General features: G+C 42.6%; 3 protein-coding genes across 3 annotated transcripts; all 3 read left to right on the top strand.

Annotated features, from left to right (window-relative positions):
* Window positions 1-13379: 13379 nt before the first annotated feature.
* On the top strand, window positions 13380-23243 carry LOC311350635 (uncharacterized protein; the record flags this gene model as incomplete). The annotated part of the gene is given in 12 exon segments (XM_084470699.1): window positions 13380-13406; window positions 13617-13835; window positions 14417-14827; window positions 14969-15045; window positions 15236-15413; window positions 15568-15644; window positions 15777-15780; window positions 15783-15822; window positions 16566-17201; window positions 21678-21880; window positions 22120-22360; window positions 23170-23243. Coding segments are annotated over 12 exon segments (2187 nt in total).
* Window positions 23244-25991: 2748 nt separating this feature from the next.
* Window positions 25992-27801, top strand: LOC311350398 (uncharacterized protein; the record flags this gene model as incomplete). The annotated part of the gene is given in 3 exon segments (XM_084470408.1): window positions 25992-27041; window positions 27291-27748; window positions 27750-27801. Coding segments are annotated over 3 exon segments (1560 nt in total).
* An 11749-nt stretch (window positions 27802-39550) lies between these two features.
* LOC311350634 (zinc finger protein 862-like) lies at window positions 39551-40209 on the top strand (the record flags this gene model as incomplete). Its single annotated transcript, XM_084470698.1, has 3 exons — window positions 39551-39660; window positions 39751-40090; window positions 40144-40209. The coding sequence occupies 3 exons, from the start codon at window positions 39551-39553 to the stop codon at window positions 40207-40209; spliced, it is 516 nt and encodes a 171-aa protein (XP_084326824.1).
* Between the last annotated feature and the right edge of the window lie 20959 nt (window positions 40210-61168).

The raw sequence follows: 61168 nt of genomic DNA, 5'->3' as shown, positions 1-61168 counted from the left end.
GAGTTCCCACTCAAACCTTTGCTATTTATTTTTTAATTGACATGAAATATACATATTAACATGAAAATGTATGTATTAAGTAATATATAAAACAAACATAAGAGTTACAAAATAACAGAAAATAAGAGCAACAGCAGCACCATCACCATTGCAGTAATATGTAAAGTAATAAATAAATAATATTTAAGTAATATATAAAACTTTCTTAACAGCAGCATTACAATATAATAACTTAAGAACAACTGCAGGCTCCAAAGATGTATGAAAGAATAATGCACATGAATAAGGTATAAGAGGAAGTAGCATCACAAAGACAAACACACACACAACTATTTTTCACACACCCAAAAACTACCTTAAAGTGCAATATTGTCCAAATCAAAATCTTCCCTAAACTATGAAGAACTGTAACTGTTGGATAGTGTGCAATACTAAATTACTTGTGCATTCTCAGCAGGACGACGACTCACTTAAGCGTTCTTGTCCAGTTGAGTTTCAGTATAGAAAAACTGAGCTCAGAAAGGATGCTCTGCCTCCGATGCGAAAAGACAAGAGCTTTGAAGGCTGTACCATTTCAGGCAAGCGGGGGCAGGACTTTTTTTATATATTAGGTAAGGTGTGAGGGCAAGATTAGGGGGGTGAGAGTCTAATGTTTATTTTATTTATTTATTTACCAGAAGAATACGTCATTGAGATTAAAATCTCTTCAAGTGACCTGTGGGGTATACTACAAACCTCGATTAGTGGGTTAGCGAGGTATGTTGCGCTCAAAGCCTAGGTTAGCTGGGACACGAAAGCCGATCTCTTTTAGTGCCGCTGTATCACCATGGTGACTTATGCTGTCAACCAAACCTGGTCGGGAGCAGGTTTTCAGTTTAGTCTATGGGGTTAGATCGGCGTGCGCAGCTTCCTAGCCCCTCTTTTTACAATGTCGTCACCATTTGTGGGTTTTCCCGTGGACCTCGGAGCCCACATCGTACAGGGGTCTCTCCGGAGACAGAGGGTCTTTTGGGACAGATATGATCCCTTGGCGTTGCCTGAGATTATTCTTTATGAGAGATACAGGTTCTCATCAGAGGGTATTGGCTATGTGATCGTCCTCGTTGGACCTTATGTAGACAGTACTCACTGTTGCGCAGTGTGTCTCCGTCAGAGAGTGGTAGAGTGGAGGTAGCGCGTCAGTCTTGAATTTCTCTGTGCGGGGTTCATCTCCCAAGTGATGCACATCTGTGTGAAGCTTAAGAAGTCCCAAATCATGTGTCATATGGAATACTTATTCACTTAAGGTTATGAAATTATATTTTTGTGCTTATTTGGAACTTGAACCCATGTTCTCAAGGCCGTGCTGGCACCACATCTATGGGGGTAAAAGGCATGATGGAACCGTGGATTTGAACCCCGGTTTCTGGCGTTCGGGTCTTATAATAATCCACTACGCCACCGCCGCTACCTCACAGCAGTTCAAAACATATGTGATACATTTATTATATAGGGTATATTTAAAGTGAATTCCCTAAATTACAGAACAAGGCAGGTTGGACGTTGCTTATGCATTTTGAAATTGTAGCCCATGCTATTTCAGGGTATCTGATATATGTATATATGTATATATATATATTATGTATGTGTGTATATATGATGTATATATATTATTATAATATATATAATATAGTGTGTATCTGTGATATATATATTTCCCAGTATATATTCCCGACGGCCCTAACTGAAACGGTTCACTAGAGACCGTGTTTTGTTGACGCTCCCTAACGGGCAAAACATGCGACAGGCGGTAGCGTCATCGCAGCGCGACAGAACCGAGAGCGGGAGAAGTTGTTCTCGGCTGAACGTGTGAGAGAGAGAGAGAGAGAGATCGAGACGGGAGAAAATAGACTTGAAGAAGGAGCGAACGGATAGAATTGAGGAGTGAACGTGGAAACTTGAAGAGCAAACATAGAATTGAAGAGTGAACGTAGAAACTTGAAGAGAAACGAAGAAAAGGATATCACGGAAGAAATAGAAGATACGGAGGAGGATTTGACGATACTTAGAACAAAAAAAGCCTTCGCATTGGAAGTGAACGGCTGGAAAGTCCTGACTTGTTTGTACCCCCCCCGTTCTGGGAGAGCCCGGATCCACGCTAAAGCAGCCTGCCAGCCTGCTCAAGAACGGTTGATCGTATCGTAGCGGTAGGAACGGAACGCCCCCCTTTCATTGAATCGAGTTCACTCCGACTTGCTGGGTACCCATTTTATTTAGTTTGTTATTTTTCTTGTGGACCTCTTTTGGGTTCAGCGTTTTAGGTTCAGTGTTATTAGTATTGTGTGAATAATCTTTGATTGATTCTGATTGATCGTTAGATAAAAGGTCAAACGTGCCTCACTGTGTCTGTGTGTTATTCCTTATATCAGAGTTTACAAGCCAGTCTCCTTATAACCTGGAATTGATGCACCACTGCATTGTGTTATATTATATTTAACAATACAGTTGGTTACAAAATCATCATCACTCTATTGGGATTAATGGCGAACAATTCATCATTTGGCCTAGTTATTTTATAGACTATGCAGAATCCTTTCACTTATACAAATTTACACAATCTGCTATTTTTTGCCAGCACGCCTCCCTAGCCAGTATGTGAAATCAAATCAAATTTATTGTCGTTTTGTTGATAACAAGTAACAACAAAACGAGAAGGCGTTTCTCAGGGATGGTCAGGGGAGTCAATACATACATTCCGACACATTCATTTCAATCATACATCCCAATGAAGAATAAAATAGATGTAGCTGGATAGCTAAAATAGCTAAAAGACCATACATGTATATGCACTGAATAAATAAAGACATTTAAAATGCTCTAAAAATAGATAAAGTGCAACAGATTAAAAATGATTTATGAAACTGTTCAGCAGCCTGGTGGTGGAGCATCTTATGCTGCGATAGCGCTTCTTGAGGGTAGAAGCTGAAAGAAGCTGTTCAGAGGGTGAGAGGGGTCTCTCACTATTTTCTGGGCCCTATTCCTGCAGCGGCTCAGAAATATGTCCTGGACAGAGGGAAGTGAGGCTCCAATGACCTTTTCCGCTGATCTCACCACTCTCTGCAGGGCCTTTTTGTCCACCGCACTGCAGCTGGAGAACCAGGTAGAGATGGCGTACGTCAGCACACTCTCCACTGCCCCCCTGTATAATGTGGTGAGAATGCTAGGAGGTAGTGAGGCCTGTTGGAGTTTCCTCAGGAAGTACAGTCTCTGTTGGGCTCGCTTCACTAGCCCAGTGGTGTTTTTGGACCAGGAAAGGTTGTCAGAGATCTGTACTCCCAGGAACTTGATGTTCTCCACCTTTTCACGATTGCTGATGCAGAGGGGTGCGTGCTTTGGTTGTAATCTACGGAAGTCCACGATCATTTCCTTGGTCTTTTCCGCATTGAGCACCAGGTTGTTGTCTCTGCACCAGTTCTCAAACAGGTTGACCTCCCCTCTGTAACTGGATTCCTCATTTTTGTGAATGAGACCCACGTCTGTAGTGTCGTCTGCGAACTTAACGAACATGTTGTTCTTGTGCCTTGGCACACAGTCATGGGTCAGCAGCGTGTACAGCAGTGGACTGAGCACACATTCCTGGGGGGATCCTGTACTCAGTGTGATGGATTTGGAGATGTTTTTCCCAACACAAACTGACTGTGGTCGCTCCAACAGGAAATCCAGTATCCAGTGACAGAGGGTGGGGTTTAGGACCGGGAGGAGAGGTTTCTGTCTCTGCGGTAACACCATGATGGTGTTAAATGCAGAGCTGAAGTCAACATACAGGATTCTAGCATAGGTGTCTCTCTGTTCTAGATGGGTGAGTACTGTATGCAGGGTGGTGGATATTGCATCCTCTGTGGAGCGGTTTGAGTGGTAGGCATACTGATGTGGATCCAGTGATGCAGGTAGGCTGGATATGATGTGTGGTTTGATTAACCATTCAAAACATTTCATCACTATTGGGTCAATGCGACAGGACGGTAGTCATTCAGACAGGACACAACAGACTTTTTTGCAACTGGAATGATGATGGATGTTTTGAAGCATCTGGGTACTGTGGCTTGACAGAGAGAGAGATCTTGAAAATGTCTGTTAGGACTAGGGATGTCACGAGAACCGATACTTCGGTACCAAGTCGATACCAAAATTCAAAAAACGTGACGGTACTTGTTTTTCTTAGTACCGTAGGTACCGAGGATGCAATTCCTCCGGACGTCACATGGGCAGCATATACACCTACACGGGAACATGGAAGACGGTAACTGCAGCTGCAGCGAGTGCGACGGCTCCGCCTCGACTCATTGATAAAAAGAATAGCAAGAGTCGTGTCTGGAAGTACTTTGCGTTTGGAATGCTGCTCCGCGCGACTGTTTCAGACGGGACCCGTTTCAATGTTGCGCTTCTAAACACGCATGGTACGACTGCGTTCGGCATCACTTGCTTGATGTTGTTTTGATTAAAGATCGGCAGGTTGTAGTGGGTGCGGCAGTGAATGTGTGCATGTGTGTGCGCGTGTGCGTGTGTGTTGTGAGCGTATGCAATTTCAAAGTAAACAAACCAACTCAAAGACTATGCATGCATCCAAAACTATACGTTCAAAACAAAATAAACAAATCAAAAACAGCGTTGTTTATTCGCTTCAAATACTTTTTCTTTTCAAAACTTGGTAATTAATACGGCGCGGTACCGAGCGGTTGAAAACAATGTTGGCGTCTCCTGTGGCTACCTTGCGCACCTGCGTTATATTACTAGGTTGGAAGTTATGTTTTAAACCCCGCCATGCACGCAAGTGTAAACGTGAGCTGCATGACTGCCTTTCAGCGCCTATTTTTTATTATTATTATTATTACTTGAACCCTACATGCCACTGTTCTTTTTTTGTAATGTTAATAGTGGTTTATTTTTATTCATTACTTGAAGGCTACATGCCAGTGCCACTGTTTTTTGTAATATTTAAATGTTTTTAATAAATAAAGTACATGGGATTTATTGTTTTGTTTTTGACCGTGGTATCGAATTGGGTATCGAGAATCGTGGAATTTCACTGGTATTGGTATCGACTACTAAATTTCTGGTATTGTGACATCCCTAGTTAGGACATCTGTCAGCTCATCAGCACAGGCTTGGAGCACCCTCCCCGGGACATTGTCCGGGCCGGCTGCTTTCCGAGGGTTGGTCTTGGCCAGGGTTCTCCTGGTGTCGGCTGGGCTGATGACCACAGGTGGCTGACCGGATGGAGGGGAGAGTCCAGTCCCCCCTCTCATTGGCCCCCCTGGTGCCTCAAACCGGGCAAAAAAGTCATTGAGTCTATCTGGGAGAGAAACATCACTGTCCTCAATCCTCTGCCTGGTCTTGTACTGAGTGATTTGTTGAATCCCCTGCCACATTTGCCTGGTATTTCCTGTGCTACAGAGGTTCTCCTGGATTTTCCCTGCATGGCGTCTTTTCGCTGCTCTGATCCCTCTGGAGAGAGCTGATCTGGCTGAGCAGAGAGCGGCCTTGTCTCCTCCACTGTATGCAGCATCCCGAGCCTTTAACAGCTGACATACCTCAGCAGTCATCCAGGGTTTCCGGTTATTACATACTGTAAAGGTCTTCCTCAGTAACATCCTCTGTGCACTTGGCAATGTAGCACATCACCGTTTCAGCATATTCATCAATGTTGATGTTAATGTGATGCTCACCCTGAGATGCTGCTGTTTTAAAATCTCCCAGTCAGTGCATTTAAAACAGTCCTGCAGTGCTGACACTGCTCCATCTGGCCACACCCTGATGTGTGACTGGGTTGTGGCCAGTATCAGCCTGGGTTTGTAAGCTGGAACCAGCAGCACAGATTTATGGTCTGAAAGGCCAAGATGGGGTTGAGGAATGGCCTTGTATGCCTCAGCAGTGTTGGAATAGACCAGATCAAGTATATTTTCTCCTCTTGTTGTGTTGCCCCTAGCTGTTATCTGATTTTTGAACTCCTCATAGGAGTTAATTATGACTATCTGTTCCTCTTGAGTGAAATAGACTGCTCTTGCTCTATCCATTTTGTAAAGGTGAGTAAAATGACGCGATAAACGCCCCTTTCACGTGAACGCTCGTTGAACCTAAAGCGGAAAACCTGGCTCGACTAATCGAATCCTAAGTGAGCGTTGTAGTACTATTTAACTCTGATCGTCTCTGTTGGAGCCATTTTTGTTCTTTCTTTGTTAGTATGATTATAGTCATAATGATAAATTAAGAAAAGCTTCCTATGATATTAGAATGAATTATCCTGATCTAGTCAATCAGTGTCACTGGGTGCTTGGGCAATAATGGGCACAGATTCACGTTAGTTGCTATGTAGCCCCACCTCCTACCACCTTACGTAGACCAGGTGATCACGCAGGTGTTAGGGGATTCAGTTGTCAGGAGTAGGAAGGGGACACAGTTTTTTGACCGTGGTAAAGAGAGATGTAAAGTATCTAAAAGCAAATAAACGTTTAAGGAAAGAAAGTAACCCGCGTGTCATGAACATCACTGAATGCTCCTGTCATAGCGGCTCCGCACAAAATAATTGCGTCGGAGACCGCAACATTAAGTCAAAAAACTCCTGTGGATGAGAGGCCGATGGATTAAACTTTTTGAACTTTTTATGGACTATGGACTGTCGGCTTTGAAACTTTGTGACAAGGACAAAGCATTGGAAGGATTATTGGATGGATCCTACAAGTCTCCGGTCCTTGAGTAAAAGTTTATATCCTGAAGTGCTTCGGAACAAAGGGTGGCCTAAAACTGAACATTACGAAGGTTGTCAGTAATATGTTCTAAACAGATGGACTTCAAATGCTGAATACAGAACGCGAAAGTGACTAAACAATTACTAGAGTGGAAGCTGTTTAAATCGCACAGCGTATGCCCAAATAATTAAATGCTGAAGCAATGATTGAACAAAGCATGAAGACTCTAATCTCGACTCGCGGTGGCAAACTGGGTGTGTGTACAAGAAAATTGAATGAAAAGTGAAAGGTGAAAAGTGGGATTCCCGTCCCCTTACACGTCCGGAAATTACTGCAAACCAGACCAATTTTCGCCAGCAAACGACAATTGCCACGTCGCATCACTTCACGTTTTCGACTGCCTCATTTCGTCGGATTCGGATTCTCTCGCAGGAGGCGTTAATGGCCCCGATTAGCATATGAATAGCAGCAAAAACGCGCTAGCCAGACAGATTTTCTCACCCAGGATTGGATGTAAACAAAACGGAAAATCATTTGTTATTGGCTGCCACCTTGGGCCTTTCTTTGCCCTTCCTAAAATTCCTCCCCAGCATTGGATGAAAAGCCTACGTTTTAAACAGGAAACTCATTTGTGATTGGTTGACAGACATGTCACTCTAGGTCAGCCTGGGTCATTGTACATTTAAACCACACCCCCAACCCACATAAATGTAACCAGCCCGCTCCTCTTATATCCAATAATATTAATTTTATTAATATTAAAATCAATAATTATAATTGTTATTATGTTGTATATTCATGTCATTGTTATCCTTTGGACTACAGTATTATGACCATGAAGGACATGAATAAATTTGCCAGGAGGAAAGGAAAATCTTCTAGGAACATGTTTATTCATAGAAAGATATAAACTTTATCCCTAGGGAAAATTCAGGGTCCAAGTAGCTTAGAGACAGATACATCATACATAACATACACATACAACAAGCAGGATTGCAGAAAGGAAGTTTCTGGAATACAATCAACAAATAAGAATAAAGATACTATACACTAGACAATAAGGATTAAGAAACTAAGAGAAAGATACCAAGTAACAGACAACAGACAAACAAGGTCCACATTAATGTGCTGAGGCAGTATGATAAGAGCAGGGACTAACCCTGTGGTACATGAGAGATCTGGTATGATTTGTTGAGGTGCAAATAAGTAAGGCAAGACAGTGCAATATTAAGTCAGTAGACCAGCATTAAATACTAAAAACTAAAAATGGGTAGCAGCACAGAGATGTATTGTAAACCAGTGTGTGTTAAGGTGCAAAAGTTAAGGCAAGACAGTGCGTCAGTATGAGTTAGGAGACCAGCATTAGATATTAAATATGGGCTAACTAGAGTAGTTATGTTTACCTATTAGGGGAGGCCTGTGGCAGCGTAGAGATGGATTGAAGATATTGACAATAGATAAATAATAGGGATGCACCGAAATTTCGGCCACCGAAAATTTTCGGCCGAAAATGGCCCAAAAGCGCATTTTCGGCTTTCGGCCGAAACACTTATCACCGAAACAACACGGTCGAAACAGGAAATTGTGATGATGCAAACAAAAACCGCAGCCAGCACACCCTTGTCTGGATAAGCGCCTCTGCGCCAATATAATATATAGTGAAACAAATGACACCTCTAGCTAAATGTAGTCATCTAGAGAACCAGCTACAACCTTGTTTTCATCCAAATGAGCCGTCTTTAGCGACGGCTCGCTATGAGACAGCTTCTATGAGCTGTCGGCTATCATCCGCGAGCTTAGGGACCGTCTGCAAAGTGCAAAACGGAAAACGGTGTTGTTGTTTTTTCAGTGCTAAATAAATATTTTTATACTTTTAATAATTGTAATTGATTTATTCTTTGAATTGCAATGCCTTGATTTTAGTGAGGTTAGTACACAGTCATCGCTATAAATTCAATGGTAGGCCTACTAATAATTGGCATAATAATTTATTTCGGTGTTTCGCTTTTCGCTTTTCGGCCTTGGTTTCCTCATTTTCGGTTTTAGGTTTCAGCCAAGAATTTTCATTTCGGTGCATCCCTAATAAATAAATATGGCCAATAAAGTGCACAATGTAAACATTGGAAGAAATTTTTTTAGCAAACTCCTATCATCTTTCCCCATGTAGGGCAAGCGCACTGTCCTCCTTCTGTCAACAAACACTCCAAACATTTTGGCGCCATGTTAAAGCGACCTCCTGCTGAGCTCGGAACGCTACGGTCAGGATAGGCCACGACTTTACCGTAGACTATAGTCATTTTTAACATATCTAAATCCCATTTACCACCGGAATTCCCCTTTCACGTATCTAGATCAGTACAGCAGAATGTAAGCATTATTGTTTAAATCTTACCCTTGCTCTGGGTCGTAGGGCATATGATTTGTCTCGGCGTTATGTAGTCGACGCACAGCTTCCTGTAAATCACAAGACCAAAAAAACACACTTTAATAAAGCAACTTACACTGGTTCTTTCTCATGGGTTATTTTACAAGGCTACTTTTAGCTGTTTGGGCTAGGCAGGCTACTTAAAAAACGCTTTACTTTAAGGCTACTTTTAGCAGAGCTAGCTAGCTAGCTAGCTAGCTAGCAATCACTGAACATAATCTTACCGCAATCTTCGGATTGTGTACCCGCCTTCTCTTCTTAGGGTTAGCGGTAGTGCTGGAGTCTTCTGTATATACCCTTTTCTCCAATGCTGCCATCCGATCCTCCATGGACTGCAGCCTTGATTGTGTTATTTTAAATTCAGCAGACATTTGTTGAAAGCCGTCATTGAGCTACCGAGACAGGCCCAAGATTGCGTTCAACAGCCGCTTCTCCGTGTTCTGCGGACTGGCGGTAGCACTAAGGGGTTCACGTCGCGGGTTCGAATGCTGAGGAGTTCCAGGGGATGCTCTGTAAGAAAGACGGCGACTAGTCATAGTGGCAGCTAGTCAAAACCACATGAAATGTAGAGTACAAGAACATGCTCGTTTTAAAAGTACTCTTGGCCATGTCCTCGCACGTGATTGGACAAGGGCAAGAAGGCTCGCCATGCTCCTCCAATCACATGCGAGACGTCAATAATATAAACAAGCAGATGTGTTAGTTGTGTTATCAGTTGAAAGATGGAAGTACCAACACACAAGAAAAGACCTCGGTGCTTCTGCGGACATTGCAACAGTGAACTCAGTAGTTCACAGTATTATAGCCACAGAAAGCTCTATTTCAAAAATGGAGTTTGGGAGAAAAAATCCAAAAGGGCAAGGACAGAAAATGTACAGAGCCTATCCAGTCAAGACCCAACCGGCAGCACTTATGTATCGTTGATGTGTCAAGACATCGAAGATAACTTGGTTAGTGTTGGAGAGATTGATGAAAGAGAAATGCACACAGAGGAAGTGATGGAAAATGTTGAAGAAATGTACCCAGCGGCCGACAGTTCAGACAACGGTGAGTACCACAATTTAACTGTTACCCGTACAGATGGCGGATACAGATATTGTTAATGTTTATAAAACGGGTGGCTTAAATCAAGCGATATGATTGGTTCCTAACTGTTGTATATTGAGCGTGTACACACAGCTATGACGCCCGTTCAGTTTACAGAGTTCAGTATCACTCCGCACCTAACTGTTTATTTATATATAAAAGCAATAGCATAGTTCACTGAAGCCTAAAAACATGTTGATGGCTGGAGAGGGTGGAAATGTTGTAAAGCAATAGGCACACGGTCGCCGGCAATTTAGCCTTCTATCGAGTTCACTCGAACTCGATAGTAGGCTAAATTGCCGGTAAACCAAGCTACCGTCTCTAGCCTAGCCTTCTCTCTGAAGGACGCTACCGTGTGTTGCATAGCAACCGCCGTACACTTTGCAGGCAGTTAGGAGGGACTACTTTTCTGTATTTGTTAAAAAAAATGCTTTTCCAACTTTCTCGCTTTTTCAAAATTGAGGGTGTCTATGACTTTCATTTTGCCATACATACTTATGTAACCATTTTATAAAAGCAATAGATCACTTCAATCAGTGGTATACGGTCATTATACCACAGTTAAGGTGGTATAATAAGGTATAATGCATGACTAACTTTTGCACGGGTTGTTTTGCAGACGAAACAACAGATGACCAAAGCATTCATCTTTTCCTGGACTCCAGCGATTCAGAGTCAGTGCAAGATGATGAAGACATCTCCTGTTATGTGGTAAGCATGACATTATGAGGAATGAGGAAAAATCCTACCTCTTAGGACACCAATTTTCTTTGTGAATGAATAATATATCATAAAGAAATAAATGTTCTTCATTAAAATACAGGATGCAAGTATAGGCTAACTGAAAAGCACCATGCCTAAACGTATGCATTCCACTGTATTGTTTTCCACTCTCAGTAGTACTGCTACTACTGTTTATCTCAGTGTACAGTTTACATTTCTGTTAGGGAACTATGAAAGCAACTAAAATAAACAATTATAATACAATTCTAAAAAATCCCCTGAATGAAGTTCCCACAGAGTAGCCTACTTTTAACATAACACGATTTGCACTATACAGTAGCTAGCAGTTTAAGATGCACATGATTTTTTCAAACTAGTTCCAAAATCTTTTCACATTCAAATTGCCATGTTAATGATGGTCTATTCACTCTCAAATGGGTTATTCATGTGCTGAGTATGGTCATTTGAGGTGCTCAGTATGCCTTTTATTTACATTTCCATAGGATGAACTTGTGACTGAAGAGGATAAAGAGGGGGAAAGCCTTGCTGAGGAGCAGAGTGAATATACTGACATACAAGATGGGGAGGCGAATGGAAGTGATCAGTCCAGAAGTGAACACCCAGAACACCTTTATCTAGCGCTAAAGAATATGTCAATCCATTACGTGCTTACTGTTACAAGAGTGTCGTGCAGTCTCTGGAAGGACTAGTTAAAAGACCTGGATTTGAAGAGAAATGTGAAGAATGGCGAAATCGGAAAATACCTGATGGTTTGTTAGCAGACGTATATGATGGACAAGTATGGAAGGATTACCAGTATGTGAATGGGGAGCCTTTTTAAGCAGAGCCAAACAATTTGGCCTTGATGCTGAATGTGGACTGGTTCCAACCTTTCAAAAATGTACCTTATTCAGTTGGAGCCATCTACTTGGTAATTTTGAATCTACCTCGTGAAGACCATTTTAAGGAAGAAAATATTTTTCTCGTTGGACTAATACCTGGACCAAAAGAGCTATCTCTGAACATAAATGCTTTCTTAGACCCCTTAGTTGATGATCTGCAAGAGCTTTGGCATGGTGTGATTCTGGATGACAGCTCTTTCTTAGGACATCAGGTTTACAGAGCAGCTCTGCTTTGTCTATCATCAGATATCCCTGCAACTCGAAAATGTGGAGGCTTTGTTGGACATGGAGTATACAGAGGTAATTGAAACATTCCAACATTCTTTGCTATAATTAATTAACATTGTTTCTGATCATTGCATCAGTAAAATCAATATGTAAATGTTCACATTGATTATTTTTTCATGGATAGATAGCAGTTGGTCTGTTTCATTGAATGTTCAAATATAAATGTGTGTGTAACATATTACATTTAACTTACATTTGCAGGATGCCACAAGTGTTTGAAGACGTTCAGCAAGAAATCATTTGGTGAAAAAAATGGACTACTCTGGATTTGAGTGGTCTTCGAGGGAGCCACGCACATCAAAGGATCACAAATACAATGCTGGAAAACACAAACGGGCAACGACGAAGGCAGCTCAGAAAAAGATTGAGCACACATATGGCGCTAGATGGTCAGAACTTTTCAGCTTGAGTTACTATGATGCAATCAGATTTGTCGTCATCGATCCGATGCACAACCTTCTCCTTGGTACGGCAAAACATGTTTTCAGACTGTGGACAGAACTAGGAGTTTTAACAACAACAAAACTTGATGAACTTCAAGCTAGAGTGGAAACCATCAAAGTACCTTATGAGGTTGGAATCCCTTGCGGATTTCATCTGGCTTTACAGGATTTACTAGCCTGGTGCTGCCAGACCATCGTACTTCATTTCATTTGTACAGAAGGTCTGGAACTGCTGTAATTGGCAAACGTTCACTCACTTGGAGGCGGGTGTCTGTTGAAGTTTAAAACGATTGGATCTGCCCAGTGCCACTCTGGATCTGCCATAACCAATCGCAATAGCGTTTGGTCGTGACATATGTCATGCACCGGGACCGGCTGGAAACTACGTTGCACGCATGCGCAGGCTGTGTACACAAAGAAAACAAGATGAAGCGTGAAGATGTCTGTCAACGATAGCTAATTTGAGAGTTCTAATTTGAGAGTTCAAGGAACAATTACAAATTCAACATTAATATTCGATATTAAGGACAGAGATAATGTTTTCAGTCAACTGTCGAGGCTGGGTCTTGTCATTGACAATACGTCGCTTCGGTCGTATCGGATTTGCCGAAAATGCTGCACGATGATTACCAGGCTACTGCGCGATTCAGAAATGTTTCAGAAGTGGAAGAACGCGGAGACTGAGACATGCCATGGGGGAGATGCCAGTTCCACTGACAAGAGAGACAGAGAACCTACACCGTCGAAAACTCTGAGGGCCGTAAAAAAGTCCAAGAAATCCACTGCAATGCCGTCGAGAAGCAGTGTGACCAAGGTAAGGAAACCAAACGAGTTGTTATTTATTTGTAGTCTCTGTCATGCTGTTTTCTCTTTTGTTGTATTGCCTCAGATAAACATCCATGTAATTGTTATCAACAGTAACTGCTTCCCTAGTTGAAACGCAACCTAACTACATCAGGAATCTCTCACCTACCCCCTCAGTCAGGGCTGTAAAACTAACTAATTTCCCTTTTTTTAATTTCAGGTTGTGATCTACTATGACCTCGTAGAACAGACACTGATATGCCAATCTGACATAGCTGGCATTGTTGAGAATTTGGCAAAAAGGAAGTTTACCAGAGCTGCCAATCTCATTTCAAGACACAAAGAGATGATGGAGCATTTAAAAGCCAGTGTGTTGGATGTAGTGGAGGCTGAGTGTGTGACCCTGGGTAAACAACAGAACCAGTTCATGCTGTGGAGGGCGAGTGTTGAAGACCTGCAATCATTTTCATTTCAAGAGTTACACGATGACCTGAAGCGCCTGTCCCCGTTCCTGTTCAGCATTATGTCAAGAATCACAAACGACTCTCTCCCTCACATTTGTGCTGCAGCCTCCGTGTCTTTGAGAGGAAGAGAAAACCGCTTATCAGCCCTATCATACTACATCAACTCAGTGTTATTGTATGGTGGGGCAAAAAGGGCAGTTTTCCAGCGACTGGCCAAACTGGGCATCTCTACAGTACACTCCAATGCAGTTGGCAAACAGCAAGAAATGGCCAACTACTGCATGCTTCCAGTGATGTCCTTAAAACAGGACTTGGAGTCATTCCTGAATCAGCCCAGCACAGATGAACAAGAGAGGATTATTCTAAGAAGCCTTGAAGATCTGTCCTTATCAGGTGAGTTTGTTCAACATAACCTTTAGGTAAACTTTAGAAGTATGCATTTTTTTTCCTACTATATTGACTAATTGTATTTATTTGTTCACTACCATAGAGAGCACTGTCCAACCAAGCAAGGAGGTGGACGTCGCTGATACCTTCACATTCAAAACACTGTCAGACTTGGGTAGTTTTGGGTGTTGCTCCATTGTCTACCTCAGCACTTCGAACCTCATCTGCACCTCAGACATATTCAATCATATTCGACAACCTGGACTTTTACATGCAGACGCATCATCAGTCTATCAGCCAAAGCAACAAGTCAATACACTGGATCCACCACATGTGTGTCATCAACAGAATCAACTCACTACACCTCGACAAGTTGAAACCGGCAAATTCTATGATCGACTATGATCTCACAAATTCACTTCCTGGACCAGACACACAAGCCAGTATGCGCCGGGAATTTGTTGTTTTGGGGAGCCGAATCTTGACAACTTATTTGGAATCATTCAAGACCCTCTCCAGTGTGGTTGTTCGCCACATCCCCCACCAGTTCTCTGAAAAAATGTCCCAGCCATCCACTCATGTAAGTTTCATGTCCTTAAAATATCAAATTAAACAAATCATTTTGTAAATGCACAGTGCAAGTTGCAGAAATAATGCACTTATTTGCATGCTTTAAGTGTTTCACACACTGACACATAATTGTAATATTACACTTTTGCAGTTTCCACTTGGACTTCTATTCAAGGATGAAACACAAACTGCTGACTTGGTGGATGTGCTCCAGCACCTTCAAAAGGAGTAAATATCATGCAAGATCACTAATTGCTTTGTGTACCCTGGGACAGTTTCCCATACATGGATTAGATTTATCTGTTGACTGAAAGCACTAGTGAAAATCAAGCTATTAGTCTGGGAATAGTCTCAACCCATGTAAGAGAAATGGAGCTATTGTGTTTAAATTGATATTCTAACTGTAAGTCTTATCTAGGTATGTGCCAAGATGTCTTGATGGGCTTGAGAAGATTTTGATCGGGGGTGACAGACTCACAGAGGCCAATTCCCGGAATATCCAGTTGGCGTTTGCTGATGGGGAGACAGAGGAGGACCGACTGGAAGGCCTCGTTATCAAATTTGAAGACTGGCACGCTATTCGAAATCTCTTTGAGGTCAGTATTGTAATCATTAACTACATGCACCCGGATACACTATGGTCATTTACAAAAGGCACATTTTAAATACTGCTTTCCAAGGCTTAGAGAAGTAATTAATTCAGTTGTCTAAGGACTGGTTCAAACATGATGTTTTTGATATGCATTACAGATATATCATCAGATCTTCTTTAGTGAAGCATCTGCCAAAGACCATGGCACACTCCTCGCCAACATGAATCTCTTGAGGTAATCAATCACCAAACATCTGAAACCATGTGTCTTCAGATTAATGTCATACTGACATTCATTACTCTTTATGTATATTATTCTATAATTAATTTCTCTCTACATGTTTCCTCCTAGGGAGTCTTCCCCTAGAGATGATCTTCGCCAACCATGAAGTTGGCGTGGATCTATGAACTGTGTGTGTGTGTGTGTGTGTGTGTGTGTGTGTGTGTGTGTGTGTGTGTGTGTGTGTGTGTGTGTGTGTGTGTTACAAAGAAAGCACAGCCACCATGAATTCTGCTGCTTTCCATTGGTTACTTAATGGTACTACAAACAAACACGCCATCATGAATTTATGAACTATGAATAGAATCTCACGAGCAGATGTTTTATACAGCCATTTAAATAACTTCTGTCATTTACAGGTGCAGCAATGCAAAAAAAGGCCCACATGCTGCATACAACGCCTACAAACAGTTTGTGCAGACTGACACGACAGCACTTTTCCTTGCAGCAGCAATGGAACATTTTCATTTGGACGATGTCACAGGTTTGTATCTGTTACATTGTGTTAAAATGATTATATCAAGGAATCAAACAAATGTTTTTCTTGGCGTAAGGTACAATGAATGAAGTTAATTATTTTATTTTGTTTTTTGGTCACAGCCACTCCTGACGGGTTAATACCAGACCACATCCAGCAAGGCTCTGCAGAACAGAAGAGGACCTGGCTCCATGACTCTGTTGCAGAGGTCGTTGACAAGTTTTTGATGTCAACAGACATTTCTGAACTGTCAGCTGGCGTTACTGGCGTTACCCAAAGCACTGAGAGGGAGAAGCTCCCTTGTCGTGAGCCAGGTTGCTCCAAAGTATTCATTTATGGAAAAGCCAGAGTAACCCACGAAATTAAAGTCCACAGTCTTGTGGTGGCATCTTTGCAAGTTGATGAGCCGGCTTCGTCTGGTTTGATTGAATACAAAAAACAGCACACAGAGGCCAGGCTTAGCTTTGGATTTCTGCTTTTTGACATGTTGGATGCAGTGAAAGAGGGAGATGGGGAGCGCTTGATAAGGCTGTACAAGGTGGCACTCCTGATTTACAAGGCTTATGGGCACACAAATTATGCCTACAGCACTTTCCTTTTGACAGTACAAATCAACTCAACACTGTCCCCTAGGGTTGCGCATGATGTCATCTGGAACAGATTCTGGAATAGCGGGGGTGGAAAAGGGAAAAACATACCTCTGGATCTGCACCTCGAGCACCTTAACAACTTCCTTAAATCCTTTCTGAAGAACAAAGGCGCTAACCTTACAGAGAGAACAGCTGACAGGGTCAGCAGGTCTGCTGGTGTATTAAAAACCCTAATTGACACAACAGACAGAGAGCTGCAGCTATCCCGGCCCAGTGGCATCCACCATGCAGCTGATCTCCAAAGCAACATTTTAATTTTGGTTGAGGTATTCAGGAAGACGGAAGTCTTCAACCACCAACCGGGAATGTCACCGTCATCATGGACGCCGAGCTGCCCAGCACGAACTCCCAACTGTTCTGCCTCCTTCACTTGGTCCTCCATAAGTGCGACAAGAGGGGAGACGACAACAACTATCGGCTTAGCAGCATAGCTAGCGTTCTCCTTCGCTAACTCCTTCACGACTAACGGAGCCAGCTGGAAAATCAAACTTTTCCTGAACCCGGTGGGGAGAAGTGCCACAACATCATGGCCACCAACGAAACTCAGCAAAGCTTCTTCTTGCTCCGGCATTATTTCATCGATATTCGGCAGCGTTGCAACAACAGACAGAATAGCTTCTCTTGCTTCCTTCTCCATTGTCTTCCTGTTCTTCTCCCGACTACAACTGAAACTTGCGCGCAACTTCGACGTCATCGTTCTCAGCCACTTCCTCTGTTCGCTGATTGGTCACACAGAAATTTGTTCGGGCAAAATCCCACTAACAAGCCCCAGCCCCAGACTGACTACTGAAGGGAAAATTAAATTTGGGCGGAAGTAGGTGGGCGGGCGGAGCCAGGCTAAGGCTGTTTTGTCTGAAGGGGCTTATCAACAACGAACACTATGATATGTGGTTTGACTTTGTGCAGGCTTGTATCATACTCTGCTCCAGAGTCATATCCATCGATAAACTGGAAGAAGCAGATGGATACCTGCAGACATTTCTCTCAAAATGTGTCAAACTGTTTGGCCCATTGCACTGCACCCCCAACATGCATCTACATCTTCATTTGAAAGAGTGTATGTTGGATTACGGACCAGTTTATTCTTTTTGGTGTTTTTCATTTGAGTGTTTTAATGGAATACTGGGAAAGTTTAATAACAACAATAGGACAATTGAAGTCCAGATTATGAGGCAATTTCAACAGAGCCAACAGCTTCATATGCCATGGACTTTGGAATATGGTGCTGAATTTGCCAGTATTTTAGGAAGACAAATGGTTGGGACTTTGTCATGCAATGACACAGCTGATATGCTTTATGTGAGGCAAGTGTTTTGGTGTCAGCAGAAAGACTTTTCTTAGAAAACTGTACAGTGATGCCTCTGTCTCCATTGCACAAGACAATCTTGGATGAGCCTGACAGACATGCAATGTTGGCAATGTATCGTCAGATGTACCCTTGTGTCACTAACGTTGTACATTTGTCATGACATGCAAACGGGTAACATATCTGAATGTAACCTACTCAATTGATGGCTCTAGAGCAGAAAGGTCTGCATATGTATATGCTAAGTGGTGTGGAAACAGTTTTGAGGAACCCATCCTTGACCCTCTAGCAGAACTACGACCAGCCATTATAAAGCAGTTTATAGTTGTTAATGTTGTGTCAAAAGGTACGACATTCAAACATGTTATTGCGCAAGTTTCCTGGCTTCATCGCCATCCGGACAGACATTTCATTTCTGCATTGAATTCCATTATATATCAGCTTCATGAAATAATCAACTGGAATGCTCTACGGTCATTATTATTGTACAAATATAAGTCAAGATGTGCTGAACACATGGAATGGATTCGAGAGTGTTTGGCTTTGATTGTCTAATTCAAGGTGATTTTAGAGAATGAATACCAAGTGTGCAATATGCAGTCATCATTACAGAAGTTGAATTCTTTAAAATGTCTAAAAATGTAAACATTTCTCAAACAAAGCTTTGTATTATAATCACACTTAGTTCTGTGCTAAACCATGAAAGAGTAAACAAAGCATTGTGGTTTATATTTTAGGCTCTTTAAAACTTTTATTGTGTTCACACAGAATTTTGCACACTTGGGATTCTCTCAATCACTTTTTAATTAGACATTGGAAATGGACATTGGAAATGGTTTGCATGGAACACTAAAATGTTCCCATAGTTGTTGAGCACATCTGATTTCTGTGCATTCATAATGTTAAGAGCATTCAAGATTGTTATTTCATGAAGCTGGTTATAATGGAGTTTAATGCTGAAATGAGCAGGTGACTTAAACTTATGAACTGTAGTGTATTCAGTAATTAATCTAGCATACTTTCATTAAATAAATCAATTCAAGTTAAAATTTAAGAGTATAATTAGGCTATACTGAGCCTAATCTATTTATACCAGAGATTTTCTTAAAATGAAGTTAATACCTTTGTATAGCTAATTTGCATGTGTATAGCTCACAGAATCTGCATTTACATGTTAAAGCTTCCCCTACAATTAGGGGGAGGGGGGTCATGGGGGACGAAATCTGAACTTCTGTGACAATTTCCGGTGCTGCTTTTTGACGGGAATCCCACTTTTCATGCATTGGTCATAAACATCACTGACTGCTCCTGTCATAGCGGCTCTGCGCAAATTAACTGCGTCGGAGACCGCAACAGTCTCTGTCGATCCAGGTTTTCCCAAGAAAGCCTGGGTTCAACGAGGTTCCTAGTATACCCCATTGGCCAAGACAGGCAGCAGTAGCCTACAGTCACACATAGCATACACACAACATTAGAAAAATAAAACAACTGAAACAGTTGGCAGGGGGGAGGGGGGATATCAATATCGCAAGACATTTTGGGAGGTTCAAGGAAGAGATTAATATTACATTTTAGCAACAAAGTGTAGTCTTGTGGTGGACTCTATAGACATAATTCACCATACTGTGTTGACATGTTCTTGTTCTGTGTTATAGGGACGCTGTCTCTTTAAGATCACGTGACTTGTGTGTTGATATGCTGGTCGGCGCGATGTTTGAATCTAACTGTTTTTATATGATGAAATTAACGACCTGCTGTTGCATTGTCAATGTGAGAAATTGTCTCTACACTTTTATCGCAATTTCTACAGTCTATAGCAGAACGTCTTACCTGGGAAAGTCAATATCAAGATATCAATATCGCAAGACATTGCGTGATGCGGGATCAATCTTGCCGTTGTCTTTCAACGTCTGTGTCCACGAGTGTGTGTGTGTGTGCAGTGTGTCTTCACGTGCGTGCGTTAGGGCTTTGACTCCGAACTTCGTTATTCGAATATAATTTGAATATTAAAAAATATATATATATATATTCAAACAAATATTTGGCAGCCCTTAATATTCGAACATGTTATGCACATAATTTTTTTATGTTTGCTTGAACGTTGTTTTCAATTCAGATTCCAAGGCTTTTTCACGCCTGGTTAAGTTGTGAATTGCGAGGCTATTATTGGTCATCTTGGCTCCTGTAAGTGACGGTAGCGTCCTGACTGCTGGTTAGCGCCTATTTTGTATTTTATACCAAAACTATGGACGCGCCAACGCCGACAACTGCCCCTGACGAGGAGGTCGAAATTTACACGCCAGATCATTTTAAAAGCAACGTGTGCCGTTACTTTGGGTTCGAAAAAATACAGGGGAAAATCGCTGGAAAGGACAAAGTAATTTGTAAAATATGTAGGACCAAACTTGCATACCACGCGACAATCAGCAACATGAGAGCCCACCTGTTAACGCTACATCCCGGCAAGCTGGAAGAGGCGGAGGAGGGGTCGGGATCGGGGCCGAGGCAGCCCAGAATCGACACCATGCTTGCCCATTCGCGAGGCCTCCCCTATTCCCGTCAAAATAGAGCGACAGATTTACTGACACGGTTCGTTTGCGAAGATATGAGGCCCATTAACGTGATACATGGGAGCGGGTTTCAAGCTTTCGTCCACAAGCTAGAGCCATGATTCAAGATCGCCTGCTACAGAACCATGAGTAGTAGTGGTGGATTTCATGATTTGTTTGAATGAATCAGTTTGCGTCGGTCAGTTCGCCAAGAAGAGTCGTTCGTTCGTTCGTTCACATTTCCGGTAGCGATGAATCATGATTCTCAGTCACTGAGTCGGTCAGACTCGGCTCCTCCCTCGTTCTCGTTCAAACGAATCGCGAATGCACGTTCTCAGCCGAGTTGGTCAGACTCAGCTCTTCCCTCGTTCTCATTCTCAAAGGAATCACGATCGTGCAATGGTGCAAACAGTCATCAATCAACACATACACAACATACACACAACATTAACTAAGTTCCTTTTAACTGAGGAGCGCTTCATGGTCGGACTCGTCATGTTGTTGCCCGGCTGGCTCTCGTGACTTCTCAGTCCTCACCACTAAACACAGTCAGTGAACGAACGGCGACTCGCGAGTCAGCGACTAGTGGGTCGAGCTGGGAGTCGAGTCTCTGCGAGCGAACGACGACGAACGAGTCGAACGAGAGCGGCGAATCAGGTCGGTTTGTTCATTTTAAAGAGTCGTTCGTTCACGAGCCACCACTAATGAGTAGCAAAATAACGAAGCTGTACGACACAACCAAAGGTGGCATAAGGGAAACGCTGCGTGGAGAAGAACTCACACTGACCACTGACGGGTGGAGTTCTTTGGCTACTGAGTCCTATGTTACGGTCACAGCCCATTTCATTGATGAGGACTGGAAGAGCGGTACTTGGGGATCACTGACATCCCGTGCATGGCTCACAATTAACCTGGCAGCGAGAAAGGGGCTTTCAGAGCGTTCCGTTGCAACAGCATTCAGCCGCCTAAAGGCTGCCGCTCAGCATTTCAAGCACTCCCCTACAGACAGCTACCTCCTGGAGTCCAAGCAGAAGCTCCTTGGTCTCAAACCAGTCCAGCTCATCAACGACTGCCCCCCACGCTGGAACAGTACCTACGATATGATCTGTCGGGCAGCTGATCAACAAGCCCCTGTTGCAGCAGTGATAATGGAGAAGAAACTCAGCCGTCTGGAGCTCAGCAGTGTGGAGTGGACCCTGATGGAGAAGGTCAGTAATGTTGGCTAATTATGTTGGGTCTAATAATATTATATCCCTAATGATAACATTAGGCTACTGTTTGCAAATGTAGTAGCCTAACACGTATAAGCCTAGTTAACGTTAGCTAAGCTAAGTTTGTGTTTTGTGTAACGTCAAGTGGCACAGCCTATCGGCGCTAGGATAAAATAAAATTAAATATATTTAATATTTGAAATTAATTATTTATTAATTATGTGTTTGTCCCGCAGGTGAAAGACGTGCTGAAGCCGTTCAAAGTAGCCACCCAGGCGCTGTCAACAGAAGACTACCCAACAGCATCAGCCGTCCTCCCCCTGCAGTATGTGCTTCTGACACAACTCAAGCCATCCACCGATGACCCGGCAGGACTAAAAGAGATGAAAAAAATGATGTCAACTGATCTGAAGGCGCGATATGGCCCCAACAAGGATGCATTCTTGCTACTGAACACAGCCAGCCACCTCGACCTGCGTATGCACTGGCTGTTTCATTTGGAACAAGAGTCGTGGCAGGCAGTGCGAGATAAGATTCAGAGGGAGCTTGCAGAGCTTATTATCCATCCCCGTGCGGTCTCTTACCATTAAAGACATGAAATTAAAATATAAAAAAATATAAAAGGTTAGGCTATACGGGACGTAGACCAACTAATTTCACGGATTCCTGTGAGACCAGGTTGTCTTAATTACATCTGTCGCATATGTCAGGTGAAAACGAAATGTCAAGGGAAAGAGGCGGTGGTTGAAAAAAGTATTTTGATCGCTTATAAAGTTCACTCCTTGCTTATAATGGTTTATTTGTTTCCCAGTATAATTTCCTTAGTTAAGAGAAAGTTTTTCATTTTTGAATTGTAAAATAAGTAAAATAATTAGTTGCGAGTTTTTGAAATTATTGGAAGCGAGTCGATCTGACCTTGCCTGCTGAACCCACGGCCCAAAATAAAGAACAGCCGAGACAATATCCTCAAACATGCCATTAAGGTAGAACTTAAAGAAGGTTACGAATACCGGCGCTTTTTCTCAAGGCTATGTGCGCCAACTTTTTTTATGAGATAGAGACCCCCTTAAAGATGAAAAGATAATTCGAACCCTGGAGTGCCTTTCATAACAACTCAAAGCTGCTTTATAGCCCTACATTGGAAAAATAAAAAGAGCATTACAAAACGTAGCCTAAACAACACATTAACAAACAACAAATTTATTTTTAACAGTCAGACCGAATAAAAATGTGCTCCAAAGAGAAATGATAGCCTACGACAACGAGCGCCCACCCCCGTCTGACAGCAACCCGCTGTCCTGGTGGAAGGAGAGAAGCCCCAAGTACCCCCATCTCGCCCAGCTTGCAAGCGGGTACCTGACAATATGCGGGACATCCGTGAGGGCGGAACGAGTGTTTTCCACCGCGGGGAACATAGTCACGAAGCAACGCTCTTCTCTAGAGCCAGAAAATGTTAACCACCTTGTGTTTTTGGCAAATAACTTTAAAAAGTCTGCAGTTAGATAAACAGCCAGCCAGATCTTTGTTCGAAACAATTTGTTAATGGGCCGTTAATGGCTGGTAGGATGTGTTTTGTTTTTAGGTCTACCTTTATTAGGTGCCAAGCACAAAGTGTGAGGCAACCTATTGAAATTGTTGTTGTTCTGTTACTGCAGCTGTAGAGGTTGACCCAAGATTAACAGACAGCAAATATTACACTGATTGGCCCAAAGGTGGCTGTTACGAGCCCACATCAAAACATGTGAACAACTAACATAATAACTCAAAGAAACAGATTTTCTGGAAAGAAAACGTTTTTTGTTTATTTATTTTCCATATATCGGTTTGGAAAACAGAATGAGACGGTTGCCACAAAAACAGAAAAGAAAACACAACCGCTCCCACCATAAAATAAAAGATCAAAGATCAACAACGATCAAAAATAATACATACAGATTGAACAAATGAGTTCTGGTTTAACAAAAGAAAAAGTGTGACCAGCCAGCGTCTGCCATGTCGAGGGTGTGAGAGAAAAAGAGAGACAGCCATCTTGGAAGTAGGCAGGGTTATATACTTGGGAGGGCCGGCCTTTTCAATCAGTCACTGCAAGGTAACGCCCAGTCTCCTCCTACTAGGAACAAGGAGGCAGGACCCGTAACAGTGGCGCTATACCAACTGTCCAAAAATGCAAACTTTGCACAAGCATATCTCGTAACCGGTTTGGCCTACACTCATGAAACTTTGTTCACACATGCATATCCTCATGCTGAACAAATATGCCTCAAGAACCTATGACTTCCGGTTTCCAGATTTGCAGCCATTTGGAATTTAGTTAAAAACATTAAAATCCTTAAGGATCCCAGGTTTTTTGACTTTGACAAAAATCCTTTAGCTCATATCATCTATGGGCCATTATCTTCAATTGGTCTTTAGGATTAGTCTGTCCATTAAATTTTAAAGCACCCATGAGCCATTGACTTCTAAAAGGGGTGTGGTTTAAACCGTGAAAAGAGTTAAATGCTCATATCAACCTCAAAATTGACTCCTATGATCTTGACTCAAATACAAAAGTTGTTCAGAATCAAATTCTGAACAAGGTAAAGTCAACATATTTTCAAATAGGGCGTGTCATCAAAATGGGCGTAGCCTGTCACTAAAATCACCACAGTTCATAGACACAATGTTTGATTTGAGCGGGACCGACTTAGTGGCTGTTGGGGCCCAACAATCCAACTGATCAAGTGAAATGAAGTCGATTGGCAAAACAACATGGCCGCCATAGGCTAAAAATCGTCAAATTTTAATGAACTTCCACTCTGCAGAGACCGTAATAGTTATGGATATGAAATTCACAGGACACGTGTAGACTGGTGCCTGTAGCTCACATACCAAAAATCGTGGTTGTCATGTTTGTAGTGCCCCCTACAGGATCTTTAAAAAGCAGCCCCTGCGCCACGTTTCACCAATATGTATGAAACTCGGTAGGCACGTATAACGTGCCAAGACCTACAGACGAACTCGCTCTTGTTTCGCCCTATAGGGCGAAATATTAAGGTCTATCGTGACCACGGAGCGTCGGAGAGCGTCCAAACAATAAGCCAATAAGGCGGAGAGAGTGAAGTGAAGTGAAGTGTGTACAAACGATCCAACGATCAAGCGTCCAACCAATAAGGCGTCCGCGAGAGCGGAGAGAGTCAGTGTCCAACCGATCGGGCATCTACGGGCGCGGAGAGAGTCAGCATCCACCCGATCATGCATCTATGGGCGCGGAGAGGGTCAGCGTTCACCCGATCATGCATCTACGGGCGCGGAGAGGGTCAGCGTTCACCCGATCAGGCATCTACGGGCGCGGAGAGGGTCAGCATCCAGCCGATCACGCATCTACGGGCGTGGAGAGAGTCAGCCGATCAGGCATCTACGGGCGCGGAGAGAACGCTGTCAAAAAAACTCCCCTCCCTTCCGGAATTCTCCGTGCTATATATCGGTTGTAATCAGGAATGGGCCAATCACCAGTCACTAACCCTAAACATGCATGTTGAACTGATGATTGACAAAAATAAATTAGATCACCTTATGACCACAAATGAAACATAGATACAGAATCATGTCAAAATAAAACAAAACAATGTAGAAATAAAATATAAATGTAGGTTCATTACAACGTGCATATTAATAACCCAGGAGTCAGGACTAAAGTTTCCGTGGTGGACGTGAAGCGGACGTGAGTCACGTGACGTGGCGACGCGCAAGTAAATGAATGAAGACAACGATGGCGGCAGACGGTGACGGTCCAGGCGTTGGATTCCTCATGTGGAAATTTGCACACTACTTTAAATTTATAACGGTAAAAGACAAGAAAAATATTATTGTAACCTGTCGTCTATGTGGAGGTTCAAAAACTCTTGCCACATCCAAAACTAGTAACTCTAATCTGATGAAACATCTTCAGAAGCAACACGCATCTGTCAAGCTAATTGAAGGCAACACAGGTGATGCTGCTGCTAACGTCGGCGCCAAAGGAGAAGCCACTCCAGCGAAACAACAAAAGCTTGACCTTTCAAAGCCTGTTGCACAGTCTATAACCCAGACACAGCTAAACAGATTGATTGCCAGGTATGTTGTCAAAGACATGCAACCTATCTCAACGGTTGAGTCCCTTGCTTTCAGAGAACTGGTTAGCAAAATACCTGTGCGAGGGAGAGACGGTGCTGGGTCAGCACCGTGCAGAAAGACGTTTTCCCGCTACCTTGACAGTGAATATGCTAACATGGAGTCCCAGCTCAAAAAGACATTTGATGAATTAGAACATGTCTCCACAACAGCAGATATATGGACTGCGCATAACAAAAGTTTTATTGGCGTAACCGCACACTGGATAAATCCACACAACATGCGACGTGAGAAAGCAGCGCTGGCTTGCAGGAGATTTAAGGGCCGACATACGTATGAGACTATTGCAAGTGAGCTTGATAACATAAACTCATCCCATGGCCTATCCTTCAAAATCACAGCAACTGTAACAGATAACGGTTCAAATTTCGTTAAGGCCTTTCAAGTGTATCAGCCACCACCTGAGTCTGACGACTGTGAAGATGGGGAGGATGAGGCGACTTTTGTTTCCATTGGGGATGTGCTGCAGAACGGTGCTGATTGTGTTGAGGACGTGATTTCCTTACCTCCACATCAGAGATGCGCTTCCCACACATTGAACCTCATCTCTTGCACTGATATGGATAAGCGGCTGTTGTCAAAACCTGAAACGAAAGCCATTTACAGAAATGCCACCACAAAAGGTGCAGGGCTGTGGAACAAGGCCAGTCGTTCCACAGTGGCCGCTGAGATTGTGGACGACGTTATTGCAAAGAAGTTACTAGTACCTTGCACAACCAGGTGGAATTCGTTCTATGATGCTCTGGAGCGAATTTCTAAGATACCTGTGCCGGAGCTGAACACCCTCTCCTCCAAACTACAGTTGAAATGTTTCAGTGAAAGGGAACAGTGTATCAAGGAGTACTGTGCTGTCATGCAACCACTTACAGTGGCGCTGGACATTCTTCAGGGAGAAGAGAATTGTTTTTATGGCACACTCCTACCTACACTGGAATCACTGATGACCAAGACCCTGGAAATGAAAAATGGTCTGCAAATCCTTGTTGGGCTACCAGATGCAGTTGTCCAGGTAAGAGATGTTATTTTCTTTAGTATTTATCTTTAATTAAATTTAAAAACTCAATTGCATTTTTATTCATATTGTGCTGTTAAGTCTTATGTGTGTATGCTATAACTGTTTGAGATACTTTTATCCCAATAAATAAAATAAATACAACATATAGGCTAGGCCTACACAAATTAAAATACATTCTGAAACAATGACTACTGTCTCATGCAATAATGTTTTTTGCACTCTTGTTATGTGTCATCATTACAGGCAGTCAAAACAAGGTTTGCATGTGTCTTTGGAAGTGAAGATGCTGTCATGGCTGCTGTGACACTACCAAAATTCAAGCTTCGTTGGTTACATGACCAGGAGCGGAAGGACCTGGCAAAGGCTACTCTGCTGGCAGAGTGCCGAAAACTTCTCCCCGAGCAAGAGCAGCAACAACCAGGTACCAGCGCCACCAAGACAACACAGCGCCCGGGTTCTAGCAAAGAGGATGAGTTCTTTTCCTTTGCACAGAATGAGGAGGACACCAATGCCACTGCTGAAGCTGAAGTCGCCGAGTACCTCAAATTAGGAGCAACAGGGATAGACAGTCTGAATCAATTTCCAATGATAAAGAAACTCTCTCTTAAACTTAATGCAGCCACTCCCTCAAGTGCCCCAGTGGAAAGACTCTTTAGCCTGGGAAAACTGATTCTCTCTCCAAAGAGGACCAGGCTATCAGATCACGTTTGAGAAGCTTCTCCTATTGAGGTACAATCATTGGTTTGAGGGTTAGGAATGTTGATGAGCACTGATGTGATGATGCCATGTGTGCTCCACAAGTTCAAGCAGGTTAATATTTCCAAGTGAAATTTCTGTGTGTGTGAGTGAGTGAGAGTGTGAGAGTGTGTGAGTGAGAGAGTGTGAGAGAGAGTGAGTGTGAGTGAGAGTGAGTGTGAGTGAGAGTGTGTGTTTGTGTGTGTGTTTGTTAGACATTATCTATGTTTGTGAGGCTGAAAGTACCTTATTTTATTTATTTTATTGATTCCTACAGTTGCACAGTTGTGTTGTTATGTTATGTTTGCACTGCCAAAAGTTTCAAAATATACTGTATGTTGTGTTTTGTTGATCCACTGCTTCATCGTAGTGATACTGGGTACAATCATCAAATTTTAGTTTTGTCGAACACTAGGCCACATCAAAATAATTTGTGCATTTGTAGAGGGTTGGAAACAATGGGAATATTTCATTCATTTGCATTCACACTAGGTGGCGCATTGCGCTTGTGGTAGGGTGGGACTTACATGTAAGCAAGCCAGAGAGGACTGGCAAAGTTACTTTCCCTAGTAACTAGTTACCTTGAGAGTAACTAGTAACTTAAAGTAACCGAGTTACTTTTGAAAGAAGTAACTAGTAACTGTAACTAAGTTACTAATTTAAAGTAACTTGCCCAACACTGTCTCCAAGTAACATATGGGATGCTGCCAAAGCTGTAATTAGGGGAAAACTCATAATGTTATCTTCTACTAAAAAAAAAGAAAGGCAGAAACAACTGAATGGCTTACTACTACAGCTAAAAAACTTCAGAAATCAAACACATGGAACTTAATGACCCCCAAGTATTAGATCAGATAAAAGTGACTAAACAGAATTTAAATAGGATATATGAGAGTCAAGAAGAGATGAAACTTAAATTTACTAAACAAAGATACTATGACAATGGGCCAAGAGCCAAAAAATTATTAGCCTGGAGGATAAAAAAACAGCAGGATGAAAGGTCCATTCATAAAATTAAAGATACACAATCTGGCAGAATGTGTCATAAGTTGAAAGAAATACAACAATGCTTTGAAAATTACTATAAGGGTCTGTACACACAACCGGATAGTGCAGAATCTCCAAGTCAACTTCAACTTTTTGAACTCATTGGACCTGCCGTCCATTGGCACGGAACAGAATAGAATAATGACGTGTGAGATAACAAAACAAGAATTAGATAGTGCCATTTCGAAACTCAAAACAAATAAAATGTCTGGTGGAGACGGATATCCAGCGGAATGGTACAAAACATTTAGAGATATTATCACCGATATTATTGAAATGCTTTAATTTTACGCTGAATAGGGGAGAAATACCAATATCATGGAAACAAGCAATCATTTCTGTAATCCCAAAGATAGGTAAGGACAAATCTGAGTGTAGCTCGTACAGACCCATTTCGATTCTAAACATAGACTATAAACTATATGCCTCAATAATTGCCAAAAGATTAGAAAATATAATTCCAGATATTAGGGATGTCACGAGAACCGATACTTCGGTACCAAGTCGATACCAAAATTCTAAAAACGTGACATGCAACGTGGATGCAATTCCTCCGGACGTCACGTGGGCAACATATACACCTACACGGGAACATGGAAGACGGCAACTGCAGCTGCAGCGAGTGCGACGGCTCCACCTTGACTCGTCGATAAAAAGAATAACAAGGGTCGTGTCTGGAAGTACTTTGCGTTTGGAACGCTATGCTGCGCGACTGTTTCAGACGGGACCCGTTTCAATGTTGCACTTCTAAACACGCATGGTACGACTGCGTTCGGCATCACTTACTTGATGTTGTTTTGATTGAAGATCGGCAGGTTGTAGTGGGTGCGGCGGTGAATGTGTGCGTGCGTGCGCGTGTGTTGCGAGCGTATGCAATTTCAAAGTAACCAACTCAAAGCCGATGCATGCATCCAAAACTATTAGTTCAAAACCAAATAAACAAATCAAAAACAGCGTTGCTTATTCGCTTCAAATACTTTTTATTTTCAAAACTTGGTAAATAATATGGCGCGGTACCGAGCGGTTGAAAACAATGTTGGTGTCTCCTGTGGCTGCCTTGCGCACCTGCATTATATTACTTAATATTAGGTTGGAAGTTAGGCAAGGCAAGGCAAGGCAACTTTATTTATATAGCACTTTTCATACACAAGGCAGACTCAAAGTGCTTCACATATAAACATTGTCATACAATAAAATAAAATAATAGATAAGTAAAAAGTAAAATAGATAGAAAGTAAAGGCAAAGTTAAAAAACAACATTTTAGAAAGTTAAAGTTATGTTTTAAATCCTGCCATGCACGCAAGTGTAAACGCGCGCCGCATAGCTGCATGACTGCCTGCTTTCTGCACGGATTTATTTATTTATTTTTATTACTTGAACGCTACACTGTTCTTTTTTTGCAATGGTTTATTTTTATTGATTACTTGAAGGCTACATGCCAGTGCCACTGTTTTTTGTAATGTTTAAATGTTTTTAATAAATTAGTGTATGTTGAAGTACATGGGATTTATTGTTTTGTTTTTGACCGTGGTATCGAATTGGGTATCGAGAATCGTGGAATTTCACTGGTATTGGTATCGACTACTAAATTTCTGGTATCGTGACATCCCTACCAGATATAATAGATGACGATCAAACAGGTTTCTTGAAGAATAGACAGACACAAGACAACATAAGAAGGGCTTTACACCTAATGGAGCAAATGAGTAAAAATAAAGATAAATCCATTGATTTTAGCCTGGATGCCGAAAAGGTGTTTGACTCGGTCGGTTGGAAATATTTATACTAAACACTGCAAAGATTTGGTTTTAATAGCTCAATTATTCTACTTTTTAAAAATCTATACCATTCCCCTACAGCCAGAATAAAAATGGTAGTCTAATGAACCCTGTTCAGCTTGGAAGAGGATGTAGACAAGGATGCCCCTTAAGCCCGGCCTTGTTCGCTTTATTCATAGAGACACCTGCCTTTACGCGGATGATGTATTGATAACTCTTTCCCATCCCGAATTGAGCTTGCCTAAATTATTTTCCTGTTTGAAAACGTTTGGTCATTACTCAGGTTACAAATTGAATATAAACAAAACACAAATAATATCATACAATTATACACCCGCAGCACAATTACTTAACCCATCTATCTTTAATTTGGACAACGATGTAGTAAAATATCTAGGGATCAACATCCCAAAAGATTTATCCAATATATACACTATAAACTATTTACCACTTAACAAAGAAATAAAAGCAGATTTGAATAGATGGACTTTATTACCACTAGGGGTGCAACGGATCAAAAAACTCACGGTTCGGATCGTTCCTCGGATCAGAGTCACGGATCGGATCATTTTTCGGATCAGCAAAAAAAAAAATAGACAAGACAAATAAACATAAGTTGTGTCTTTTTGTTTATTGTTATTATTGTTTGTGATCGCTTTAGCCCGGTCGGCTTGTGTAGGAAGGGGCTGTTTAAATGCCGCGGTGATAAGCGGTTGTTGAGCCGCTTTCGGTTTCACTCCTGTCAGTGAAACACCGGGGTGATGTCGCTGCAAATGCGTGGTCATGCTAGATGTGTAACCGTCACGGTTTTATCCAAAACCTCTTTCCTTCATCATTAACTTTGACAGGGAAGCCAAAATGCTCCCAAACAGGGGATTTAAATGACGCGGGGTGTTCAAGCTCCTCCGTTCCTCCGCTCGCCATGACCACGCTGTGTGTGGACTGAACATGCGCACAATTTTTTTTTTCTATAAATCAATCCGCGGATCATGTGTGTGCCGAACCGAAATAATTGATCCGAACGGATCACGGATCAATGATGATCCGTTGCACCACTAATTACCACTGGACTTGCACAATCGAATAGACATAATCAAAATGAACATCTTACGATTACTTTTTTTCTTTCAATCAATACCTGTAGAGGTACCTTCAAAACAATTTATCGAGTGGAGAAGAATGTTTTCTGTATTTATTTGGAAAGGCTTAAAACCTAGAGTTAGATATAATACATTGCAATTACCCAAAGAAAAGGGTGGACTATCTCTGCCGAACATGGAGCACTATTACAAGTCAGCTCAATTGAGATATTTAATTTATTGGTGCAACCCATGCTACAGTGCTAAATGGAAAAATTTAGATCTGAGTCAATTGGAAATTCCCCTCCAGACATTACTTGGAGACAGAAACTTATACTCATCTGTTAAAGAAAATCTAAATTGCTGGACAAAAACACCTTTAAACATCTGGTTTGGTGAATGTCGTGAATTAAATTTGGAAAATCATATCAGAATGCTAAGATGGGTTGCACACGATAAAGATTTTAAACCTGCCAACATGGATGGGAGATATAAAAACTGGTCCTTTAAAGGCATTACAACATACTGTCTCATTTCGGATAGCGGTGTACTGGTTGACTTTCAAAAACTTAGTGATAGGTACCATCTAGAAAAGCAAGACTTCTTTAGATATCTTCAAGTTAGATCTCACTTTAACAGTAATATAAAAACAACAGAAGATTAAAACACTGACCTAATTACCATCTTGATTGATGCATATAAATCTAAACTCAACAGAAAACTTATCGCTAGAATTTATTCATGTTTACAGTCGCGTGGAACGGTACTTCCACACTTTATATTAAATCAAAATGGGAGAAAGAGTCTAATACAACTATTTCAGAAGAGGATTGGCTAAATATTTGTGAAACCAATCGGAGCACTTCTAGTTCAGGCCAGTGGAGGGAATTTGTGTGGAAAAATATGATTAGATTCTTTATCACTCCGAGAATAAAGCAACTTCAGAGGGGTTTGCCAGAGTGTGGGCATTGCTAGAGGGAGTGTGGAGATATCCAGGCAAACCATTTCCACATATTCTGGGACTGCCCAACTATCCGACCCTACTGGTTGGAAATAGTAGGAAAAATTAACGTTATTATGGGCTTTGAGACCAAACATGACTTCCACACCATATATCTTGGGAATATCTCATCCACAATTAATTCTAGCGACAAGTATTTGATTAAAATAATGTTGGCAGCTAGTAAAAAAGCCATAACTAGAAGGTGGCTAACCAAAGAACCCCCGACAAAAGGGGAATGGATTGGAATTGTAAAGGAAATGTATTACATGGAAAGGCTGACTTTCTCCTTAAACCTATGTATGGACAAATTCACAAATAAATGGAGAAAATGGTCAATTTATTTTGATACAATAGCTCTCAACCATGACAATTTCTTAAACTGAGAGAAATCATTGTAGATTAGATAAGATACAGGAGTGGTATATGTAAAGGTGTATATGGAGGCAAATGTGTGTGAATTCATGAGAATGATATGTATGCATGTACGTACATCCACCTGTCCAATGCAGATAACAACAAAAGTCTGCTGCCCTTTTGTATGCCTGTGGAATATAGCATGGCTAAGGTCTTAGAGAAACTGGTTCATAAACAACTCAGTCAGTTTTTAACCTCCAACAACATCCTGTCCAACTTACAGTCTGGGTTCCGGCCAGGCCATGGGTGCATAACAGCTACACTGAAGGTCCTGGATGATATTATTTCCTCCCTGGACTCCAAGCAGACCTGCATTGCTGCCTTCATTGACCTCTCTAAGGCCTTTGACTCCGTCATCCACCCCATCCTCCTACAGAGGCTCTCCAGCATCGGTCTATCACCACACTCCTGCAACTGGTTCGCCAGCTACTTAAACAACAGAGTCCAGCAAGTCAAATCTGAAAACATCAAATCAGCCCCTCTCACCATCTCCAAAGGGGTGCCTCAGGGTTCTATTCTAGGCCCAACACTATTCTCCATCTACATTAATGACATAACCAGGAATGCCGGCAACTCCAAGATCCATCTCTACGCTGATGACACCATCCTGTACTCAGAGGGCCCTTCTCTCCACTCTGCTGCGGCCACTCTACAACACAGTCTCACTTCTGTTGAACAGCATTTCCATAGCCTTCATCTTCTCCTCAACACCAAAAAAACCAAATGCATCATCTTTATCCGGAAACACACTCCCACCCATGTCCCAAAAATCCTCTGTGCCGACGGCTCTGAACTAGAGTTTGTCTCCAGTTACAAATACCTTGGCCTCTGGTTGGATTCATCACTCTCCTTCACCACCCACATCAAACACCTTCGGTCTAAAGTCAAAGCTCGTCTGAGCTTCCTTTACCGGAACAAGGCCTCCTTCACCCGTGCAGCCAAACATACACTCGTCAAAATGACCATCCTGCCCATCTTCGATTACGGTGACTCCATATACAGAATTGCACCTCACTCCACTCTCAGCAAACTGGACCCACTCCACCACTCCGCAATCCGTTTTGCCACTGGGGCTCCATTCACCACTCACCACTGCGACCTCTATAACCTGGTAGACTGGACTTCCCTTCACACCAGACGGCTCCTTCACTGGTTTTTGCTCATCTACAAAACCATTCTTGGCATCACACCTTTCTACCTCTCTTCTCTTCTGCACCTCTCTCACCCTGCCCGCAATCTAAGGTCCAGTGCATTCATCAACCTCTCCATCCCCAAAGTCCGCACCGTCTTCGGACGCAGTGCCTTCCAGTTCGCTGCAGCCTTTGACTGGAACACCTTACAAAACACACTTAAACTTTCTGTCTTCACCTCTCTCTCCGTTTTCAAACAAAATTTACTACAAATTACAGTTGACTCCTGCACTTGCTAACAGGCTTCTTGTCATGCTCCATTGATTAATTGCTCTGTATTGTATTGTATTTTATTGATTATATCGTATGTACTGTATTATATGGAATTGTTCTGTGTAATTTATTAACCTTGTTTCACTTTTAGCACTCCCCTCCCCCTTCCCCTTCAGGCTGCACTTGGAAATAAGAATTTTGTTCTTAATGTGCTTGCCTGGTTAAATAAAGGTTAAATAAAATATAAAAAAATAGCGCCCCCTTCCGGCGGGCAACGAGAATGCCTGTCTACAGCTGGACAATGGACTTTGATCTCGGACCTTTTCTGTGAAATAAACCTTTGATACTCATTGTCGGATTAAACAAGAAGTCCTATTTCTTATGGACACAAGGAAAGGTGTTTATAAACTAAGGATTTTACCAAAACTTCTCTACTGGTCAAAGTAACTAAATATTTTTATACTTTTAATAATTGTAATTGATTTATTCTTTAAATTGCAATGCCTTGATTTTAGTGAGGTTAGTACACAGTCATCACTATAAATGCAATGGTAGGCCTACTAATAATTGGCATAATAATTTATTTCGGTGTTTCGGTTTTCGGCCTTGGTTTCCTCATTTTCTGTTTTCGGTTTCAGCCAAGAATTTTTCATTTCGGTGCATCCCTACTAATAAGCATCTGATTGACAAACATTATGAATCATCATTGGTGTTTTTGCTTTCCCCTAGGCGTATGAGTTTGGAAATTCTAGAGAAACGTTTAAATAATGTTTTACACTTTAACCAGTTTGATTTTAGTCAACTAAAATCAAAATAATATTTAGAAAAAGTAAAACTTTTAAAAAGTAATAAATGAGCATTTAGTAGCTTATTTTTCAAAAAGAAAACTCCCCGGAGTATAACCCTGGAACCCCCTAGTGGGTCTGTGTTTACCTCGGCTCACGCATCAGTCTCACCTTTTTCACCCCAAACCAGTTTGCATGCCTGACTATAGTGTTGGAATGTTGTTGCCCTTTGGATCAACAGGAGGATTGCCTGACTTTGGAGAAATACTTCAAATAATCATTGTGCATGAAAGCCCTGTCTTTGTTCTGAAGTTACTGAGTGGGTGGTACCATGAGCACCTGAGGAGCTTCAAACTTTCGGAGATGAAAGATGCATACCCCTTGGCTGCATATAATACAGCACATGGTCGAATGGTGTCCCTTAAACACTTAATTTGCACATCAGAATAGGTACACTTCAGTTGAATTATTCTGTTATAATGCCATATCAATCATGTGTCAAGCACTGCATGGGCAGGACTGCCCACACCAAGTATAACTATAAAAAATAGCTAACTCAGGTGCATGGAGTAGTCTAGACTGTAGCTTTATAGCTGTGGTGAGGACTTCCATTCACTTGAGTTACTTGTCACTTGATAACATATTTTATAGTTGGAGGTCTTTATGTGGATGGCCCTTAGTGGCTCTTCTCCTTCCCTTCTCTCCTCCTCTCCTTTCCTATTGTCTTCTCATTTCCTATTCTCTTCCTGTCCTCATTTCCTCTCATCCTTCTCCTCTCACCTCCTATTCTCTTTCCATCCTCTTCTCATCTCCTATTCTCTCCATCTACTTCCATCTCCTACCCTCTTTCCCTCCTTTCCTCTCCTTTCTCGTCAATAAAACATGACCAGCAAAGAGGCTTGTTATTTATGCAAATGTATTCAGAACCTTTGTTGAATTCTTCTGTGGAAGAAATTCCAAGTTGACCTATGCAAGTGAACTCATCAAGTTTTAACAAACTCTCTAAATTTCTTCTTTCCCTCTGTAGCTGAGGACAACGTACTCCAATTGACAATGGCAGTGCAGTTACAAGTCATCTTAGAAGAATACGATACACGAAAGTTGATGCTTCCATCAGGAATTCCCAGTACAGTGGAAGAACTTGTTTCAATAGTCATTAGAACACTCAATGTACACGGGGAATTATTATACAAAGACATTGATTTTGGGAACCAATTTTTCAGTCTTACCTCAACTGCCGAACTGCATGACAAGGCCACTGTGAAAATAATAGGAAAAGAGCCTATGATTACCCTTGATGAATCAGGACTGTCCTCTACACTGAGTGAAGTGGACACCTGCCCTTCAGATGATGAAGCATCCCCTCAAGTGGACTGTGCATCGTCCGGCTCACAAGACACCATTATTCTCCCTGAATCATGCCGCTGTACTCCATGGCTAGTGCCATTTCAAATTCCACAGTTTTCCCACGACATTGAAATGATCCTCGCAGAGGCAAACTAAATATATCATGCCTCTGGAACATACTTCCGAGATGCAAGCGTTAAATCGGCAATAATGCATGACCTTTCCAAAGTCATATCCTCTTACACAGCCTACCCTTCAAGTCTGCAAGTGTCATCAGTGGCTGAAGCCCTTGTTCAGAAGTTTCCATGCCTTAAGGAGCCAGGGTCCTTTGCAGGGATGTATGGCTGGCAGATGCGCATCAAGAACAAGATGCACAATTACCGTGCCAAGCTGAAGTCACGAAAATATGCCTATCCTGAAATAGAAGTAAACACATTAAGGATAAAGCTGCGGGCCGACGCAGCCCCATCCATAAATGTGAAAAAGCCAAAGAAAGCAGAGGTCAATTAACGAAAAGATGATCTCAGAAAAAATGTCCAAAACCTTTTCAAGTCGAAAAGTAGAGGTGGTGACCTTCAGCCCAGCTGTTAGTGTCTTCAAACTGTTGTTCATCTTATTTGTCTACTGAAATTTTGGCCAATGCCAATGTTTAAAATAACAATGTACTACATTTGACCAAGAACTTAATGCACGCATGTATTGGAATAGCGTATTGTTAATACACAAAAAATGCAAATGCTTTTTATTTATTTACTTTTAACATGGAGGACCAATGTGAGGGACACATGGACCACACCATGAGCCCACGAGTGAGGAGGATCAAGTGTCCATTGTGATCGAGGGCAACGAAGTCCTGACCAGGTGTGGGAACCGCAGCCGGGCTTGTGTGCTTTTGATGGGGTTGATTTATGCCCTCAACCTGGAGTATCCCAAGACTCTGTGAAACACATTTGAGGTATTCCAGAAACTTTTTCTGGAGCTTGATGGGGCAAAGCTGCCCAAGAAAGTCCACAGCCTCAAAATCAAGCTACTGGAATGACTTTGTAATTTTTTTTTGGAGCACACAGGTTTAAATGTATTGTTGTTCAGAAACCAGCTGTGAAATTACCTGGCTGCAGAAACACACACATTCACAGCTGCAAAGTGACCCAGGTACACACACTCACTCATTCACTCACACAACGAAGCAGAAGCACTGAGTTCTGTATATATATTTTTTTTTAAATATATGTTGTTACATATGTTTAAATGTTCTGTTATGAAATGACCTGGCTGCAGGAAACACACACACACACACACACACACACGCATTCACAGCTGCAAAGTGACCAGGTGCACACAGACACACATACACACACACACACACACATTTGCACCAACTGCGCTGCAATGATTGTAGCAAAAGTGTCAAGTCAGGGCTCCAGACTGCGACCAAATGGTCGCATTTTGCGACCAAAATTTGAGAATGTGTGACTGAATTTTACATCTGGTCGCGCATGTGCGACCAGTAAATTTGCCCTTTTTTATTTTTACACGTTAAACGTGGAAGGGGCACGTCAATGAATCCGGAATCTGTAGCAGGCCAATGAGTGTGAGAAGGATAGGGAATGGCCACTGTAAGTGGCTCATGTGTGGAGGGGGAGGGTCATAGAGAGCATTGAGCGCGGGAAACCGGCGCGGGTCTGTGAGAAGGAGAAAGAGCTCAACCTGCCGTTCGAGCAATGACCAAGCGAACGATTGATTCATTCTTCCGACCTGCGGCACCTCACTTGCGGCACTTGCGGCTAGTGTGCCAGTGCCACAGTCTACAGAGTCGGGGGATGATGATGCAGAGCATTGTGTGGCGAAAAAAGCCCGAACCCATCATTTTCGGGAAGACTGGCTGCGAGAATTCAGCTGGTTAAAGTACAGTAAGGAGAATAACTCCATGAACTGCGAATGTTGCAGTCGCTACCCCAAAACTGCGGGGAACACCAAGTTTGCCGACAGTGCCGGCACTTCGCAGTTTAAACAAGATACCCTAGTTAAACACAATCTTAGCCTCAAGCATAAAGTATGCCGAGACATGTTAACAAATGAAAAAGCAACGCCACTGCCGGTTGCTTTTAGGAGACAAGAGGCTGTAAATCATAGCGCAGATGAGGCAGAAATGATGCTGAAATTTAACACTGCATACTTCGTTGCTAAGGAGGAACTACCCTTCACTAAATTCAAAAGCCAGCTCGACCTTCAAAGGAAGAATGGCTTAAAATTGAACGACACATACAATAACGATACAGCATGCGCACAATTCGTTGGAGTAATTGCGGATACTCTGAAGGGGAAGACTTGCAAGAAGATCAAGGATGCTCCGTATATATCAATTATGATCGATGGAGACACAGACGTTTCGACAAAGGAATGCGAAATAATTTACGCAAGGATCCTAAACGAAGGGAAACCAAGGAATATTTTGATTGGCCACATCGAAGTGAAACACGCACATGCTCAAGGTATGTTTTAATTCAAATTATGTTTAGATCACTAACTTATTTAGCTGTCTTTACTGTGAATATGTTTGTAGTATAAATAATCACTTCAGGTGCCATAAAGGGCTTTTCACACGGGATGCGTTTGTCGCGCCTGCTAATGCATTCTCAATGGAGAGGCGAGCGGGCAGAGAGGAGGTGCAGCGTCCTGTCAAGCGGCACGACAAGCGGGCGCACTCCCGTGAAACTGTCGCTTCCTTGCTCGTCGAACGCATGCGCACGTGACACACGTGGAAACCGTTGGGATAGATGAGAACTGTTTATTTTATTAACTAACCCTTTTTTTTCTAAGCCATTTTTAATTTTAAGGTGTATATGATGCCACCAAAGAGGCTTTCAAGCAACTAGGGACAGAAACAGGGTGGTTACATAAGACAGTCGCCATGGGAGCTGATGGTGCAGCTGTCAATCTCGGGCATAAAGGAGGGGTAATAGCCCTCCTCCAAGCTGAGGCAGGGGCTTTTATTGTCCCATTTCATTGCATGCCACATAGGTAGGTTACATGTGAACCTTCAGAATAAAGATAGGGTTGTAGCCTAAACAATGCATGTTTAAATTTAAGTTGAATTAATTGTAATTGTAGACTGGAGCTGGCAATGCTATCTGTGCAAAGGAAAATTTCCATGGTGGATCATGTCTACAGTCTCCTCAACATGGTTTGGAAGACATACCACTTCAGCTGCAAGTCTACGAGAGAACTACGAGCACTTGGAGAGGAGTTGGGTGTGCGTGTCAATGTACCAGGTAGTGTCAGTGGGACACGCTGGCTTCCACATGTGAACCGGGCCCTGCAAACCTTGCTGAAACCTGGTGGAAAGGATGGACATCTGCAGAACCCTGGCCAGTTCACAGCAGTGTTTTACCACATGGAACATTTGACTGCATCATCTACCAATGCTGATATTGCTGGGAGATCAAGGAAGGTCTGGCAAATAATATTGGTGGTTAGTGGTTACTAATTGGTTATGTCTTGCAGGTCAAGAAGATGATGGAAGATGGAAGCTTTGTGGGTTTCTGTCACTTCTTGGCTGACTGGTCATAAGCAAATTCAGCCTTCTTCTCCAAAGAAATGATGTTATTTTGCCTCAGGTAATGTTGACATGTTAAGAAGAATATAGTTGAACCTTATTAAAACAGAGTAGGCTACAAATAATTGTAATGAAGTTATATGTAGCTTTTCCCCTTTATGTTTTTCACAAGGAAAATGTTTTACAGGCTGTGAATGGGATTGAGAATCTCATTGCAACTATTGAGGCCATGTCAGTCAGATGCAAGCCGGGTGGTAGGCTGGCAGAATTACTGGTAGACCTTCAGGCCCAGAGAAGAAAACAAGAGGGTGAGCCTCACCCTTTGTACAAGTATCAGGTGAGCAGTTTTCTCTTTTTGTCGTCAATTTTAGCTTTGGAGTTTATTTACATTTTTCTTGTCTAAATGTTGAACATTGTGTGAACTCAGGGGATCACCATCAAAGGTGAAGCTGCTGGGCTGGGAAAGGAAGGACTCTCCATGGCAAGCACACCTAAGCTGCAACAAGCAGTGAGAGCAACCATAGACTGCACCGTGCTTCATTTGAAGCAAAGATTCAGCAGTCTGCTTCGTAAGTGAAAGCACAGAATTATAGATTTTTAAAAAAATCTGTGAAGATAAGCTATCATTATGACACATTCATCTTTCTCTTTCTCTCAACTCTGTCTTTCTATTCATTGATAGATGAAGAGTCTACATCAGCAACAGCAAAGGCAGTGAAGTCATTCAAGATATTCAGTCATGATTCCTGGCCAGAGCAACGAGATCAGCTGACCGACTATGGTGCAGAGGAGCTGGACTTCCTGCTAGACCACTTCTCCTCTGTCTTAACAAGGTTAGTGACTATTTTTAAATTATCATAAAGATATAAAAAGTATAACACAAAGCAACATTTCAAACATCTACTTTGATCCTTAACCTAGATTGTTTGGTAAGTTTTTCCTTTCCCTCTTTTCAGAAATGGCTGTGATTCCAATCTGGCTAGAGAGGAGTATCAATCCATGAAGACATTCATCTTCAGGAACTACATGGACAAGTCTTACCATGCCTTATGGGAGATGATGGTAACAAAGTTGCCATTCTGCTCTGATTACAAGGTAACCCATTATTATCATATCCTTGTTAATTTAGTTAGCAATTATTATTTTTTGATAAAATAAAACCTATGCTAATGATCCATTCTTTGTAGAACATCCTACATCTTGTGCACATCATGCTGGTCCTCCCGGTCTCCTCTGCTGTATGTGAAAGGGGATTTTCTGCTCAGAAGAGGATTAAATCTGATGTCAGGGGGTCCCTACATGTAGACACTGTGGAGGACTTGATTCGAATTAGCATGGAGGGACCTAGTTTACAAGAGTTTGATGCCAAGGAAGCTGTACAAACATGGTTCAGTTCAGGTAAAAGGTCTAGGAGGCCAAATTACAAGGGCTGGCCTTCTGAGCCTCCTAGTGGAACACAGGAGGATCTGCTCTAAGTAAAGGCACACGTTGTTTAGGCCTACTTGTTCTAGTGGAATGTTATTGGCCAGTGCCCCTAATGTTTACATACATTTGTTAGAAATGTTACTAAGCACTTTTTTTTATTCTGAATGTATGTTTATATATATATATATATTGTACTGTATATCACTATGTTGCATCTTCAAAATAAAATGTGACACTGAATTTGAAACAGCACAGTGTAATTTCTGCATCTATTATCAAAATATTTATTAGTAATACAGTGGAAATTTGTAGAAATGTGAATATTTGGTTAGCATGTTGATTTACGGTGTGTGCCCCTAAAATTTCTGGTTGTGCCCCTAAAATTTTCAGTTAGTGGCCACAGTGCTCCTAGTGAAAAAAGTTAGTCTGGAGCCCTGTAAGTGCATGACTCTTTGAAGTTGTGATGCACAGGATAGGATTTGTGCACCTGTAACAAAGGACTTGTGAACTCGTAGCCCCTATTTTGTGTTTACAATGGTAGAAAAAATATTTACGACTTCAAATTTACTGTTACACATGTGACATTAGTGTACACATGCAACATAAATATTTACGACTTCAAATTTACTGTTACACATTTGTGACTTTAGTGTACACATGCAACATAAATATTTACGACTTCAACTTGTACGCATGCTCAAGACTTTTGCTACAATAATACCTTTATAGATAAGTTGCCATGGTTACTTAGCGGAGGTTCCCTTAAGTCACGTTAATGTAACGCAACTCTAGCTGAAAGAAGCCCGGCTAAGCGAAATAAGCCTGGCTTTGCGATTAGCTTGGTTGATGGAACACCCCTCAGGACAACCAAATAAAGGTATAACAAATGTACATTTATTTGTGCTATAATTAAGTCAGTACCCGTGTACTAGAAAACCTTTAAAGAAAATCCCGTTTTACCTTTCACTGGAAAGATATCTTTAACTAATATATAATATATAATATATAATAATAATAATAATAATAATAATAATAATAATAATAATATATTAACTAATACTAAGTTATAACTTTGCTTTCTTAGTCTAACCAATATTCCTAAACAGTCCACACCAAGAATTGTATTTTGAAACACAATAAAATATAACACAAATAACAGTCCATGAAATGATTGGTTTGTGGTGAACTGGTTCAACCTTTTCAAATGTAGCCTATATGTTACCAAGCGCTTGGGTTTCTAACCGTTGGGGGCCCATAAGTTGGTGTACATATGAAAAAAACCAATCCTTAGTTGCTTTATTGGGCAACAACACCCTCCGTGTGTGATAGAAAAACACCTCCGTTATTACTCACGTATCCACGGGACTGAACGAGCAGCGCGGCAGAGTCAACGAGCTGAGTTAACGACCGGACGCTGCAGGTGAGATGAGATGGAGACTCCAGTGTGGCGCCGCAGGTCCGGTGGACACCAGAGGCCCTCCGCACGAGGCAGCAGCAGCTTCTCTGTTCCTCTCCAGGTGAAGCACGCCAAACAAGTCACTATCTTCCAGTGGCACACGACGTGGTCACGTTTCTCTGCCAGAGGATACCCGTGCCAACACTCAATAAGATAATAAAGTAGGCCTACTCCGTCTTCAAATCTCTGTCTCTTCGCTGAGCTCGCTCACTCCTTCTTCACTCGTTGAAAGCATCCCCTTTTTCAACCTCGTGCTCGATTTGTTTTTTAACAAGGTCTCTCATTGGCTAAGAGTGCAGCAGTACATACGTCTTATTGGTTTATGTTACTTCGCTTAAACACATTGAAAATATCTTACAAGCCACCACAAAACAAAGGAGTATGGGCCATGCAGTTTATTGAAATTATCCACAAGTGAAATAAAACACACTATTTATTCATTAAGCTGTATTTATCCGCATATGAAATAAATCAATTGGTATTCATTTAACTATTTTTGTAGGTCCCTACACAAGCATAATTATTTTATACGTATAACTGTGTGTTCACACCAAAAGACACATTTTTCGCCTGGTCTCGCTGTCACCAAAGTTTTGTCGCGCCAACCGTGCTTCATGCCAATTCAGTCTCATCAACCATGGCCGAGATAACCACCATTGCGTGTCTGTACCTGTTGTGGAAGAGGGAGAGACGTCGGATGGGTTCATCATATTAATCGGAGCCGTACAGAGCTCGGTGAATTTCACCGTCTTCTCCAGGAGCTCCGTCTGGACGACGACCGCTTCCAGCGGTATTCAAGGTTGACTCTGGCCCAGTTTGATGGGGGTCATCCCTATGTACCCCGGGTCCTATGTTCCCCGCTTTGTATGTGAACATAGGACCCTTTTTTTTTTAAAGGGTCCTATGTAGGGGTGTAAGGTATAAACGGTATAGAAAGTACACCGGTGTGAATTTGTGCTACGGTATGGATTTTGACGATACCGTGACACCGGTGTGACCGGTAGACAGTGTTGTGTGTAATGCGTTAGGTAACTACTAACGTTAGGCAACGTTACTTTTCCCAGGGACAGATTTGACAGCGATACTGCCTTCTCAGGCAGTCTGCTATTGCGCAAGCACGCAGCCACGCAGCAAGCACGCAGCAAGCACGCCTGCGTCCCTTCACAAGCTCTCATTCCACATCGTACGAGACTCTGCATCTCAGACATCGCTTCCGCAGGCATTTTCCAAATCGTACGACAAAAAAAGCCAGCGGTGGAATGAGATAACAAACGCCGTCACTGTTTACCTGTGTATGGACTAGGGCTTTGACTCTGAACTTCGTTATTCGAAATTTGATGAATTTGATTAAAAAAAATTATAATATTCGAACAAATATTAGGCATCCCTTAATATTCAAACCTTTTATGGGCATTATTTTTTGTAAACGGAACGTAGACCGACTCATTTCACAGATTCCTGTGAGACCAGGTTGCCTTCATTACATCTGTCGCATATTTAAGGTGAAAACTAAATGTCAAGGGAAAGAGGTGGTGGTTGCAAAAAGTATTTCAATCACTTATTAAGTTCACTCGTTGCTTATAATGGTTTATTCATTCCCCAGTATCATTTCCTTAATTTAGAAGACAGTTTTGTTCATTTTTGAATTGTAAAATAAATAAAATAATTTTTTGAAGTTGCGAGTTTTTGAAATTATTGGAAGCGAGTCGAGCTGACCTTGCCTGCTGTACCCACGGCCCAAAATAAAGAACAGCCGAGACAATATCCTTAATTCAAACATGCCGTTTCATTTGGCCTCAATTGGCTACGGATGCAAACTTGGAATGAACATACGCAACAGGGATTTCTAAAGGTTACTGTACAGTGGCGGAGACTGCAGGAGCTGAAACATCACTACGGTAGAGCTAAGAAGGTTCTACGAGCACTTCAGACCAACCTTACCAACGAACGACGTACAAAAGAGATTCGTAGCAAAGAACGTTTTGGGAAACACGCAAAATGTTAAGGTAGAACTTAAAGAAGAGGTTATGAATACCGGCACTTTTGAGCATGGTAAGGCTATGTGCGCGGTGCACCAACTTTTTTATGAGATACCCCTTAAAGATGAAAAGATAATCATTCGAACCCTTCGCCGGCAATTTAGCCTACTATCGAGTTCACTCACCATGTGCCTAATGCTTTACAACATTTCCACCCTCTCCATCAATCAACATATTTTTAGGCTTCAGTGAACTATGCTATTGCTTTTATAAATAAATGAACAGTTAAAGTTAGGCGCGGCGTGATACAGAACTCTCCAAACTGACGTGTTGCAAAAGTACCCGCAGGAAAAACAACAGCTGAGACTCGTAGCAGCAGATTCGAGCAGTTGTATTGATGGACTTGTGCTCGCTCATTAAAATGCTCAATGAAAATAGCGATCTATATAATTTTATTTGTGAGGAAATATTTCACAGATGTGCAACTTCTGATGCATTAGTTCACATTTGGGTTACGAATGCACAAATGTTTTGCAACTTCTGCGTCCGCTTGCGCATGCGTGTGCACGCATGTGTATGCGGTGTGTCTGCATGCTTGCGTGCAGTGTGTGTGCGCGTGTATGTGCTGTATGTGTGTGTGAGCTGCAGGCTGCTTGGCACATGCCCACTGGACCAAATGGGGAGGAACAACTTTTCCGGCAGGCCTGCTATTATAGTAGTAAGATATATATATTAGGGGTGTAAAGATTATCCGATACGTATCTGTATTTGTTTTTAACCTGTAAGATACGACTACATCGATTCGTGAAGCCTTGTATCGATATAAACTTGACATGAGCCGGTCATTGTTCGGATTTTAAAGTAAGGAATCGGTTCGTATCACAAATGTTTCTGACTTGATAGTCTCTCGTTGTTCCGAAACGCTCAATGCCGTGGCCTGGTGCATCACAATTTTGATTTGAGAACAATGACAGCCTCTCATTGGTCAGAGATAGCCTATGATGCGACAACTATTTAAGACGTGCCCGCCTGAAATGCCTCTTCAGATAAAATGTATGACAACTCCAAACCTATTTTCAGCGCGCCGGCCAAACTTAAATCCAAAGTTTGGAAGTCGTTTGGCTTTTACAAAAAAGAAGGCAAACTCGATAAAACTATTGCAATATGCAAATTGTGTAGGGCAGCCATCAAGTTTAGTGGCGGTACCACAAACCTTCAAACACACATTTCCAGACATCATGCAGCTGAAGCTAGCATTGATGATGCTAGCGCTGCACCAAGCAGCACAAACAGCAGCAGCACAAGAGAACAAGGACATCAGCCAGTTTATTAGTCAGCCACAATTGAGCTCCAATTCTGCAAGGGCTAGGCGAATATCAACACGTGTAGCTCGTTGCATCGCATTGGACCTCAGACCCTACAGTGTCGTCGAGAACGAGGGATTCCGCGACCTGCTAAACGAATTGGAGCCCAGGTACAAAATCCCATGCAGACAGCATTTCAGTGAAAAATGCATTCCCGAGCTGTACACACAAACTAACGTTGAGCTGTCAGTGAAACTTATTAGAGCCGAACGTGTTGCAATTACAACAGATGCCTGGACATCTTGTGCCACTGATTCATACGTGACTATCACTGTGCATTATGTTAGTTAGAGAGCCATGTACTGCAGACGATAGTTTTAAATGAGTCACACTCTGGGAAAAATATAGGCGCTTTACTTAAGGAGGCCTGTCTCGAGTGGAATATTCATGATAAAGACCCAGCACTGGTGACCCATAATGCCAGAAACATGATTGTGGTTGCAGGGCTGCCAACTTGGGTTTTGGCCGGAGTGAGATTCTGTAGAATCTTGTAATGCATACCTTATGCATTACAAGGGGGGTGGGGGGGAGTGTTGGATTGCGGGCAATCGGGATTGTTGACCGGGGGGGGGGGGGGGGGGTTCTGTACGGGATTACAGGCTGGCGGAGTTGTTGACAGGGGTGGGGGGGGGGGTCTCGAGGTTTCTCCCGCTGTCTCACTCTACCGTCGGGGAGTTTGGAAAGGAACGAACGCGTCTCGGCTTTTTTTTTTTTGCCGTGAGAATTTGGATGTGTGGCGTGTGTGCGTGTGTAAACAGGCAAAAGCGTGTGTCACACGGTGAAACCGTGAGAGTTGGCAGCTCTGTGGCTGGTGTGGAGGCCGAGATGAGCCCTCATCTGATGTGCTTCGGGCATACGTTGAATCTGGCTGCCCAGAAGTAGTGGTGGCTCGTTCGCGAACGAATCAGTTCGAACGAACGACTCTTTAAAACGAACGAACCGAACTGATTCGCCGCTCTCGTTCGTCGTCGTTCGTCTCGTTCGTTCTCCGAGACTCGACTCCCAGCTCCACCCACTAGTCGCTGAGTCGCGCTGACTCGCGAGTCGCCGTTTGTTCACTGACTGTGTTTAGCGGTGAAGACTCGAGGACTGAGAAGTCACGAGAGTCAGCCGGGCAACAACATCCCGATTCCGAACATGAAGCGCTCCTCAGCTAAAAGGAACCTTAGTTAATGTTGTGTTGATTGATGACCGTTTGCACCATTGCACGATCGTGATTCCTTTGAGAATGAGAATGAGGGAGGAGAGTCTGACCGACTCAGCTGAGAACGTGCATTCGCGAATCGTTTGAACGAGAACGAGGGAGGAGCCGAATCTGACCGACTCAATGACTGAGAATCATGATTCACCGCTACCGGAAATGCGAACAAACGAATGAACGACTCTTCTTGGCGAACTTACCGACGCAAACTGATTAATTCAAACGAATCATGAAATCCACCACTACTCAGAAGGCCTTTCGTGTGAGCAGTGCTGCAAGGGTGCTTGGAAAAGTGAAGAAGGTGGTCGGATTTTTCCATCGGAACATAACGGGGGCTAAGCTCCTTAGACAGAAACAACAGCAAATGGCATTGCCCCTCCACACGCTCATTAATGATGTTCCCACCCGGTGGAACAGTTCGCACGACATGCTCGAGCGTTTTTTAGAGCAACAACCGGCCATATTTGCCACACTCATGTCAAGGGAGCTCAGGAAAGGAGAAGATGTGAGCGCTCTTAATGGAAATGACCTGTGCAATGCTGAGGACATGGTCAAAGTGATGGCACCTGTTAAAGTTATAACAACAGTCATGTGCGAGGATAAGCAGCCCATGATTTCCATGATTGCCCCCCTCAGAGCAAAACTTAAGAAGCACTTTCAGGCAACTACTGAGGACACAGGACTCATTAGGGAAATGAAGAAGGTGTTCCTGGATGATTTTGAAAAACGATACACACAAGTTGAGGACCTGTTGTACATTTCATCCGCTTTGGATCCACGCTTCAAAAGCCTGCCCTTCCTGAGTGACCATGATACTGAGAGGGTCTTCATGTGGTATCTCTTTATCTCTCTCATCATTATATTGCTGTATATTGCTATATCATTGACTGGTGTCAGCCAGTGCATTGCATTGAGAATAGGCTGCTGCATTGAACTAGCCAACTAGTTAATTAAAATTTTGAGTTTCAGTTACAAACATCTACCTGGTTGGTGTTGGTTACTAATCATACCTCTTATTTTGTAATATTCTCACTAGAAATCAGAAGAGACAGACAAGGAGAGCCACCCTAATCCTATGCAAGAAGACCCTGCTCATGGAGATGCAGATAACAGCCCAGTCCAGGTCCGAGAAGAACCAAGAGGTGCATTCTTCTCCTATATCCTATGACTACATGTCATGCATCAATTACATTTAAAGTGATACCTAATGGTATTGTAAGTGATTTCAAGTGTCATCATGGCAAAACCAAGTCAATGGCCTAATATACTGTAATTGTTTTTCATGTCAGATGGCCATCCTCCTTGTAAAAAGAAGAAGAGTACAGCCCTGGACCAGCTGTTTGGGGAAACCTATGAAGTAAGAATAGCAACAAGAAGCTCCAGAGAGAAGGCCAGCGAGGAAATCCTGCGGTACAGAGGGCGAAACCTTTTGCCCCTGAATGGCAATCCACTGGAGTGGTGGAGAGCACAGATTGACCATTTCTGTCAGATATTGCAAAAAGATACCTCTGCATACCAGCCACGAGTGTAGCATCGGAAAGAGTTTTCAGTACAGCAGGAGATATTATATCCTTGCAACGCAGTGTACTTCGGCATGATCAATGCCGATTTTCCTGAAGAAGAATCTTAAAAAACTCAATCAAAAATGAATTTCGTCTTTGGAGGGGTTAGGTGGCTAATCAATGGTTCATGTCTATATGGAGGTTGTGGGTGTTAAACACAATTATTTTTGCTAATGTGTGTTTTTATGGCTACGTGTTTGCAGCTTCACTGTGTTTGTTTTCAGTTGAGTGTACTTATGTTCCCTGATTGTTATTTATCTTGGATCTTTATGATTTGCAGACGCACTTAATTTGCAGAGGCACATTTTATGTGACTTTTATGACATGAATAAAGGGTGTTTTTCTGTCTTACATATTTTATTTTTGTATCATCCTACCTCAACAGGACACCTAGCACTAGCCACTTTTTTTTTTTTTACAGAGATCTGTGTCTACTAATATATATTTTTTCATCTCTTTACTTTCTAATTGGCTGCATGTGCCATAAGGTAATACTCAGATTTCATTATCTAAAATAAACCTCAGTTTATGTTAAAAGTATTTAGAAGTTACTGCATTCAGTTTGTACCATTTACCCAGTGGCTACATGGCAGTTGTATGTGTTAACAGAATGAGTTATCGTTAACAGATATTTTTGAATTGTTGCTTCTTACAGTTTGCAGCTATAGGCTACTTTATTTTCATTTTTCAGTGAAAGGTTGGATTGATTATGTTAACTTATCTTCAATCTGTATGATTTGCAGAAGGCCAAGGGCAAAGCACTGCTTTATTTTTTTGTATGGACCTGATATTTATTGACCTTGATATTTCTTATACAAAATGTATAGATAAATATGTGTATTTTTTGTTCATTTTTTATGGTGTCCTCCTCCCCATTTTTTAGTGTGTGCCATTACTGAAATATTTCAATATATGAGACAAACCTCTTATTTTCACAATAAAATGTTTGTTATATTCATACATCAAGTTGTTTTCCTTATTGACAACATTTACCATGATAATTGATATTTGATATGAAAATGTGCACAATGATAATGTGAATGTGCACAATGATAATGATAAGAACTCTTTCAGAATGCTTTCAATTATTGAACTGCATCAAATTGCATTGAATCGCATCGAATTGATTCGTACCGAATCGTTTGTTATCAACATGTATCTTTTCTTGAATCGTATCGTGACCATGTATCTAAATACGAATTGTATCTTCATCTTTTACAGAGATTCACACCACTAATATATATATAATATAAATCTAATTTGTTTTTATATATATACAGCTATTCCCAAATATGAATATAAATATTTATATTCTGATTTAGAAGTAGCCTCTTTATAAAGTTAGAGTTAAATGGTAGTAGCATTCCGCTCTAAAGTCTGCCCATTCCTTCTCCTCTTAATCTTCCTCTCTCCTTCCCGTCTCCTGTCATAAACACCCGTCTTCTATTAGTCTTGCTCTCTTGCTCCAACAGATAGGGATTTGTGCTCGTCTCTTGAATGTTCCCAAGCTTTAATTAGAAACACACTAACCTAATTTTCTCCCCACGTAGTGGATCGCCTAACTAAATCAGAAGCTGCTCAAATGATATATTTTTCATTATCTTCCCGCTCTATCTCTATCTCTCTTTTTCTCACACTTTCTCACTCTTACTCTGCCTCTCCTTACCTGGTTTTCTCTCTTCTGTGAGATTGTGTGTGTGTGTGTGTGTGTGTGTGTGTGTGTGTGTGTGTGTGTGTGTGTGTGTGTGTGTGTGTGTGCGTGCGTGCGTGTCAGTGTGTTTTTTTCCCTCCTGTTTCAGGTCCAAATATATGCAAATGGGAGTCCTTATTCTGGAGTAAGAGCCAGTGTAGCGCAGCTGCTACAGCTAGCATTGTGTTTCTTTAGGAGCTACTGTCAGCATTACAAAACCCAGCTAGCCAAACAGCATTCATCACATCCTATAGACGCTGCCATGCGTGGGACATTCTACATTACTGCATTACTGTGCTTGGCAGACGACCCATTGCTGTGAAACTGAGGCCTGTAATTAGATTCTGGTTCTGCATAACACCGCAGTGACCATGAAGACTTCACCAACACAATGAGGAGGACAATTCATTCAATGAAAAATCTTCATGGCTTCACGGTTATCCAGTCAGGAGAGGCCTGGTCACGTGTGAACAAAGTGGACCGGTACACAATACGATTTGTGGTGATTTGACCACATGTCTGTGATTTCTTCTCTTCTCCACAGAGGAAAGAAGCCTGGAACTCAGCCCGGTGGAGAGACCCTCCTGGTGGGGTCCAGACCCCCTGATGGCGTCCGTACCCCCTGATGGCGTCCAGAGGCTTGGGCGGTGAGGTGGGGAGGCATGTGCTGTGTTTCAATATCCATACTTCCATTAGTACACTTGTCCGCACTGAATAAGTGCGCTGATTTTCAGATGTCAGCGTCGTTCCAAATCGAAACACTCCGTGGTGCACTCACCGGGAATCACGACCACGACTGCCGACGCGGCTCCTCCGCCGCCGCAATAAACAACCCGCTTGAAAGGACCATCCGGGTCCTTTCAAGTACACTTCTTTTCGCCCCGATCTGAATTGGAATGCCCTACGTCAGTGAACCCCAATTAGCGGCCCGCGGGCCATATCCGGCCCGCAGGAGCCAAATGTCCGGCCCGCACTGACCCAGTGGCATTCACATGTAAAAAAAAAAATAATAATAATTTTTATTTATTTATTTTTTGTTTACAGACTGATGTTATTTGCTACACATATTTAAAAAGTTTAAAACTAATGTCACATATTGTGGTATCACATTTTAAAGCTAACTAACTACAATCTTCCTGTGTCTCTTAGAGAGGGAGGGAGAGACATATAGAGAGGGGAAGAGAGTGGATGTGAACACACACTGATCTGGATGGATGGCACCAGGCCCAATGCCCTGTTGAAGACACACTGTGCTGATGCTATTTAAGTTTTTATGTTTGGGGCTGCTGCACTGTGTGCGTGTTTGTTTGCTGGACTTTTTGTTTGCTGATGTTCCAGCGGCATTTTAATAAATTAATGGTAGGTTTTGGACAAATTTTGTTTCAAGAGAGCATTATTGTGTGACTCCTAAAACAGGGTATTTTCAACTACTACTAATAATTATAGTAATGATAATTAAAGCAAAATGTGCACATAAAAATGGCGAATTACATTTTTTTTACGATATCTCGGCCCTTGGCGTGGCATGCTTGACCAAATTTGGCCCTCTGGCAAAACTAATTGGGGAACCCTGCCCTACGTACTCAAACTAAGTATAGTGAGTACGGATAGTATGGATATTGGAACACAGCACCGGCCTCCCTGGATCTCTGGAGAGGGGAGGGGCCCTTCAGGAGTGGGGAGAGAGAGGGCAGCAGTGAGACGACACTGAGACAGTGGCTGTGTTGGGGGGATATGTACGGGAGCGCCATGCCACTGCTCAATAGCTGATTGGCCGAGTTTATAGTTAGCGACTGAGGTCAAGGGGGATGTAGTCTCCCTGTTATAATGACCATGGCTCCACATTTTGACATGAATTACACTACATGCTGTTGTCAAAATGAACAGACAGATGGCTCATCTAGAAAAAACTGAAGCCTGGGGCGTGACAGGCGTCACAAGTGACCAAACAGGCGGCCGCCCTAAGAATTCTTACTGTTTTAAGTAATAATGCTAAATCAATACTGCTGGCCCTATTAGGGGTTGTACCATGGGTGACCTATTTACAGGCCACTTTGGGCAGAATTTAAATTTCCGTTCTATTCATAACAATAGCCTGCGGAGAGAGAAAGAACTTGAGCCTGGGATAATCCTACTCTCTGGGAAGCCTCTCTCTCTCTCTCTCTCTCTCTCTCTCTCTCTCTCTCTCTCTCTCTCTCTCTCCCTCTCGCTCTCTCTCTCTGTCTTCTGTTATGTTATATTATGTTTGTCTTTCTTTGTGCCTCTTCCCTGTCTTTCTTTCTTGGGATTTTAATCAGCTTATTACTCAAACAAAATCTAACTTGTTCTCTCTTCCTCCATCTCACTCTCTCTCTCCGTCACTTTCTCTATCCGTCTCTCGCTCGCTCTCCATCCCTCTCTCTCTGTCTCTCTGTCTCTCTCACTCTCTCCATCGTTCTCTCTCTCACTCTCCATCTCTCGCTCTCTCTCCATCTCTCTCTCTAGCTCTACATCTCGCTCTCTCTGTCTCTCTCTCTCTCCCTTCTCCATTGTAATTCACAGTGCTTCCAGAGTCTGAATTAATTTAAAGTTTCCACAATGAGCTTACATGGTATTACACATGCAAACAAAAATCGGATATGAAGATTCCAGCCTGCCTGTACTTGGAAGGGTGTGGGGATAGGATTAAAACAATGTATTTATATGCAGGAAGTAAACTAACTCTTAAAGTGGGATTCTGCACAGTGCACAGACACACAATAAAGGTCTTCTGAGGGTTCTGTGTGACACAGTCTGCTGGTGTAATAAAGGATCTTCTGAGGGTTCTGTGTTACACGGTCTGCTTGGGTACTAAAGGTTCGTCTGACGGTTCTGTGTGGTACCGTCTTGCTGGGGTACTAAAGGCTTAGGAATGACATAGAAACCATCATATAAACCGTCTCATATGTGTATGCACATATTTGATATACATATATATATATTTACATACACAATCACACTGTAATCAAAACAATGTATAATCTTGTATTGTATATTAATTAATGCTGAATGTGGTTTATGAGAATTGTACAGGACTGTTGATTGTGCTTATTTGTATCATAGTGCTGCCTTCTTGGCCAGGTCATTCTTAGAAAATATATTTTCACCTGGTTAAATAAAGGATATTGATTGATTGATTGATTGTATCTCTCATCTATATATTGCCTCTTTTGACCTGAGTTACAGAGAGACAACAGGGGAGGAAGTTCTCATCTGGAAAATAAGTTATTCAAGAAACCCTGGAATTTATTTTGTGGCAACAGTCATGTTCTAAGGAGAATGCTGGAAGTGTGCTGAAGTGGATTTACATCTCAGTGTGAATTCATTTGACAAACCTTAATGTTGTCCCTACTGGGTTTTTTCCAGATTGTTTCCAGATCTTGTACAATGGGTTTGAATTTACAGAAATATACACTAGCTTTAAAAACGATTGTGCCAACACAATAATGAATGAAACCATATTTGCAGGATTAAAAAATTTCATTTAAAGTTTTTCATTGAGAAAAACAGCACAAGTAATATTTTGTCAGGAGAGCTACTTTGTGTATTCCATGTAACTCAAATGAAGCTTTCTGGAATCAGGTCATATCCTGTAACCTGCAGCCTCCGCAGACGTCTCGTGTTGCAGAGGGTTCATCGTAGGACCCACCCATCATCGGTCAGCTCCTCTGATGGCAGCAGACTCGTCTTCATTAGTTTAGACCACTACCAATGCCCTGGGACATTAAAGTAGACAGACAGACCCATAATAGTGTTGTCCTACAGTTACATCGCTGTGAAAAGGATGCATTGAACAAGACTAAGATATATTGTTGAATGGTAGAATAAAAAAACCTTTGAGGCCAGCAGGTAAATTATTATTGCACCACCCAGTACGAATTCCCTCATACAATTCAATCTCTCCTCCACCACAGCCCCCATGTCCTTGTGCAGGCGACGTGGTGCAGGGCTGTTGTTCACCCACGAGACAGGTCTATACAGGCCTGATTATGACCAGCGTGTGTTCAGTGTTCTGCCCGGGATCCCAATTTGTACTGGTGCGTAACGCTGTAAGTGCTGAATACTGGTTTTTAATGGGTACGGGCAAAGCCTTGAGCTTCTGAGATTCATTATGCCCCCTTCTCCCCCACGCCCAGCCCTAGCCCCGTGTTCGATGGTATGAAGTGTGGAGGACCAGTAGTGACGGGGTCTGTAAACAGGGCGCCTCGTGACTCAGTGATGGAATGGAACTCAACAAGAAATTGAATCAGAAGAACAGAGAGCTCCCATGACTCACAAAACTAGGTGGTGGTTAGAAGTATCTCTGCATACGTGTGTGTGTGTGTGTGTGTGTGTGCACATGGGTTTGTGTAAGTGTCATCAGTAACAGAAACTTATCACACACTAAAGTCTCCTATTTCTCAAGAAGGGATTCCCACATGCCACAACTAAAGACTACCAGTCCTATTCCTCCAGCGACAGAAGTGTCATATGTCTGCAACAAGGCTGGCAGAAGGAGCTTTCACTGGGTGAAAAGTGGGATTCCCGTCCCCTTGCACGCCCGGAAATTACTGCAAACCAGACCAATTTTCGGCAGTAAACGACAATTTCCACGTCGCGTCACTTCACGTTTCCGACGGACGCATATCGTCGTATACGGACTCTCTCGCGGAGGCGTTAATGGCCCTGATTAGCATATGAATAGCAGCGAAACCGCGCTAGCCAGACGGATTCTCACCCAGGATTGGATGGATACAGTCCATGACACACAACAAATTTGTTGTGTGTCATGGACTGTATCCGGTGAGCTCTGGGGCCTCCTACTACCAAACCCTGTTGAGCTCTAGCTGTGTGATAGTGTCTGTTAGCCGTCCCAGAGCGGGTGAGGAGCAACAACGACAACAACGTCAAAGGGGAATAAGTAGGTAATAAACCGGCATGTGAGAAAAATATACCGGTCCAATTCACTGTTTCTGCCAATCCTTGGACCTGTGTCACATCCCAATACCCCCGGCTGCCAGAGCCACATTTAGAAAGCTTTGTACGGTGTTTATATTCCCCTCCTGCATCGGTTTACCATGGATGTATAATAATGCACTAATAATGGTGTTTACACTGCAGAGATTTGTGATGGGCTCACACAGTTCAGTAATTGGCGGGAAATATTTACTGGCATTTTGATAGCGGCTCCTATTCACACATTAGCCCTGTTCCATTAGCAGGCTGCTGGGTGAAAGGGGCGTGATGTATATACATAGCTGAGGGGGGTAACATATCTACTTGTATCGTTTGAAGAGGAGATATCATTTCTAAAGATGGTGGTGGTTGGCTGGAACCTAGTATTAAAGGTTTGGCTGGAGTTCAGTGAGACTCTCTCTCTCTCTCATTCTTTGTCCTCTCTGCTCTTCTCTCTGTCTGAGGTGTGCAGTACCCTTTTTACGTGCTTGTAGAAAACATTTATCAGCACTCCAAAGTGGAATAATGACAGCAAAGCCTTCAGAAACACCCTTAACTACTGTAGCTGCTCGGAAAGGCAGAAGAACAAAACACTTGCACTTGTTGCTCAAGTACCTCCTACATGTGGCTTTGAATTCCTTTTCCAGTGTGCACATTATCGTGATTGGTACATCGCTGACATCACAGAGCAGTGAACGCCTGATGTTTAAGTAAGGGATAATGCCCAACGAGGTGTCCATAATCAGGAGCTAATGGACGACACGGAGGCCTTAGTACCGTCCGACGTGCTGCGGAGGACGGTTGCCTCCACAAAGTCCATTAATTCCTGATTATGGACACCTTGAAGGGCATATCCCGCTTATACCATGGTCACTTGCCAAAGAAAAGAAATTAAGACCATTCATTTGTATTTTCATGCATTTTACAAGCAAAATATAAAGTTTTTCACAAGCCATAATTTAGTTTCCCTGGTAACGCCTGAGGGTTTGACTAATACCTGAAACAATCATTATCCTACCATAAGGTTCTTATGCAACGGAATAAGAACATAAGAACTCCTCCAGTAAATAGTACAGACCTTAGATACGACTTGGCAACGGGAGATAGTCCGCTCAGCTATGAGCCAGAGAGCTAAAGTCATGCTAGCAAGATTCAAAGTCAATAGCACTGCGTACGGTTGACAAACAGTAAATATAATTTGACAGTATGTTTAACAACAAGACTAGCTAGCTAACCAGCCAGTCATTGTCCCCAAATCAATATCAAGATTTTCACGAACAAATGATGGGCCCTGTGTAACGTTACTGTCGGCCGCGGCCTGAAGCAGCGAGTTGAACAGCGAACGGGATGTGAGATGATCTCTTATGTGATACAAAGTATCAGTAAGTTTAAAGGGGAAGTGTACTTCTTGCAGCTTGTGTGTTACAGTCGCCATCCTGTGATGTAACTACTGGCGTATCAGACAGGCTGATACGCCAGCTAGTGCATTCATTTAGAACGGACAATTTGACTGGAACTACTTAGTAGGTGTCCATATATCAGGGATTAATGGACACCCTGCAGCCAATCAGAATCGAGTATTCCCCCAGACCATGGTATAATAACAAGTTAATTAGTAAGTTAATAAATAAGTTAATGATGCTTCATAATGCTTTATAAACACTTAATTCATGATTCATTCATAGTTCAGGTAGCTAGAGCACATTAACTAAGTATTTTGTGGGAGCTCCTATGCCTTACTAAGCAAAAGTAAAATTAAAAAATAAAAATAATTATATGCAATGGCTCAAAATTAGATGAAAAGTCTTAAATAATGTTTTCAAATGTCTTTCCATCAAATACTTAATAACAAGCTGTGCTAGATGTCCTGGAGGGGCTGAGGTTCAGGGACTGAGACCAGGGGCTCACTGGTCCTGCTGGTTCAGGGACTTAGTCGTTGGTCTCACTGGTCCTGCTGGTTCAGGGACTGAGACCAGGGGCTCACTGGTCCTGCTGGTTCAGGGACTGAGACCAGGGGCTCACTGGTCCTGCTGGTTCAGGGACTGAGACCAGGGGCTCACTGGTCCTGCTGGTTCAAGGACTGAGACCAGGGGCTCACTGGTCCTGCTGGTTCAGGGACTGAGACCAGGGGCTCACTGGTCCTGCTGGTTCAGGGACCTAGACATGGGCACACTGGGACCACAACCAAGGGTACTTTATTTATTCGGTGTTGATTGGTATTGTTTATGAAGAATAACCTTATATGAGCATGTATTTAGTTACATTATCCCATAAGGAACCTTGTTTAATGCCATATGGATTAGATTTATCCGTATTTATAGAGGTATTAAAGGAGCAAGCCGCTTATTTCCAGCTCTTGAATTTGGTTTGACTGGAGTGCTGCCGTGGGGGGTCTCTATGGAAACCTGCTATCATGAGGTTCTTTTGAAACCTCATAATATGTGTCCCGCTCTCATTGGGGCACAGTGGAGACGTTCTTGAGACTTCAAGGGTTCAACCCTCGCTGTGGGTGATCTCCATGGTATCCTAATTTAATGTATTTAGAGATGTGATGTGAATTGCAGCCAGGAAAGGGCTGTTGTTGATGGGTTCTGGAGACCTGGGTTTGAGTCCCACCCAGGTTGTGCTCCATGGAAACCTTACATAACTTTTTGGAACTGTATCTATGTCATGAATGGTTTCTTCTCCACATAGTGGACAACACCATATAAGGTTTTATGAGTTTGTAGATGACGCTTCAAAATGGCCTGTTTTCCATTTCGGCCAAAGCCAAGACAGACCAAAGGTTTACCTGGGCAAATTAAATCCTGTAGGCGTGGCTTATTTACCACTTCCAATATAAACTGAATTCTTACATGTGTTAGAGAGATGCTTCGTGAACCAACTCCAGAATGCAAGCTTGTTGACCGTGTGTCTCTTAATAAACCACGCATTGAACATTTAACACTCTCCGAGTCATACCTAGCTCAAAACAACGATACCACAAAGGATACAATTAGTTTTTCATCACTTGTTATGTCAACTTAAGGTAACAGCCGTGTATTTGGGGCATTGATGTCCTGATTGATGGCCCCACCAGATGGCTGAATGGCTACAATGCAGTCAGAGGCTATAGTTTACGATTCATATTACATCGGTATGTTTCCAAAATGACGACATCAGGTATCCATGGAGCCCAGCCTGCCCTGATCTGAACCCAGGTCTGCAGAGCCGACGACCAGCAGCTCTCTGCCCGGCCGAGAGCCCCGCTATGATCTGGCCAGGGGTTATTCTTGACATTAACATTCCCACCCCAGCAGTCTCCAGAGATGATGAGATCAGTTCTATCCGCATTCACACCCCAATGCCGGCTATGATGTGGTCAAGGGTTGCACTTAAAGTTACTTCAAATAACATTGTTGAGTCTCCAAAAATTGCATTAGGTGGACCACATCCCATGTGTTTATAAAGTGTTTATAAAGCATAATTAACACATGGTAATAGTTTGTACACAGTTTACTTGTATTTATTAGTCCTTTATTAATGCTTGCAGGTCCCATGGCATGGAGATTTCACTTTATGAGGTCTAACATAAATATGAGTTTCCCTAGCCTGCCTATGGTCCCCCAGTAGCTAGAAATGATGTCGGTGTAAAACGAGCACTAGGTATCCTGCTCTGCCCTTGAAAAAACAAGGCTCATACGCGCTGATTTGGAATTTTCCCCGTATGTCGTCATACGGGGACATGTTACCTCCCCTTTCTCTGCTTTGCCCGCCCAGATAATTCGGCCCGCCAATGAGACAATGAGCTACGACCGTGTGAGTGCCGTGTGTGTGTGTGTGTGTGTGTGTGTGTGTGTGTGTCAATACACACACTGTAACACAAGTGTTGTACACTTCTTTGTTATTTGGATAACCATTCTGCTGTTGTTGTTATGGCACATAGCACGCAACACAATAAGGCAAGCTTGCATTTGGTGAAAAGACCATTTATTTCCACAACGAGACTCGTAGTGGGGGTTATCTCAGCCATGGTTGAGAAGGAATTGGGGGAAAGGAACTTTGGCTTTGAATCCCTGAAGTACATGAACCATGGAGGAGAAAGGGATTGTTGCCCGCGATTGTCTCCGGCCGGAGCCCCGCTGCCCGCTGCCGCCCCACTGCCCGCTACCGCTGGCAGCACCGAGGCACCACCGCCGGGCAGCGCCGAGGCACCACCACCGGGCAGAGCCGAGGCACCACCGCCGGGCAGCGCCGAGGCACCACCACCGGGCAGAGCCGAGGCACCACCGCCGGGCAGCGCCGAGGCACCACCACCGAGGCACCACCACCGAGGCACCACCGCCGGGCAGCACCGAGGCACCACCGGGGCTCCAGCGGGAAACAATCGTGGTGAACAATCGTGGGCAACAATCCCTTTCTCCTCCATGTCGGTTCAGTCTACTTCAGATTGATGTGGAAGTGGAAGAACCAGAGACGTCGGAGAACCCGACGCAGTCGTTTGAGATTCATAATATCGTCTGGAGGCACACACAGATTTTGGCCGTGATAATATATATTATATGATATAGATATCTATGTATATTATGATATTATTTAGATATAGAGCTCCAGGACTCCCAACGGAGCACCCGGAGTGTTCTAGAATATTTACAGAACACGGCCAAAAGCTGTGTGTGCCTCGCCATTGCGATACATCCACTGTAAACACTAGTGCATGGTACCATGGCCGCAAGCTGCTCAGGGCCACACCCCCACCCTCCACTTTGACCCGCCTCTAAAAACGGTGCGTTTGTGGAGAGCTCATTGTGGGGCTGGCTCGTAGTGGCTGTAACTCTGCACCAAGGCTGAATTACTTAAACGTCTTCAAGTACTGTATTAGGGGCCCACTAACAGATATATAAAAGCATTCATAAAGTAGCATGCCATGGGATCTTTAAAAGTTGCAGTTCTTTTTATTCTGCTACCAAAAGCACCTTATAAAATGCAGTAGGCAATGCATGTTTTAATTATGATCAATAAATGAGGATGAATATAAATTTGGCATAGACAGTTGTTTGAGCGTTGTTTGTGCAGTCGCAATCCACTGGTGATGGAATAACTAGGAGAAACAGCCAACGCGATAACAGCAGAATCATCCCCACTTTCAGCAGTTGCTGGTATTTCCTCCCAAAATGGCTTTTGGGAGCTTTTAGGAAAAAAGCAATCAGTGCAAGCTCTGACATCCCCTCTCGTCCTCTCTCTCTCTCTGGCTCTCTCCCTCACTCTCTCTGTTGCCCCCTCTCTCTCTCTCTTTCTCTGGCTCTCTCTGGCTCTCTCCATATCTCTCTCTCTCTCTCTCTTTGGTTAATAGCATACCACAAT

This window comes from Micromesistius poutassou (assembly GCF_964030765.1).
Source record: "Micromesistius poutassou genome assembly, chromosome: 7".
Lineage (NCBI taxonomy): Eukaryota > Metazoa > Chordata > Actinopteri > Gadiformes > Gadidae > Micromesistius > Micromesistius poutassou.
The sequence above is the reverse complement of the archived record's forward strand: the minus strand, read 5'-3'. Positions and strand labels throughout refer to the sequence as shown.